This window comes from Megalopta genalis, chromosome 4 (genome assembly GCF_051020955.1).
Source record: "Megalopta genalis isolate 19385.01 chromosome 4, iyMegGena1_principal, whole genome shotgun sequence".
Lineage (NCBI taxonomy): Eukaryota > Metazoa > Arthropoda > Insecta > Hymenoptera > Halictidae > Megalopta > Megalopta genalis.
Window position 1 is genome coordinate 1,708,414 of NC_135016.1, and position 72,089 is coordinate 1,780,502.

At 50.4% G+C, this 72,089-nt stretch overlaps 1 protein-coding gene across 1 annotated transcript; it reads left to right on the forward strand.

Annotated features, from left to right (window-relative positions):
- Positions 1-20,405: 20,405 nt before the first annotated feature.
- Positions 20,406-35,991, forward strand: Hasp (Hig-anchoring scaffold protein). Its single transcript, XM_033483304.2, has 6 exons — positions 20,406-21,632; positions 23,021-23,151; positions 23,884-24,124; positions 24,433-25,237; positions 25,556-26,989; positions 35,237-35,991. Exons 1-6 carry the CDS (start codon positions 20,843-20,845, stop codon positions 35,304-35,306), a joined length of 3,471 nt encoding a protein of 1,156 aa, XP_033339195.2. The 5' UTR covers positions 20,406-20,842; the 3' UTR covers positions 35,307-35,991.
- The last annotated feature ends 36,098 nt before the right edge of the window (positions 35,992-72,089 follow it).

The window sequence follows — 72,089 nt, forward strand, 5'->3', positions numbered from 1 at the left end:
ATCAGCGTAACGTTTCGGTTACATTTTCGATGTTCACGGTGCGTACCTGGACAGTAGGTGCCCCATGTCCACGTCCACGTTCGCGTCCACGTCCACCGTAATTATCACGGCGGACGCGGGATCGTTACGTGCGGTTGTCGGGCAGGTGAGGCGGCAACGTCCGAGGGAACGTGATGCAAACGCGATAAATCAAAATTCGAAATCCGGCGCGACGCGCGGATCGATAGCCCGGGATTGGCAAGGTGCCAATTTTCGAGAGGAGTGAAAGCAGCCAAGGCTTTGCGAAGGGCCGGCCCGAGCAAGAGGTGCAATGATAGGTGTGATAAATGCAATTATTTACGGTCGATTAAGAGCACACGGGGTCCGCAGTCGCCGCGGGTCCGGCCGCGAACGCGAACGCGAACGCGGCGAACACCGACGCGAACACGAACACGAACACGCTCCGATCGAAGAGGCAGATTGAGCTCGACGCGGCGCAGCGTGGCCAGCCTTCGCGCGAATTTTGCTCGAGTTTTAAGCTGATTATCTGCTGCCGCTGCTCGGCCGGCTTTTAATGCAGCCAAGAGAGAAGGCTCTCTTACTCTTACTGCCCGCCGACGCCGCCGCCGCCGCTACAACGATGCACCGATGCATCGATGCACCGAGCTCGCTTCTTATTTTCTCGTCGGTCGCGGTACGCCACGTTATCTTTTATTAGGCTTCGTTCGGGGAATATCGTGGCGGCTTATATCAGAATGCTGATACAATTCTTTTATTTAAGCGTCGCCTGGAAACGTTGATATTAAAAATGCAGGTCGGTCGAGCGGGCTTTATTTTTACGAACACTTCTTCCCTGTCTCTGTATCGGCAACGGTTGTCTCGGCTTGCGGATCTTTATGCGTTTATAAAAGTTTTCGAGGGCTTATAAAGTGGAAAGTTAATTTGAAATTTAATACCGTTTCGGATTGCCGAAGAAGAAAGAATTTTTTTTTTCTGGTGCTTCGCGGAGAATCGAAAGCGAATTTTTATGAAATTCGATAGGGTATCGACTGTTTCGCGTACGAAACATCGGTTATAGGCATCCGATAGGCTAGCCCTTTTTCTGTTTTTTTGTTCGGTGGTGCGACGGGGATTTCACCCTTGGCTGGGCAAGATATTGTGCCGCGTCTATCTAAAGTCAATCAAAACTTTAAATTAGATTCTAAATTAGTTTTGGACTGCAAAGTGGCCTACTAATCAGTCGACTACGTAACTATGCGTCTCTAGGCGTGGCCGGCTCATTCTTTCCCGATCCGTAAACTTACTTCGTTAAGCCTCGGTCATGATGCGTAAAACAATCGTCATTTATTTTGTCAGCAGTCGGTGGAATCCTCTTGGGAATGTTTTCTGTAACAGGGCGAATAAAAAATATGTAATTGACCGTTAACTGTAGGTACACACATACAACCGATACGAAATCATAATTTATGTTAGGGTTTATGAAATACGATATCGAATTTAATTTCTAGTTGAAATTTCATTGCTTTTGTTATTCATAAATGATACAAATGCGTAAGCGTGTCTGGTCTAGAGATACATGTGTCACATAAAATTAAACTTTCTAATTTGCATAGTTTAGTTAAACGCGCAAACACCTGCAACTCGGAGATACGAGCGGTAATTCGAAACAATAAATTTTATTCCCTAATTAAGGTTATTTTAACTCGCAGGACGTCGAAAGCTACGTCAGAGTTACGATGATAAATTTTGAATAATAATCATAACTCTCAAGTTTCTGCTGCTCTTTTACGAGCGCTGCATAAATCCGTATTTTCTGACTGCAAAAAGACGAGCGGCGCCTAGATTCTCGTAGCTTCGGGTTCCCACGGCGTTGAAAATACCTAAAAACGACGAAAAAATTCGCGCGTACGTCTCCGAGGTGTAATTGCATCGCGTTGTTCGAGCTCTCGCGACACCGATACCCCGAAAAATCGACGTCCCAAGTGGCCGAAGAAAATTATTCCAGTCGCGACCCACGCACAAGCGCGTAGAGAAACTCCGCGTGGCGCGATCGACGAGAAGAAAGGAAGTATTCGATATAAATCACGGATCTAGGCAACAGGTGTACATATTGCCTCACGATCCCAGGTTCTTGCGCGACGGGACTTGGCGGGAGTTCCATCCGAACCCATCCACGTATCGCGTCCCATACTTTTCCCGAATCACCAAATATGCTGGCTGGCGCAGCTGAAAAATATGTACATCGATATCCGCCTGGAACCGTGTAGCGACTGCAGCGGGAAGAAGCTCTCCGTCGTCGGCCATAAACATCGCTGAATCATGCCCCGGCTCCCATCATCCTCGCGGATTTTTGCATTATGCTTCCACCTTACAATTATGATCGCCACGATCGCTTCTTCTTAAGGGTTTATCGTTTGAAATCTCCGGACATTTACGAGCTTAGACCATAAACTGCTGTTTATACTCTGGTGGATTTTTATGCAGCGGATCGGAATTATTATTGGTTTCGCCGTCAGAAAAATTGCAACGACTGCCGCAAGTAGATTAAATGTTCTGCCGTTTCATGTACATATAATTAACGTGGCCGAGAAAGAAATCGTGCAGCAGGTTCTTACGGACAGCCGATTGCTCAACGAACTACGCGCATTAGCATATTCGTTCGGCGATGAAACGTAACTTCGGTGTACCCGAAATTCGTCGTAACGCCTTCGTAAAGAAGTTCTTTGCAACAACCGATCCTCTCGGTGACCGATCATAAAATTACACGATGATTTCCCTCGTCGCATAACAATTACCTCGAAACCGACTCTCCCCGGTGTTCGAACGCGCAACCTAATGAATACCGCAACTCAAAATCGCCGAACGACTGCCCGGAAACCCGTGCATTTGCGAACTTCGATTCGATAATGATACACGACTTCGTCGTGCCCGACTTTCGTCGTTACCCGGTTGCAAAGAAGTCTCGGCACCGCGCCGAACTTCCGTCGGTGGCAGCCATGAAGTTGCACCATGATTTCCCTGGCTGTATGCAATTATCTTCGAGTCGACTCTCGGGAGAATTATAATCCGCCGACTAATGAATACCGTAGCCCGAAATCCTCGGACAGGAACCTCCCACGAGGCTCGTTTCGCCGCCGATCGGGGAGCGCGTACGCAAAACGAGCCACCGAATAAAGATCTCATCCGTGTCCAGCAGTCTCGCGTGTTCAAAGTTCTGTTTCGTTCTCGCAGGAAGAACGAAAGAGTTGGCAGAACACGAAGAAGAACGAGCGCAGAGGTGGAACAACACGAAACGCGCGACGAGCTGCGCAACCGAACGAGCCCGTGACGGTTTCTGGACCGGTCGTTCGAACAGAACGAAAAGGAGAAGAAAGACGGACAATCGGAGGGGGGGGAGAGAGAGAGAGAGAGACGACCTTGGTTTCGAATAAAATGAAATTAATCTGAAGAAGCCGGCGGGGGTCGTCGTCGGCGGCGTCTCTGTCCTAGTTCATGATAAATAAATCCGTGGGTCCGGCCCCTGCGGTGTCCCAATTAATTCGGTCTTATTCTAGCAGCCCTGTCCTCGGGAAATGCTCCCTTTGTGATATCGGCGGCGGTCACGGTGCGTTCCGATTCATTATCGTCCGTACGTGTCCCCCGACGAATTTAATTAAGCCCCGGGCTATCTGCCCCCTCTATTCATTTCATAGCTCGTGGTTGCGGCGGAGAGAAGCAGGGACGAGTCAAGGACAGAAAGGTGCGATAATCCTCTGGCCTAAGATTTATTATGGAATTTTATCTCTCACGCGCGCGCGCGATTTGCCATGGCTTCGCTCCCTTTCCAGGAAAATTGATACGTTCGGTAAATACATGATAATTTAATTAAATTATGTCATGTTTTTACAGCAGTTTAGAATTGTTCAAAGAAGACGCGTATCTATGACTTGGAAACTGTTCGTCATACTAACAGTTTAACCTTTCGCATCTAAACCCGATGAGTCTGAAAATAGAAACCAGACGAACAAGAATCGCATTCTCGATCAAGACCTCAAGACACCTTGCTAGCCCGAAGAGATTTTCGAAACAGCGTATCCATCATCGGCTCTAACGTTGGCCACTTTATCAATGGCTCCAGCACCTTCCAGGCTGAAACGATGAAGTTAGGAGCAGCTCGACTAGCCTCCGCGATTTCTATTTGATTTTCGGGGGGGACCCTATAATCGTTGCGAGCGGATTAGATGGTGTAAATCACGGAAAGCGATCGATCTTGGAATCCGATTCGACGGAGAAACGGGTCTTCCGGGCCGGTAGAAGGGCCTTGATCGGCCGGTAGACTGGAAATCGAACGTTTCGGCGGTTGCGCGCGTAACAAACGAGTTAACAGCAACGAGATAAATCAAGGGGCCCGATGAAACCGTTTATAACGAACCGAGATCTATCCTGGCAACGCGATCTCCTATGGTTCTCCTAGCTATCCTATTATTACGCGGAGCTGCCAGCACTCCCACGCCGAGGGTAACATGATCGGGGTTAATCTGACCGTGACCTGTGCTATGCCAGCACCTGCGCGCGACCCAACCTAATTCCAACTTTTTTTCCTCGACCGGCAACGCCGCCCTTCTCCCTCGTTTCTCTTGTCCCTATCCCCGACGTCCCACGAAGGAAGATAAGGCGGAACGATAACAGTCTCTTCTATCCAAAAGACTTGACTAATGAGAATTTCGAGATCCCGAGATAGCAGGGGAAACGGTCAGTTTCTGGGGACCCTCGTTCAACCATTTTACGGGACCGTTTCGTCTTTCTCGCGGCGCAAGCCTCGTTTAATCGGCGTTTAATTGGTTTTCTGCGTGGTTCTGGCGATTCATCGAATCGTGGAGCGCAGTCGGTTTCGCAGACTCGTTTGCATAGGTCGTCTGTTCGATGAACATGCCGATCGGACAATTCGATCGTCGGTTAATTACCGAGCGGGGACTATCTAAGTAGCCGGCACACGAATCGAGCAAAACAACAATAAAATTTCGCAAGCCGCGGATCGGAATTAACAATGCAACGCGAAGGTGAGGCAGAACGTATCAGCGTCCGCATCGGAGCAATAAATTTCATAATGCTGTCAATAGATTACTTGCAATATACTGAGTATTGAAATACACTGAATATGCTGTTAGCTGTAACAGATGCAGACGTTCTTTATTTTGCACGCAAGATCCGCACAGTCTACTAATTTGTAGATTTATGTAATTTTAGTTATTTATTATCTTCTATATAACCTTATGTTTTATTTCACTTATATTTTGGTAATTAATGAAAAGCTCTTGATTTTGAAAAAAAATTCATTTTAGCGTTATGTGGAGATAAAGTTATGATATGCCTTCCGACTCCAAAAGATTCAGGAAATGAATTCTACTAGTCTCAGTAACTGGTCCAAAATTTTGCTATCCACCGAGGTGGACCAGTTATTGAGACTAGTAGGGTCGATTTCCGGACATATCACAAAAATCCCGAAAATGAATTCCACTAGTCTCGGTAACTGGTCCTCTTAGGTGGATAGCAAAATTTTGGACCAGTTACCGAGACTAGTAGAATTCATTTTCCAGATTTTTCGGATATGTCTGGAAATCGATCCCACTAGTCTCAGTAACTGGTCCATAGCAAAATTTTGGACGAGTTAACGAGATTAGTGGAATTCATTTTCCGGATTTTTGGTCACCGTTTTTGCAAGAAGCGATCAAGAATATTGTTTTAACGGGTCGAGCAGCGGTGCGCTAAAAGGATCGTCGGTGACAGCACGAGGAGGAACGTCACGATCCGCTCTTTTTGGGTAGTCTTTCTCCAGGAAATCACCTGCACCGGGTCGAACCGCAAGCCTCATCCCGCATTTCTCCTTCATTCAGAGCGATCCATATGTGACTTAGCATCGCATCGGGGGGAAAAGAGGCCACGCGAAGAAAGAGGTTGGCCAAAGGGCACCGGAACAGCCAGAAAGATGGGAGGGGACCGTTTCTCCGGGATTCGACAACCGGCTCTACACGTGAGGTCGGCTCGATCGTAAATCCTCCGCCGACGTCGATGGCAGTTCTGTGATTTTATAAGAGTGTATAAGCGCGCGCGTAAAACGAACCGAAAAAATCGAGCGGCCGAGGGAGAAAGGAAGACGGGGAACCGGAGTGGAAGACCGAGAGAGAAAGAGGGAACGAACGCATTATGGGAAATGTCCTATCGAGTCGGAGGCAGGTGCACCGGCCATATAAGGTTAAAAGGCCATACGAAGTCGACTCTCACTCCGGGAGTACGATAAACGCGGGCCGATTCGCTCGTGCCTCGCCCAGCTTCCACGCGAGGAGTTATTATAGACGCCCACGCTGGCGGCCACGCCGCAGGAAACCCGAGCCGAGGGTTTCGGCCGCGACGAAAAAGGGGTATGTTTTTCGTGGAGATCCACGGAAATTGGACGCGGGCCCGGCCCGGCGACGAGCCGTTAGGCTGTAAATCTCGCCGGCTAGTCGTACAACCGCGAGATCCTCGGCTCCCTGTTCTTCTCTTTTTATTCGACGCCCGTGCGGCCCTCCTTCAACGATAGAACAACCGATCGCTGAAACTGTCTAGCTCGCGTCGCCGTTTAAAATTATCTACGCCTCCTCGCGATACGTCCGAATAAATAGGTATACGATCTCGAAGATCGAGGAACGAAGAATCCGAATGTGCCGTTTCGATGGCTCCGATTGTCTAGAGCAGATTTAAACGTCAACTTTCGCGCGTATTTAGTGCACCGAATCTCGCGAGGACCTAGAACCTACCTCCGAACGAATTCCCGTAAGATCGAGCACCATTTTATCTTCATCCTTGCCCTGGCGCTTCGCTTCTCGATAAACCCGGTCCCGATAAAATCGATAAACCCAACGGCACCCTTGAATCACCCCGTCTTTATATCCTCTCACGCGTTTACGTATTTTTCCCTACGATCCCGCTTCTTTATTTCTAGTTCGGTCAATTACACAAACTTTATTCCCGGATTCGGTCTCCGAAAGAACCGAATCTTATCGATACCAGAAGTCCCGAGCTTCCACCGGTCGTTTCCTCCCGATATTCCTGAAACGATTCGAGACGTTACCTTCCGAATCTCTTCGTTCGGTTATCCGAATGGAATCGGAATAATAAAACGGTAACAAAGGATCCTGCTCGACGTCGGTCCTTATCGAGCTCATAGATAAGCCTGCGAATCCTGGCCGGCTAAAGGGCGTCTCAATGTATTCCGATCGGCGCTTAATCTTAACTCTACCAATTTCCGGTGGCCATCGAAAAACCGTGTTCGCTCGACGGCGTTAATTAACGTCTCGATTAGCCGAGCCGAGATCGCGGAGCGGTTAACGCGAGGATTACCGGTAATTTCCACCCCCTCTCTCTTTCTTTCACTTTCTCTCTTTTCTCTTTGCACTTTTCTTTCTTTCCGTACTATTCTTTCTCTCGCCACGTTTCCTTATTCATCTACTTTTCCTTCTTTCTCTCTCTCTCTCTTTCTCTCTCTTGAAAATCATCGAAGCACGGAAGTAGGAGCGGAAGAGAGCAAAGAAAAGAAAAAGAAAGAGAGAGAGAGAGAGCAACATCGACGAAGAAATGTATCGGCGACGATCGGTGGCCGCTTTAAAGGGACCGATACAAATGAACTGTATCTACCGACCGAGCGAGCGTTTACCGCTAATTACGTCGTGCAGGACGATGTACACGGTAATTACGCCCGCGGCGGGCCCGCTCCGGCCCGGTTTTTCTTTCTCGCTCCTGCGTGACTAATAACGGCCGATCGAAAAATCCTGGTATCGATCCGGGCACCGTGGAATATGGCTCCCATGGGGAGCCATCGGACGTCACCCGCTGACCCGTACCTGTGTTCTTTTAATTGGGACCAGAGCCGAGTCGCTGATCGCCCGCAGGTGAATCGCAACGATTTGTATCACTGGCAGATCATTACTCATCGATCCTGCCGGGGAATTACCGGAGTCGCTCTTTGTCGACGTCATCGAAAAGCCCGAGCGTTCTCTGCAGGGGGCTGCAACAGTTTTCCTCCGTTACTAATTTTTCGAGGATTCGATGAAATTTGGAGATCGATCGTGCGCTTTCGGGTTTCTGCGATTCCTACGAAGTAAACGTTTGCAACGCTTTATGCTATCGTGTCATCTTTCGAAGAGGAATATTCGAATTTATCTCGAGGCCGTTTCCTCGCTAATAATAGCTGATGAATTATAGAAACAGTAATTCGAGTCGCGACGGAAAGAACGATTCGCTGGACAGAAACGGAACAGGATAAGCCGTCGATTAAATTCGGAACCTAGAAACCGTTTTTGTCAGGGAAATTCTTATCCGAAGAGTGCCGCAGGATACAACGGTCTGGCGCGGTAGCTAATCCCTCTTTCAATATCTCGATCGACACGAACAGGAGATACAGATGTCGCGACAAATGTCCGAGTCCGTGGGTTTCAGGTGGTGACGGTCGATCGGCTGTACGCACGTGTTCGCCGGAAGCGGAAACGCGGTGTGGGAACGGCATGGCAGTGGTTGCAAGTGGCATCGAGACCGCCGCGCCGCGGCTAATGATGCGCATATAAATGCGGGATGTGCGAGAAGTCTAGATGACACATGTAGATAACATCGCAATGTGACCGGCGTTCGGTATTGGCTCTATCATCGTTTGAAATTGATGTTGATACGCGCGCGCGCCGCTAACCTCCGTATAAAAACAAGCCTCGCGGTTTTCACGGATCACCGCGACCGTTAACGATTCTCCCTCGACGCAGGCATTGTGTAATTAGATCGGGGAGAAAAACAAATTATTCGCGCAACCTGCATACGATAATGCCCGGCACCGATGTGTCGGTTTGCCTCGTGAAATTCTGTATCCGGAGTGATTCGCCCGTGTAATAGTTGCTGTTTGTAATTGGAGAGCTGTTTCTGCACCGTGATCGACGACGGAGTTGGGGAATTACGTTGCGTTGCCGTCGACAACTTTTCGATCCGCGTTCAAGCTCGCGTATACAAGAGTTCGAACATTCTCGCGATTCCGGCGCATAATTTGATGCGCGAAATGCATTTCGCGAGTACGCGAAATGAAAGAACGAACGCGAATATTTCCCGGTGAATTAACAATAACTAAAGTCGAACGGAAAACCACCGAAGTCGTTCGCGTTATCGTACCTTATGCATCTGCTCCTGGCATAAAAGCGCAAAATCCGCGGTCTATTTATAGAGGAACGTTTAATATTTTTCAGCCGAATATTTCGGCGCACCGCGATCGACGCCCTCCCCGCCTCCTCCCCCAGATTCGACAGCTGTTAATTAATCTATTTTTGTCCGGGGTGTACGGATCGGTCGAATTCGGTGGCGAGTGGCGAGCGCCGAGTGTAAATTCCGCGTTGGCTTTAACGGCATAACGGTGGAACTGCAATAAATCCGGCTTCCCTTTTCGCACTTGTTAATTCCTCGAAGCGTTCGCCGTCTTTCGATTACATTAGGCCAGCATTAACGCCGTCGTATTTCCTGGCGACGGGCGTTAAGTAGTACAAATGAAAAGACTCATCCCCGTCCCGGCGTCGTTCCTTCTGTATCTGCGCCGTAAACTGTCCATGGGCATAAAAGGGGAGAAAGAATTCAATGAAAGGTTCGCCGGAGAATGCACGGGATCCCTTCGACACCGAGCACGGCCCGAGAATGCACAAATTTAAATCGATCCGGCCACGACGACGCGACGCGACGCGACGCGACGGCGGCTTCCACCGTGAAAATCGTTAATTCTCGGAGAAACCTTTCACCTGCTGATTCCAGGAATTCTTCGGTGTTCGTTATTGTACCGGAAATATTTGTGCAATTTTTAACTTTCTTCGCGAGAGACAAGATTCTTTCTTATCTCAAACGAGTAATATTCATCGATGATTCGGAACGCTTTCAACGTTGCTTCCGTTTCGAGTTTCGTCTGCCAATTTTTATCGCGCGTGCATAAATTCCACGAGTTCGTTACCGCGTACGATCTTCGACGATCGTCGAACGCGAACGAGACGCGGTTCGACGACAGGAATAATAATGTGCGAGACAACGAGACGTCCGAAATTTTCCGAAACTCGTGGAAAGCTTTTAACATTCCGTCTCCCCGAGTTATACTTGCCGATTAAGCAACGGTTAACGCCGAGCTAAAGGCCGATACATTTAATTTGTCCCGCAAGGTTCGAATCGGAATACGTGTTTCGATGCGTCGAACAGCGACCGCTGCGCTCGGGCGATTCCGCTGAAAGTTTTTAGCCTTATCTACATATACGGCTGTGTGACCCGGAGTCGGCGCGGCGCGACGAGGCACGGCGATCCGAGAAAAATTTATAAACGTTCGACGATCGTTTCTCGGTTTGCCGCTCGTTCACCGGCACTCCGTACCCACTCCCGGCCGAAAGATCGATCTTATCGAACTCGGACAACCAGTCGGTTCGCTGTTAATGCCATCCTTTCGGATTTAATCGGTGTCATTAAAATCGGTTTCGGGCCTTAATTTACGCACGCGACGACTCCATTTCTGCGAACGGATCATCCTTGTTACGTCCCAGGATCTCGTCGACGATCGACAAACCTTTATGCGAAATATAAATTGCTATTTGGTAACACCAAATTGCTTTGTTTACTTTCCAGACCCAGCCGAAGAATCGATTCGATAATCTTCACGTCGATCTCCGAATCGTCGATAAAACTGCTTCGATCCTGCAAGCAGCGACTAGAGCACATCCATTTCGCATCGATCTCCGGCATCGCGAGGCGAACGAACGCGGAACCTCGTCCAACTTTCGAACGACCGTCTCGACCGCGTCTCGATCGTAATCATAATCCGGAATGCGCTGATAAGAAACTCGTCCGTCTCGAAATCCCAAGTTTTACGATCCGGGTCCGTGGCTCGGCGTTGCGTTCGGCAATAAAGCGGCGCGTCCGCGCGGCATCTTCGCCGCGCCGTTAATGAGAAAGTTTCTGCACCGTTTTAACGACGCCGGATTCCATTAACAAGTCATAATTGCCACTTTATCGATCAGCGTGTGCACGCGGGGACGCGTTATCGTCGCAGGCGGTGCCAGCGCCTCGAGTCTTTGTAAATATCGTAAAACCTTGGCAGGCGCGGCGCGGCGAGGCGAGGCTCGCAACGACGTCTTATACCGCTCTCTTTACAGCCGGTAGTAAATAAATAATTAAGCGTTTTTTCCGTCGGCGGAGCTGTAACAGTCGCGAGCTACACCTAGAGGGTCGCCACGGCTTTATCCGTCGCGTCGTAGGTGCCACTGATAGCGTATTAAGCCGTGGAGCATCCCATCGCCTCGCCTCGCCTCGCCTGCCTCGCCTCGCACCATACGTCGCGCGCGTCGCAGAAACCGACGGAGACATAAAACCGAGCGCAATTATCGACCTGCACAGTTGTTAGGCGAATATGTTCTGACTGCCAGCTGAAATTGCCCGGCGAACACGTGCACACGGTTACTATTATTTCAAGCTGGACGTATTAAACGGATAGTAAAGATACCGAGGCATTAGGGCGGCAGGCAATTAGCCGTCGTTCTTTCGAATAGGGAATCGCGGATCCGTGAGCGCGGGATCTTCAGAAAAATTCGGCGATGCTAAAAACTTTGTATCTTTAGTACCGATGCCGGTTCCGAGCGATGGAGATTGTTTTACAACAAAGCCGGAGTTTAGTGTTATTTTACGGCCTATAGCAATTAGACGGTCGACGTAACCGGTGTTCGATCGTGGTAGTCTCCGAGGATGCATTTTTGTCATTAGCCGGACTCTCGGTGCACGTTCGCTTTATTCCCGTGTACGTTCGGACGATTTCCTGGCGGACGTATCCCTGTAAACGGTCGACGTTATTGCATCCGCGAGAGTCGGTTTACGAAATTCTGCAAAAACTCGAACGATATTAGCACGTTTAATTACGCGGACAAACGTAATTGTACGTTTCGCGAGTGAACCCGTCAAAGGCGGAACGAGAAGAAAACTGCGAAAGAAACAGCGAACAGGAAGCACGCATCTAATTAAGGTTGATTTTGAACCGTGAAACGCGGTCTGGAGAGCAATCCGCCATTGAAATTCCACGATAGCGAGCAAACCACGCCCGTCCATTAGCCGGACAAATAGCATTTTAAATAACACTTCGTATCTGGTAATTACGTTTTAATTACACGCTCATCTCCCCGGTAATATCGTTCCGTCACCGATGCTCGCTCTTCTTCCTCTCCGCGTTTGCTCCTTTTTCTCTCTCTCCCTCCCCCTTTCGCGTTGCTTTTTTTCTCCTTTTTCCGTTTAACCCCACAAACCGGCGAGTGTCCACCACCTGCCGCGTCGCGTCGCGTCCCGTCGCATCGCGTCGGATCGCGTCGCGACGATCCTCGTGCTCGCCGATGCGACGACACGCTTATCGCTTAGCCAGTCGTCGCGCGTCGCGCGTCGTCCACGTGCCGCGATCGAACGCGTCATATCCGCGCGAGCGAGCGAGCGCGCGCCCGCCGCTTTTAGGAAGTAATTTCTGAATGGCTAATTAGAGGGACAATGACGCGGAACTCGCGGAGGCCGGAAGCAGACGGAGACGGAGACGTGGCCGGAGAGGAACCGGTCCCGGTCGCGGCGACCGTCTCTTCCGCATCGTAATTACGCCCGGGACTTTTCTCGTTCCGGATGTTAATTAAGATGCACAATGGGCGAACGCGAACGGTTTGCGTAATTGTCGCGAAAGGACCGCGCCGCGTCGGACTAGTTTCCTTTCCGGATGTTAATGCCCGGCAGGAGGGACTCGGGGATCCTCGCTGTTTGCCGGCGGAATTCGTTCGATGGGAATTACCTGCAGCCAGTCGGCTCTCCTCAAACCGAATAACTAATACTTCGCGCTACGACCGACAGCTTATCGGACATTTGACCCGTCGCGTCGAAGCAACGAGTCGGGCTTGCGAAATTGGTTCTACGGTCGCCATCGATTTCCCCAAAGATCCGCGATACGAGGGTGCAACGGAACGACTTCTAAATTGAGAAAATTCGAGGCAGATATCCCGGCGTTAAATCGTTGACGCACCTCGAGCCGAGTGTAGATCCATCGCGGTGAAATATTCGCAGCGTAACGTTCTCGTCGGACTGTGGGAACCTTTGCACGGAACAGGCGTCTTCCGCTCGTTACTCCCGTTGATGCGACGGCCTCCGACGGCCACGCGAGCCGAGCCGCGCGCGGACCGCCAAAAAACGGTCGCGCGAACCCGGCAGAAGGTGCGCTAAACGCGTGACGGCTTAATAATTGTATGCAGCGCTCTCCGTAGCTCGGTGCTCGCTCGGATGGCCCCACGGGATCACGGGAAGCCGTTCTACACGGTGCCGCATAATTACTATGATCCTGCGCGCTTCACGGTGCTCCAGTTCTCCGCGAGGGAGAGACAGGCGGGTCCGTTGTGACCCCCGCCGGAGAACGGCCGGCCGAGCTCAAAAAGCGCCGGCACGAAAGAAAACCTGCAATCAACGCGTCAAAAAGCAGAACTTTCACCCGACGATCCTTGTAATGTATCCACGCGTTGCTCGCTCGCTCGCTCGCTCGGTCGGATTCGACGAACCGGTGCACGTATCTGGAACAATGTCTGACACGGGTTTTTTCACCCTCGCGTTCTCCTGCCTGATGTATTTTTCCCTTTTTTTTGGCTGCACCAGACCCGCCTATCCATTGGAAAACGGTCCGCCCGGGTTCCGTAGAGTTTCGTTGTCCCGGCGCGGCGCGATGACAGCTCCAATATTGCCGCATCTCTGTTAAAGGATCGGCGAAGGTCTCTAATCCTAGGATCAATTATAGGGATGCTCGACACTCGAAACTACCGAGCCTTGAACTAGTAGCTCGTCAAACTAAATACAAACTGCTAGATCGCGAGTAAAGTTCTCTGCTCTGATCGAAGATCCGCTCGGAGATTCTAAAATGCGGTCTTCGAAGGTGTCGGTTTCAGGGATAAAAAATTGTTCCAAACGTATTATTTAATATACGAATATTTTTCTAAGAAATGGCGTATCGAAACGCGTCGCTTCTCTGCGGCAAGAAATGCTCGAGAAGCGAATATTCGCGAACGAGAGCGGAGAGCAACTCGAGGAGCGAGGATCCGCAGCGAATTAATCGGCGCAAAGTCCCAAGAATTTTCCAGCACGTTTCTCCGAATCCATTCGGAGTTCCACCGCAGTAATTAACTCCGCAACGATGACATTATCTCGGAGAGGCGCCGATTGGCCGGCTCTCCGTCTCCGAGCTTCCAGCTGGAAGCCGTCGAGATCCGCAGCGAGGACCCGGCACTCCTATTTCTCTCCCTAGTTTGTCCCGTTAGTTCGGGGATCCCGATGGAACGGACGCGGACCCGGGTCCGGCGTGTCGCTCGATGCGAGCAGCACGCGGCATGCGGCGTGCATGCATTTATGCATATGTCCGGCACTTCTCCGCGTGGATGCAGATGCGGCACGCACGCTCCGCCACCGTAATCCTTTCCCGACACTCGTAATGGCCGGAATTGTGAATTCAATTGCCTCTGAATTGGATGCAGTCGCGAAAGAGCCGGCCGGCCGGCTTAAGGCACGTACGCGTGTGTTGATGCAGCCGTGAAAGGCAGCCGCAATGTCCGTGGCATCCGTCGGACCAGCGAATGGACAAAGGAGAGCTGCGACGCCGGTGATTGCAGCTCGAGTGGAAAGATCTTCCCGAGGAGGCGACGACGAGCAGCTACGAGCAAGCTTGCTTCCCTAACTCGCGGCCACGGCCAGCAAATTCGAGAGGGACCCGGACCGGAGCAAACTTGCCCGTGTCCTCGAGGATTCGGAGTCGGTGCTCCCGATGCCACTGCCGCTACACGGAACAGAGTCTCGAGAGGCAGGAGTTAGCTGCAGGCAGATTGTCTGGCGTAGAAGCCAGCCGAGAGTACGGAACGGTGTCGTGTATCGTCGTTTTGGTAATATCTCGAGTTTAGATAGGAGTCTCCCAGTTCTCATCTCGCTCGATCATCGCCGAATCTTCCAACAATTTGTCGCTTTATCGTTCGATGCTACACTCCTCCGGCATCGTACTTAAACTCTTAGAGCGCATGTTCGAGAAACGTGTGCTTTCAACGATGAAAACGTGCGACAACAACGTTTGGGAAAGGTACACGAATAAATCCAGAAACTCGCGCTTATCGGAAAAGTCCATTGCCCGAGACTTTTGTTTCGAATAAATGAAATCGAAATCCGAAAGACGCAGCGCGTGCAACAACATCTCGAGCGAAGAAGGAAACAGGGAATAAAAAGCAGAACCGCAGCAGCGCAAAAAGCTTGAAAGCTTGAAAAACGAACGGGTTCTCGAGTCGTTGAAGTAGCAACGTGCACATGAAAGGTTACACGCGAAAACGTAGAAACGTTTGAGCGACGTATCGCGGCAATCTGGCCGTGGCCTCTGATCGATACGCAGCATCAGCCGAGAGTCGAGAGTCGAGAGTCGAGAGTCGAGAGAGTCGAGAGCGCCGAGACCGAAGAGTCGATAGTCGAGAGAAAAGCCGGCGGATCGCGGCGCATTTATTGTCAGCGTCTTTCCGCCTCAATCGGGAGGAGATAAATTAAAAAAGATAACGCGACATAACGTAGGCACGTAGCTGTAAGCTGACACCGCGGGCTCGTCGTTCTTTCAGCTCCGAGGCTGGCTTACCGCCCACTGCGCGACAAAAAGGACGTTCTTCATTCGATGAAACAAACACAACGGAGCCGTTCTCGCGGAGAGAGAGAGAGAGAGTCTCATTTCCTGAAATATTTTTCTGCAGTTTAATAACTCGACAAAGACACCACTTTCTGCGCCGACGGAGATTGCAACCGGACCAGCCGATCCTTTGAATTCCATTCGAAGGATACTCTTCGACCGAAGTTTCACAACAAATTTGATTCGTTTCTTTCCCGTCTGCCGGCCGGGGAGAATTAATAACAAGTCGACTGCGGATATTTATTCCGATTTCTGCGCGCTCTGGAATAATTAACGTAACTCCCGGTGAAAGGGAAGTTTATTTCGACGGTTACAATGAGACTGAAACGAAGGCTGCATCGAGCATCGTTTCGATTGTACGCTCGTGGATGCTGTAACTTGGAAGTGCGGAAAGTTTGCAATTTACTTCTCGGCACTTCACAAACTGTAATAATTCTTAATTCGCCGACAATTGTTGGTAATCGATTGCAAGACCGTGTTCAATTGTATATACGTGTATTCCACGGTTTGCTGCTTGCTAGAAGATAAAATGATAAATGTTGCCCCTAAAAATCTGTTAGAGTAGAAAATGCCGACGTTCAAGAACGAAGAAAATGGAAAATGCCGGCCGTGAAAAATTCACGAAAACGACGCGTGCCGCGATACGAAAACGTAATGGAAATATAAAAAATGGCTGCAGGCAGGTGAGAACCACTGTTTTCCTTACGTCCTTGCTTCTCGGCTCGAGATCCGCGAAGAGGCGCCGCGGGGATGTCGCTGAGCGAGCTGTCCTCTCGTCTTTCAGCCACTCCCATTTTCAGCTACCGAGTTACTGCCACTCTGTCAATCTCACCTGACATTCTCGCGTCTAAACGAAGATACACTCCCGACAATGAATAACCCTCGGAGGCCGTTCGCGCTGGCATCGAGAGGAAAAGTCGCGTCGTTCGTATCCCACGATGTTGCGAACGCGATCAGCCTTGGAAATTAGTTCGGAGAAACTGTTGAATACGTTCCCGGGGAATCATCTCCATTGCTGATGCCCTATTGTAACGCCGATATTTAATGAACGGAGCCCGTCGGTACTAGCCTGCCAAATAAAGTATTCTAATGAAACTCCTACAAATGCTATTCCGTTCGACAAAATATGCATACGATGCTCGCCGAACGAAACGTGCTTTCATTGTCGGGAACCTTTTATTTGCATTCGGTACTCTCGGCCGTACAAAGAATCTGAAACGCCCGGGGACTTTTCGGTGCCCTCGATATCTCCGAGCGATAGAATTTCATTTACAAACAGCAATTTTAAAACCTTGTCGTCGCATCGATGCTCCTTCCTTCGCGATAACGCGAAACACGGTTCCAGCAATTCTAAAGAGATCGAAACGGTGCGTGGAGAAAATAAGACGGCGTGTCCCCAAGACCGAATCCATAAAAAATGACGTCCCGGAAGTACCCTAAAACAAATAGATTCGCTCCAATTTGCTGTTTAAATCGCAAAGAACCGGCGGCTCTGTGTGCAGAGCAGCGAGAGCCCCGAGTGGCCTCGTTCCTGCAAGATTCCACTAGCCCGAAGACATTGTTCACCTATGCTTCCACGAATCTTGGGGAAAATGTCGCAAGGGATTCTGCGTTCTTTCGTCTAATCGACAGATTAAATTGTTACGAATTTTATACCATGATAATGGTTTTATAATAATTGTTAGTCGGGCCTGGAAGTTCGGGAAGTTTTGATCGGAAAGCGTGTCCCCGCACGATCGAGTTTGGAAAATAAATTTTCTGTAGGAAAGGGTTGCTTTCTCGAATCGCCGCGCAGCGGTCCAGGGACCGTCGGAACCGCGACTCATTTGAATAAGACAAATGAAGACATCCGGGGGACACGCGGCGAGAACGATGAAGCCGATACCCGAGATTGGCCCTCGGAGATCACCTACGGCGTGAACCGGCGCGGCGCATCGAACCGTACCGATTGATTACGATCGTTACGAAGACAATGGGAGACACGGGCTTACTCTAACGACGCAACTAACTTAGGAATCAGGGATTACCTCGTGCCACGGTTAACAAGCACCGTAGATCGAGTTTTGTCCGCTGAAAACTGATCCGGCTACTGCCCACGCCTCGCTATCTCCGACGTTTTTCAGCCGGCTGCGGCGCGCTCGCGCGCACCGTTGCCGCTTTATCATGCAAATCGGGATACGAACGGATAGAGAAAAATTTAGGGGAAGCCCCCTGTTCCCCTAACTCTCCCGGTATCCGAATTTTCAAATATTCCCTGCTATTTGAACGCTCCATTTTCCGCGCGCTATTCCCGCGCAATTTGGTAAAAATCCGACGAAATTGTTTGCATACCCTGCCCGCTCGAAATATTTCGAGCTTGAAATTTAATCCGGGGATGTTGCCGGAAGTTTTCATTTTCGGCTTTACCGATTATTGTCCGCACTCCGGGATTGCGAAAAATTTCATCTCTTTCGAAAATTTCACGGAGCACTGCTGGAATTGCAGAGTCGGGAATATTATACTTATACGCGTTAATGATAATATTATATTGCATCGATGAATCTGCAAGATTCGTCGAGCGTGCTATTTCGTAAGCGATCATCTTCGTTGTATCTTCTCCGAAAAAATCCCGACTAAACGAACGATCGAATGGACCATAAATAATTCAGGATTAAAAGTCTCTATCTTTTTAATCGTAACCCGACGATCGACTACGAGTCTATGAACGCAACGATCACGAGAGTACACCAAGATCGGCTGAACCAAATCGGTCGAACCGGATGAAATCTTAGGAACGCCGCTAGAATGGGTGTGGATCTGTAGCGAAATCGAAGCAATTTGTCTGGTCGCGGTTGAATCGCGCGCGAACGGGTTAGAAAGTGGCTGCAGGTGCCCGATTCCGTGACTCGACGCGTTAACGGGTAACTTTGCGACGGGTAGCTACGGTTTTCGGCATGGTTGCGAAAAGGTAACGTTTCCATGCGGGGCGGCATGAAAATGTATGCAATCGAGCCGGGGGGCACGAGATTCCGCACGCCTCGCGGAGGAGAACGATTCGAAAATTGCTGGCGGACTGCTTAGCGAGAAATTCCCGTTGTTAGAGCCGGAATTACCGGATCGGTGGAACGTTGCAAAAGCTGCAGCCCGGGGAAAAGATAGCGCGGAGCTTGATTCGGACGCCGGGGAATATTTGTTTGCGCGGCGGACTCTATTTACTCTGTCGCGAACGCGACGGAGGAAGATATATGTTCGGAGCGGAAGACACCGATAAAATTGACACGCGGCAAATGTATTTTTAAGCGGACTTCCCGCGGGATATTTTCGCGACTTTCTACCCCCATATTTTCATACACGCTGCTGGGAACAATGAACGGTGGCACGATTTCGTTCGGCGCCGAACGTTGCGTTTCGAGGTCGAGGAAATATTGAAAGGAACGATTTTGCTGGTTTTTAGTTGATTTAAGAGAGCATTTTTCGGACGGCTTTATCATCGCTTTGTTTACCCGCTTCGTTCCGATTTTTAACGGCCCCGGTGCATACGTGTCTAAAACACACTCGATCGTTTCATTTGAATAAACTTGTATCGAATAAATGTTTAATTATTACTCTTCGATTTTAAAAGACTGCTAGACGATCGACGATAGGCGAATCGTAAATGCATACCATCGATGTAATTGCTTCTGGAAAGTCTAAATCGAAAGCATTTCTACTTAATATCGTGGAACCAAAGCTATAGTTTGGAACGAGTGTGTTCGAGTGAAAAGGTCCGGGACATGGACGCTTTAGCACGGGAACGTTTATCCCACGGAAAGTCGTGATTTCTTCAGCGGCGGATCCGCTGGAAAAGGGAAGGCGGAGTACTCGAGAAATTATAGCACCGGCGCGGACGGAACGATGCTTCAGAATGAAGCAAGCTGAAAATGTAGAACAAATATTTTTCATAGGAAGCTTCATTTTCGAGGAAATTAACTTTGAAGATCGCTGGAGTGCGAGCGCTACCGAATACCACTTGGCCGACATGTCTGCCCCCGACTGTCTGTTTCTACTTGTTGGAAACACGGCCGCCAGGATAGCGCTATCTGGCTCCGTTGTCTCTCCGTTCTCTGTGCGACGGTATTCACCGAATTCTCCTAGGAAATGTAATACTCCGTTACGAGCTATCGATACAGCTATTGGGCAAAACTTTAACCTCGATTGATTCGATAACGCGAGAGCTCGGCATTGAAAATGGAATGAATGATTTTTCAAAGAGAACACGATTTCGCGCGATCGTGTAAAGTTAAGGTTAAATTTACACGATCCGTTCGGCTCGATTCGACAACGGAACAGCGACGAATCCATGCGGCGAACCAGTTGTTACAGAGGGATAACAGAGACCGTGGGATATCGGATCGCGACCGGTGGACGGTTCGCGTAATAAATAATAAAGAATTAATCGACGATTCGGGTGACCAGTCCGCGTTCGACGAGTTTCCCCTACTTTCGGCTCCGCGGAGAGAAGGGTGGGGGATCGAGGGTAAGTTAGGACACGCATCCGATCGTGTCCGATGGTGTCCGATCGCAACGGTGTCCGTAAAAAAAGAAAGAAGCCCATGGAAAGCATCCCCCTCGCGTGGCACGGTCGAACGAGAGGTGTCCGAGGGTGGTCGTCGATTTCTGCGCAACTCCGAGCTTTTCCCCTGTCCCTCGCCATCTGCTGGAAGCTGCACGAGTGAGGAGATGTATTGAACAGGCTGAATGCGCGTGCAGAGATGCGCGAGTATCCGCGAATTCCCGGCAGCACGGGGCCGCAGTCCGCACAATAAAGAAAAAAATTCCACGGAGTTAGGGGAACAGAGAGGCGGCGAGCGTGACGGAGAGAGAGACACGCCATCCTAATCCTCCTGGACGCCGAAGAGGCAGACTCGATTAATAGTCACGGCCGCGAGAGAAACGACGTCGTCCTCGGCGGAGCCTCGGGATGAGACTGGCACTCTGCATCAGACTGGTCCGACAGTTTTTCCGTCGAATCTCGTGTAAACGCGTGGCCAGCCAGTGAGACCGAGTGCGAGAGAGCGCAATAGAGCGCGAGAGAGCGCGAGAGGGAGAGGACCGTTGGACCCGTGCGCTTCTTTTCCGCGAGTTTCTTCGAGCCAGTGTTGTTCAGCGAGAGAGACTGCTAGGATGCGACCGAGTGCCGCTCTTCTGTTGCTCGTCCTGTGCACCCTGTTCGTCGCGTCCGAGTCGAAGCTCCGCCAGCAGGCCGCGGCCGTCGACGACGACGACGACGAGGACGACGACTGGGACGACGACGAGGACGACGCGGACGACGACCAGACCTACCAGTCGAAGCCGGAGGTCGACGACGATGGCAGGATCTACAAGAACCCGAGGAATTCGCCGTCGGCGATGTGCCCGCGCGACGAGCAGCAGGCGATGCTGCTCGGCCAGAAGTGTCTCCGGAAGTGCTCCACCGACGAGGACTGCAAGAGCAAGAAGAAGAAATGCAGGTGCGACGGAGCCTGCGGCATGTCCTGCATCAAGCCCGAGAGAGAGTGTCCGGTGCTGAACGCGATCCAGCACGGCACCGTCACCGTCGCCAGCCGCTTCTTCGGGGACCAGGCTCGTTACACCTGCGACCCGGACTACTTCCCCGTCGGGCTCACCGAGAGGACCTGCAGGGCTGACGGCAACTGGACCGGCACCACTCCTTCCTGCAAACGAGACCCGAAGTCCTTCTGCTCGCAACCGCCGAAAGTGACGAACGCGCGGCACAACGCGCTACCGGAGCAGACGACCTTCGACCTGGACAGCGTTGTCCAGTACTTCTGCGATCACGGTTACGTGACCAACGGGGTCAGGAAGGCCAAGTGCCTGTTGATGCAGGGCACGGTCAGTTGGTTCGGACCGGACATCACCTGCGAGCCGAAGAAGTGCGATCCACCGGCGGACATCGCCAACGGATGGCACGCCGGTACGTATGCGGCTGGGTTCGTTGCTCGTTGTTTGTTCGTCGAACAACGGTTGTTTGGTTCGCACCGATTCGCTGGCGAAATGTTTGCGGACCCAGACCCCGCGGGGTACGATTCGGTTGCGTTTAGGTTTACTGTTTTTCTAGCCGTTGTTTGGTATTATCGCGGCTCGGCGGAATGCCACCGCGAGATCGGCAAACGTTTGCTCAACCCATTGCATTAGCATTTGTTTTCGAGATTAATTGTTCGGACGGCTTTGCCGGTGCTCCGGGCACACGGTGTCGGGAAATCTGCGACCGTGTCAGCTTGTATTTTCTTTCTAATTCGAAGTGGCGCACTGGCTTTCGAGTCTGTTGTTTTTCTAGGCATTTTTAACGAAGTATTCTTACCAAGAATATACTTCCGGAGAAGTATTCTATTTACTCGAGAATTAACATGTTATGTAAGTAGTTCTTTTGTCGCCGAAACCTTCGGTCGATAAAGCGATACATCGTTTGCATGTTATCTGTTAAGAAATATCTTTACGTGTCTTTTCCACCAAGTTTTCAACGACAATTTTCTTAATAATAGAGAACCATTCCCTTGTGGGAATACTTGTGCATGAACTTGCAATGAAATGTTTACGCGAGTGCAATATGTCGCTTCTATTGAAATGGACGGAAGAAATTTTTTTCGAAAAAATACCTGATCCATCGGGAATTTAATGCATATTTGATGTTTCTGCGAAATGTTTACGTTACTCGTATAAATTCGTTTCACTTCATTGTATGTGTAAACGTCATCGAAAGAGTCGCAAAGCTTTGTAAAACATCTACATAATTAAGACGAATTCAAGCAACAATACTGTGTCAATTAAATTCCGCGAGTAACAATAAACGACGAGGGTTAAAATGATTTACACAATTTGACTATGCTGGTCTCCCGGATTTCCAATGAATTATGAAAGCTGTAATATTGCTGTACCGTATTTAACTATTTATGAGCAACTGCATTAACGATACAATCATTAGCGACCACGTAGCTGCATAATTATAAATATACTCGTATTATCCAATTGCTTTTCATCGAGCGTTCCCGTAGGATAACATCGTTATTTTCATCCGATAAATAATTCACGAAGTTACGTTTTTAATCGAATGACGGGTTTAGACGTATTTGCGCAGCTATGCTCGCGTATATCGTAGTAGCACGTTATATGTATAATGTGTTTTCGACGTTCAGGGTCTCGTTTAAAATAGTCCACGAATCTTCTTTGACGGAGTATCGGTTTCCCTCCCTTGGCAACCTCGAACACCGCCAATATTGTCAACGATATTATCGCTACAACGTTCTCGCAACGTCGACGGTGTCGTTGAAAATTGGGATAAACGTGGTATCATTGCTTTTTAAGGGGAGTGTTACACGTACGACTGTCGCGTGTCGTATCACTGCGCGGAGGGCAACGAATTAGTTGGCAAGGCTGAAAAGCTTTGCTTGGCGGACGGCACATGGACCCCGAAGGAATCGCCACAATGCGTTCAAGTAAGCATCTCGTGAACAATTCTGTTTGCAAACAACTGCATCAGCATCGTAGGTCGTATTATTTTTGTCGTATCTGCAAGTCGCGTTTTACATTTTAACGAAACGCGAAAACATGATAATTACTCCGTGAATTTTCGCGTTGGATGAACACATGTTCTACCTCATTTGCAACAAACAGTGGCCGCGCGGTAATGTATTTCTTCTCTTCGTAATTTTAACGAGATGAAAATGAAATAAAGGATTTTTAAATTCTTTTAATATTTTTACCGTTTCGTACTTTATCCAACCGTTGTTGTAAACGCATAAAATCCGCGGTTTGATAAATACTTGCATTTAAAATATTATGCACTTGATACTTCAAATTATTAAGTTGTTTAGTTACATCGTACGATCAATTTTTAAATATTTGAAGACTTTTATCGCTTTCGACTCGGTTTTATTTCAATATCAACCCCTAAGTGGTCTGTCCTGTGCCGATAACAATTTAGCCTGCATCGATGTAACTCTAATTAATATATTAATTAATATATTTCCAGGCGTATTCCGCAAGCCCACTAAGGAGTTAATAGATTCATTCGTCACGGTTTCATCTCATAGAATAGAATTTATAGTATTTTACTTTAGAGTACATTTAATATTTTCTAGAACTGATTGCAAGTTGTCCTAACATCCCCCAACCCCATGTCACTCCCTTTCCATGGGCTCCAACGTGGAAACGTTTCGCTTGTTCAGGTTACCACGGTGGAATGCCCTATACCGGAGAACCCTGTAAAAGGGAAGGCGGTCTTCACCTCGTATGCATACAATTCCATCGTGCATTACGAATGCGACTACGGCTACACGGTGGTAGGCGCTGGGACGAGACGCTGCGGCGCTGACAGAAAATGGACTGGAAAGATGCCCACTTGCCAGGAAATTAATTGCGGTTTACCCGGCGTTCTCTACAACGGCTGGATCGAGAATATGGAGGCCGGTAAGTTGAACGCTTGAACAAATTCTCCGTCGCGTTATAAATAAATTCCGTGAAATAAAAATAAATCGGTATTTAAATCCTCTTGCGGTGGGTACAGTTTTTTTTCTCTCTCTGTAACACCGTAATACCGTTCGTTCCGTTTCCAAAACCGTGACAATATCGCGATCATCCCTGAAAAAACTTCTGACGAGCGATCGCTGCGCGAGCCGCGAGCGAGATTCGATTCGACGACTCCGCGATCGATCGCGGAGATCGATCCGTCGGACAGCCGACAACCTGCTAATCCCGCGGACTTGTTTCGGCGACAGGTACGGGTCTGGGCGCGAGCATAATTTACCGGTGCAACGACCACATGAAGCTCGAGGGAAATGCCTCGTCCGTCTGCCAGGCCGACGGAAAATGGCGTTACCCGTTACCGCAGTGTCTGGCCCCGTGCGTGGTGCCGCAAATTGAAAACGGCAACATCACGGTGGCGAGCCACGAGAACGATCACATCAACAACGTTACCGTTGTGGAGCACGGGGAGCGATTGCTGGTCTCCTGCGTGAAGAACTACGAGTTCGCCGCGAACAGCACCCCGGTGGTCTGCAACAACGGCACCTGGTCGATAGTGCCAAGTTGTTCCCCGGCTCGGTGCAAGCACATGCCGAAGCCGCCGAAGAACGGCATGGCGATCGCGCCGAAGACGGATCACGGAATGAAGGCCGCGTTCAGGTGCAAGGACGGCTTCCATCTGGTCGGAGGAGGACCCATGAACGACTCGCTGTGGGTGCGATGCCAGTACGGGAACTGGACCGGAGATATTCCTCACTGCGTTCAAGTCTTCTGTCCGTTCCCCGGCATGATCGAGAATGGCAAGGTCTTCCTCGTGGGAAACATGGGCGTCTACGATTACAGACCCTACGTGAAGAAGGTGGTGAACAACAAACAGATCATGTACGACTGCGACAAGGGCTACGTGCTGGACGAAGGCCAACCTACCGGGGCTACTTGCGTCGGAGGGAACTGGAGCCCCAAGGAACTGCCCAAGTGCATACCTGGACAGCACCCTAGGCTTCGGTGGAGCAGGCGAAGGCGGTCCATCAGCGACGAGGATCTCACCATGAGTTACAGGTAGGCGACAGAGTTGGAACGTTCGATTGCCCCGTCGATTCGCGCTGCCGATTGTTTCGTTATCTAATAATATTGTTACGGCGACTTGTTCGAATCAAGTGACTGTAATGTGAAACTGCCCTCTTGCGAGCAACTCCATAAAAAATAATGGAAGATAGGGGTTGCCACGGAAGAGTGATATATTATTATTATAGTATTTCAATTATCTCCTCTCGAGTTCCTTCGCTCTTCGAAATCCTAGAACCTCGACCTAATCGCCAAAAAATTCTAGAAACCGTCTCCGGCTGTAATATCAAATTGTCCGCTTATCGCCCGCAGGAAGTTCATCGAGTTCTTCCGCAAGATCGGCAAGAAGCTGCTTCGCCTGGAGCTGAACAAGGGCAAGGACCACGCGAAGCACAAGCCCGAGAAGGCTCTGAATTTCACGCAGCACCGCACCGACAACTCCACGGAGCCATCCTGGAAGAAGCACGCGAACCATGGGAACCGCTCGAAGCTGCGCGAGGAGAAGATGATCGACTTCCTGGAGATCGCTTACAGGAAACTGCAGCGGATCGACGCCAGACAATCGAACAGCTCGTCGAACGGTAGCATGCACGACCTTTTGAACGCCATGAGCAAGAACTTCTTCCACGTGGACCTGTCCGAAGCCCGGCGCAACAGTTCCAGAAGCCGCTCCGAGTTCGAGGTTCGTAATCAACGGGAGTTCGTCAAGCTGAAGCGGAAGTTCGAGAAGATCATGCGGTTCTACAACAAGTCGACCCGCTGGAACGAGAAGGGTCGCAAGGACTCGCGGAAGAAGGGCCAGCCGCACGGCGACAAATCGAAGAAGTCGAAGGACAAGAAGAAGCACCGGAAGAACTACTACAAAGGCTTCTACGAGTTCGTGAACAGCTACGTGACCGAGAAGCTGTCGATGCTGGAGGCGAGGAACGCGACGGAGGAGCTGATCAAGCGGATGAACATCGACAAGTTCACGGTGAGGAACGGCAGCACGTTCACCGTGGGCGAGATGTACGCGTTCTTTAAACATATCATAGAGGCGAAGCTGAACAGCAGCGAGGACAGCACGGAGCCGACGACGTTGCCCGCCTCGTCGTCCACGAGCACCACGACGGCGTCCAGCTCGTCGTCGACGACGACCACGACGACGGCGACAACGACCACGACGACCTCGACGAGCAGCACGACCACCTTGGCGACACCCAGGGAGATCGAGAGCCACGAGAATCGATCCTTCGCGGCAGGTGGGAACGAGTCTTCGGTGTTGGACAACGAGATCCCGGCCAGCAAAGAGGGTGCGCCCAAGCATCGCAGCAAGCGGATACGGAACGCGTCGGACGACGCGAGTCCCACGCACCAGAAGCGTCGATTGCTGGGCTTGAACGTTCTAACGATGCGGAAGGACGGCTCGAGGAGGGTGCGCAGGAACTCGAAGCGCTCGAGGAAGGCCTACGACGACGAGAAGACCAGACAGTTGACGTTCAAGGAGCTCGAAGCGCAGCAGCAGAGCCGCTCGAAGCGCTTTCTGCCGCCGTCCGAGCTGGATAATCAAATATTTCTAAAGAACTTGTATCTGAACGCGTACGAGGACGAGTACAGGGCGAACGTGAAGCGATCGATCGTCCAGGGCAACCACACCAACGAGCAGCAGCAACAACAGCAGCAGCAGCAACAGCAACAGCAGCAGCAGCAGCAGCAGCCTGCTGTCTACAGGAGACGCAAGGGCAACCTCGGCGCGTACGAGATCAAGTGAGCGATGGGAATATGTAATTGTGTTGTGATATTAACGGAATTTATTAAGTCATTTACCGATATCAATCGATTTTAGGCGAGTATACACCATATACGATAGTTATAATCGTTGTCCCAGAAAGTCGATGCGCATTGTACCGCGTGTGTCGCGCTTTTTTCATGAGTCAGTCTTTTTCCATGCAAGTCTCGGTGTACCCGGAAATCCCGGGCTCATTAATCGACGGTTCGTTCGGACGCGATGCGAGCCGTTAGATGATCGTCGTCTAGGTCGCGCTAAGTTCGTTGGGTGTCGGTGTGTTCTGTATCACGATGCGGATCGAGGGTAGAGGCCGCGGCCTTTGCAGTTGCGATCGATAGGGGTCTCGCGAGATGCTTCTTCTTACCAGGTTGCTGGATCGCCGATGGTTAAGCGCGTTTCCGACTCGCGATTCGCGACTCGGTGGTTAGATAGCGGAGCCGCAGGCTGTACACGTTCCGTTGCTGCGCGTGCTCGCGTTTGGGAACCGTTGGCAGTGCTGATCTGGAAATCGATCGAGCGACGAGGGTAGGATATTTTTCTTTCGACCGTTTCTCGCGCACGAGCATCGCTCGTGCGACGCGAATATTCTCTTCTAAACGAAGCGATCGCTCGGAGTATACCGATGCGACGCTTCCGGGTTCCAATATCGTCGTACGACTCTATATCCATCGATGAGACAATCTTTTCGACAGGGCGCTAAATGGAACAAGGAAATTGGGTCTTGTCTCCGCGACTAAAGAATTTGATTAATCGGGACACGTCGCGCACGCGCCAAGCAAATTAAGACTGATCAACGTTGCATCTTCCGATCGGGAAAATTCTTCGCGTAAATCCTAAATTCTTCGGTTTTATCGACCGAGGCTTTTGACACGGAGACAAATTAATATTCTCTCGATCTTCTTCGATATTTTATTCGCGTTGGTACGCGAAGTATTTTTCTATTTTATGGATTCGCCTCTTCCATGGACGAGTGAAATCTGCAGTCTGGCGATCACTGAATTGTTCCAACTTTTTGCAAACTTATTACAATAATTACTAAAGCGCCAAATTCATTTTCGCCAACCGAATCTTCGCAGTCTTCTTAACAATAACTCGACGTCTTCCTTCGTATTAAACGCTAGACTGGGCTCAAAGTGTTAAACTTTGAATATCGGAACAGCGGCCAAAATTGTAGTTAAATTACGAAACTAAGGTTTCACGGAATAACTCTATAAGATTCACGGTTAAACCGATTCACCTTTCGTAAGTCTATCGATAAGTACGAATCGTTTCACCGATATCGATCGCTTTCTCTGAGAACGGAGAAGCCACGTTCCGGATAGAATGTTCGGCCAGCGACACGGTAAGTCGAAGCGACTATGAAAATCAAAAGGACGATCGAACTGCAAAGGTGCGAGGTTAAATTTGTAGAGCTAGCTGCTGCTCCGTCTAGAGATGCTTGCGGCGGAGATCGTTGAAAGTACGTTTGTTTGTCAGTTTACGTTTTCACAACGGTAGTCACGCTCGCGTCGCGAAACGTACATTTTAAGCGTCCCTAAGGGCAATCCGTATTAGTAGACGGCTACGTTAACGTATTTTAAGTATGATCGTGGGAATCGCGCGGAGCGAAAAACACGTTTGTCGGTAATGAATCTCGTCGAGCCGGACGATCCTCGTTTAGACGGTCGGTTAATTAAGTTTCACTCGAGGGCTGTGTTTGTTGAATGTTATATGCCGGTTATAATGATAGGTTTTTGTAAAACTGTTGTTCATCGGAAGCCGGGCCGCATTGTAATCGTTGTACATACGTAATACGTTCGTTTCTCGAATAACGCCCTTCTTCTTCCTCGGTTCGATTGCCGGAGTGAATCGAAACGAGCAACGCGATCGTATCGATATACATATACATATATATACATATATATATATATATATATATATATATATATATATATATATATATTTGTATGTATGCATAAATATATTCCCGTCCTTCTCTTCGTAAATTCATTTTACTTGCGCATATTCAAGGCACGTACTCTCGAGCGTTCGAGCCATTTGTATCGATCGATCGATCGATCGATCGATCGCTCCTCCACTGCATCTCTCTCACTCTCGCACACACACGCACATACACGTACACGTACACGTACACGCTCACGCCTACACGTACCTACGCGTATCCCACGAACGCGCGAACACGCGCGAACGTCAACGATCGAAATTACTTCGTACACGTGCATTTTTATGAACAGAAACACACAAAGCCATTGGATAAGTATCATTAGTGAATAATAAGTATTATGATACGAAGAAATTGAGGGTGTATTTTAATTATCCGAACCAATATCTCCCTTCAGAAGTTAATTATACTCTGCGAATCCGCCGCAGGATATTTATTTTTATGCGACGATCGTAGCGTCGACTATATAGAATTGCATGGGATCCCGTGTGCCTGCCAAGTATGTAGTCGTTCCCCGTTTCTGTCGATTAATCGAAGCGCGATTACCAGCATGACTAACCAAGCGATTCTCTTTTACTTCTTTACGACGATAAGCGTTCTGCTGATACCGCATTACGAGCCGTTAAATATTAAAAGCTTACGTTTTGGGAGTTTGATTATTCTCATTAAAGAATAATTCGCTGCGAAAGGTGTCGACGTCGGCGCGATAAAGAATTCAACGTAGAGCAGCTTCGCATTTTCATTTTTAATATACCGGTTTTTCGTTCGTTTATTATTTTTATAAATAATTATCCTAATAATTAGAAATTCGACGATTCCCGATTTAAAATGTTCGGCGCATCAATGGATTACGGACAGTCCGGCCTTCGCGTGCACGATCTGTCGGGAAATTCGAAATGAATTCGATCGAATTTACCATGCCGGATTTATGACGTCGATCTCCAAATATTCCCAACGTCGTGAATACACGCGGTTAATGCGTAAACGAACAACGGAAATTACGTTTCCAGGGTCGGAGAAAGGCAAAAAGATTCAATCAAAAGCCGATCCAACAAAGTCAATTTCGATAAACGGGAACGCGTGCTCGCGCCTGTATGGACAGCACGAAGGTCCGCCGAGAATCGTCGATCGTGATCAAGAAGAGTGTCCAATTAAAGCCTCGGAATCGGCCGTACATTAAACGGAAGCCGTAAAACCCGGGAAGCGCGGAATTCCTTTTACCAGCGGCTTCGTTTCGCCCGGGCTACCCTCCACTTCGAATAATTTCCTGAATAATTTCGATCGAACCGCGAAACACGTAGTCGATCTCTAACGGTGCACACCGGTATCCGAAGTTAAAAGATTAAATTTTTATCGACGATTTTGAGAGCCTTCGTTGCAAACGTTTCGAGAGAAATCTTGTTAAAGTGTTCGCTAAATTGTGGAAATTGTAGAACCAAGAAGTCGTAGGCCACGAAGGACATCGCTTTACAATCGTTGCGTACTTTACGAAGCAATCGTGTCCGAGAAGAGTATCTTTCTGGGAATTTCTTTCGAAAAAATTAATAGGCCATTTTTTTAAACGATTGCTTCAGGTAAAAGTACGCGCCGTCGCTGAGCCATTTCTCCAGATTTTGCAGCGAAAAGATCGCTTCGGTTTCAACGATACACGCCCTTCGAAATAAGATACCGGTTTACAAACCGAGTCGACGAATTTCATCGGTAAAATTTCACAAACATCGAGGTTCCCTCGGATCGTTATCTATGCACGATTCCTGAAAGGTGTGCATCGGCACTCGGCACGTATAGCACGATGGCAGCCGGGAGCCGGGAGAGTCGTATTCTCGATATCTCCGGATCGATGGTGCACGCGGCGATCGGTGATTATGCTGTAACATCCGAGGTAATTAAGTCTGAAAATAAGCAGAGCCTGAAAAAGGGATCAAGGGGCGCAGCGGGGCCCGCGTAATTCGCGCGGCGCGCCGCCGCCGTTCACGTGGACGTTCTCTCTCTTTCTCTCTCTCTTTCTCTCTTTCTCTCTTTCTCTCTCTCTCTTTCTCTCTCTCTCTTTCTCCGATAGCGACCAGCGGCCCCGTCCACCTGTCAATATCAACGGTGTCATTAATTACGGACCAATTATAATTCGTGAGCGGCGACGAGAAACCGTGTCCGATGTTATCTGGTCAACACGGCTCGTTAACACAACCGCCACCGGTTCGGGGAATCGTGTTAAATCGATTAATCCGGCCCGACAACACGCGCGTTCGTTATGATAAGGCGCCCGTACGCCGCGCAACAGATCTATACGCGCGATAATATCGCCAATAAAAGTGCGAGCCCGGCCGTAAGATTGTTATTGCGCGCAGGGGAGGCGGAAGGAGCAGATTGCGAGCGCGTAATTGGTCGTCGTTCCGCGCGAAACAATTATTCGCCGGAATATTATCGCTGGGATGGCCGCCTTTTATTTTAGGTCATCGAATTATCTTTACTGCGCGCAGACAGCACGGGAGAAGCGATAAACGTCGATCTCTCGAATCGTCGTAGACTATGTTTCAACCGCCGATCGCTATCTATTCGATGCTAAGAGCGAGAACACCTTCCCTTAAAAATGATTTGGCACGTTCTACGTTGATATTTTTTAAAGCACGAAGATTCGGAGGCTAAACTCGATGCTCGATAAACGCGCGACATCGTAAAAGTTCCGGCAATCCGCTGTCACGATCGAAAAATCCGAAGTTTCAACGATAGACATCGTTATTCCGGATATCGCAGGAATCGGGCCATTTCCATTCCAAAATGGGTGTAACAGCAATTTATTTGATTTCATCGACGCATCGCGACTGAAACGTTAAACTCAATGTGTTGTTTTATTCCGCGTAAACTCGGACTCGATGGCGCAACATTTCGAGCCGCGCGTGCTTTATTTTGAAATATGAAAAGTGAAGAATGCAGGAAACTGACACGATGAAATGGATCTCGTTCGAAGCCGGTTTATTACCGAAATAATACAGTCGATTCTGGAATATATGATAAACCTTGAAACAAATAAATTGGTCGAGCTCGATGTTCCGTAATCGTAGAGCCTCTATCGAATAACCGACAGCGCTGGGATGAAATCGAGATCGCGTCTCGATGAAACTTTGCGAATCGATACGCGGAAGGGTGCACAGGGAGCAGCCCGTGCAGCAATTAAATTCTCGTCTCGGAAAAATTGATCGAATCCGGTAGCTTCGTCTTTCCGTCGTACACGTTGTCGAGAAAGACGTGCTCCCTGTTCAAAGACGACGACGACGACGAAAGGTCAAAGGCGCGACAAACGATCCAACTATCGAGTCGCCGCGACGATAGCACCGCGGTCGAGGACGCGGCAGCCAGAAAACTCGCTCAAAATCAATAGACGCGAACAGAGGCAACGTGCTCGACGTTCTTGGGCGAAGAGTGCCGGTGGCATTAGCACGCCTGCGCTTAACGAGGCCCGAGGCGAGAAGACGGTGGACGGAAAAAAAGAATGGACAAGGGCACGCACCACTAATTCACTTAGCCGAAGCGCGCGCGGTGTTTCTCGCGGCATGGCAGTGATTATTCCAGTTCGTACGACGATGATTATGCGGTCAGTTGATACGGTGTTAAACGCGCTAACCGAGAAAGCGCGGCGATAAACGGCCTCCGGGCTGCCGAGGCTTTGTCGCCCATTAGTTCCTCTCGTGCAAACACACCGGCGCGCCGTGCCGCGCCGTGCCGCTGTTTAAAAACCGATGTTAACGATCGGCAAACGAACCTCGGACGGAACAGGAAGTACCGCGGTGTTTGATCGAATGCGATGCAACGGTCCCTCCGCGACCCTACCGCTGCTCCAGGAATCTCATAAATCACGGAAACTTTACGATCAACAGGTCGCCTATGAACTATTAATCCGGGATCTGCTGAATGCAGCGTTAAAAGCTACCGAAGAACCTTCTCGCTACTTCGCTCCGAGTCGGTGCTTCGCTTCTCACGAGCAGTTTCTGCAGCAGCTGCGCGACTTCCTCTTCAAATATTGAGAGACTCCGCGGATTAGTTCTTCGACTACGGGGAAATAAACGCTGTCTCCGTTAACTCCGAGAAGCGTACGGCTCAAAAATGTCTATAATATACCGTCGATGTACCAGCTGGAGAAAATAGGCGAACTTCTAAGAAGCGTGGTCCGTGTCTAAACGAAGGCTTGGACCGTCGAGTAAATTCGGTGCGGCAGGATTCGAGTGGTTAGCCGTCACCTGCCAGGAGCGGGCAGGACCTGGTCGGAGACGGTGGAAGCGGATCGATCACGGGGAAAGACTCTCGTCGAGGAATCGTGAAGGGTCCCGATGGCGACAATGCGAACGCGGTTGACGGCGGCGGAGGGCCGAGTACCGAGTAGCCGGTGATAATCTCGTACAAAGAGGAGTTAAGCGGCGCGGGCTTCCTGCCAATTCACCGAGCCAAGTGTCGCCTTAGCGCAGTCAATGCCGCCACGAAATTGCTCGGTGGCTTCGCTCTCAATGAAACCTGCTGCTATTCCGGGCCTAGAGAGAGAGAGGATTTGCCTAGATAGCCGCACGGCAGCGGACAGACGCGCCAAGTTGGACGGGCCATTGTGCTTTCCACGAGTTCGTGAATGGCTCCGCGCCCCACCGGTGGCCCCTACCCGGGACCACGGGCCCCGGGGGCCACCGGCTACACGCCTCCAATGGATCGGAAAACGCAGCGAAAGGGTTCACAGGTTAGGTCCGAGTCGCGCCTCGCCGGACAATCGACCGGCCGAGAGGATTGTTCGCCGAACTTTCCTGGAAGCAGCTTCTCTCCGACGTTGAAACCTCGCCGCTTCCGAACGTGACTTCGCCAATGGGGAAACTGCCGAGCGAACGATGCTTCCGTGAATGAACTTTCGTTTCGGGGGGGGGGGGGGGGGCGAGGACCTCGGTTTACAGGGTAGTTCGCTGATACTTTGTTGGCCGGACGTCATTCACCGAGCCGGACTTTTCGGCTCGGGCACCTTCCCAGCTTTCCAGCAATTATTGGAGATCATCGACTTCTCTGGTTCGGCGAAGGCTTGGAACGAGAAGAAAGTTATAGGAGAGTTTCCAGAGTACTCGGATTCCTGGATATTGGATCGTGCCTCGGACCGAGTCTTTTATTCGCTGATATATTCCATAGAAACGAAGAATAGGCTCTCGGTTAATTAACCGAATTTACGGTTCGATCGAATCCGACCTGCGGCATTTGCCAATTGTAAATTCCATGGAACATAAAATTGACATGCTCGCAAATTTGGTACGTTTGTTGAGAAGTTTGCGCCATCGAAACGTAGGAATATAGAAAAACATATGAAACATTACAAAAACGGTCCGTGTAATTTTTGTCGACGTAACTTTCCGTTCGCTGATAACAGATGTTCCACGGGAACGCCCACGCTTTAGGAACTTCCGTCGTCGTTTTGCAGGCTTCGGGCTCGGATATTATTCAACTCGGCAACGCCTTTGAAAAAAAGTAGAATTTTACATCGTTTTTAATGGCGTTTGAACGCACGGTTTATTACCATTATAACATCGTTATGTTCACCGACTCCATTTCGCCGACATTTTCGCCTCATTATCAACCGAAAAGTGACGGTGCTACTATCCGGCTCGGCTAATTACCCGAATCGTTAAGCTGTTTCCGGTCTACGGTACACCGTTCGCGGTTACAGTTGATTAAGCGGCTGTTAATTCAGGAAAAAGCCGAATCAGCGGGTGGTCATTAAACAGGAAATTTACGGACGAGATTCCCCGTCACTTCCAACCAGAAACGCGCATAATTCTGCTGGAACGACGCTATGAAAACGCAAGTTTTTACGTCGAATGTATGTAGATTCGCTGTAAACGAATGAAAATTTTCTGAATTAAGACAATTATCGTACTCCTCTCGAAACGGCAGACATTGCGAATAAACTCCTACAGTTGATTCGCGGACATTATCGTTCGCCGAATTAACGTCGTCTTTCATTTTTCACATTCACGGCAGCTGCGTTAAACTACCGAATGAATTTTATAATTTGCGTAATGGATATTTGCAATTAGACGTTAATTTTGAGGTTTGTCAGAGATGCGTAACCTTCGAACCCTCACGCGGTCGCCGTTCAAAAACGACGTCGAACGTTTTCACAGTTTTTCTCGACCCATTGTTGGTCGTCCGAGAGTCGAACAAATAAGATTCCGAAATAACGAGAAGACCGCGTAAGGGCTATCTCGGTTACCCAATGATTCGAACCTCCTTGCCAGCTAATGAACGAGCTCGCCTCTGGTTGCAGCTTCGCAGAGAGTCGGCGACAAAGAGCGGAGGCCGATGAGAGGGCACGATTCCGTGATTACAGAAAGTAGAGGGTGCGACCGAGTGGCTGAAGGCACCGCGAAGGTGCGAAGAAGGACCACCTAGCGCGCAATCCGGCGAAAATCCTTTCCCTCGGAACGACAGAAGACCAGGACCGAACGAACGGTGTCACAAGCTCGGGTTTTGCTTGCGAGCAGCTGGCTAATTTGCCAGCGAGAAGGACGCGTGCACGGGAGAACGACAACGGCTCCGACGAAGGCGAACGATAAAAGTAGAAAGCGAGAAGGCGTTAAAGGGGAAGAGAGACTTTAATGGCCCCGCGTAACGCGGATCACAGAACCTGGCCTCTTTATGGGATAAATCGTTTTATTGTGCTGCTCGGCGGCATTCGGACGACGCTCGAAAAGTTGCCGGTGGTGCTAGGTGCGAAAAGGGAAGCTGTCGTATCCGGCGTTAAACGCCTTTCCGGGTGAATCGGCACCGTGAATGATACTTCGAGGGTTTTCCTGCGATCCCCGAGCCCGTCGAACGCCTGCAACCACGCTGATTGGACAACTTTTCTCGACGCTTCTCCGCTAGAGGTTACCACGCTGATCCAACTTTAAGCCATTCCGCTGGACTGGTTCTGCTCGTTAGAGGGAACATGCTCCGGCAAGTTCCCGCGTTTTACTTTGTCGCGTCTATAGCGAAATTTATGTACATCTGTGGTCCGCATAAATTCCTATAAATCGGAAATCCGTGTGTGTTCGTGGTTTCCCCGAAACTCCCGCACTTTTGTCCATTTTAAGCGAGCAGCCATCGACCGTCCAACGATTGTTCTTCGAGTCGAAAATAACGCAACGGCTGTTTTAATTCCCTTAGACGTTTACGATGTCGTATTTTATCTATACTCCTTTGTAATAAACGTACAATGTATAATAACCACGAGATATCGAAGCGACGAGACTCTCGAATCGATAATAAAAGTGCCGACTTTGTCGAGTTTCCGTTTCGCTGCGTATTCATGAAACTGCAGGAACGATGCCGCGTTAAAATTTTAGGTGCCAGGGGGCTTCTGGCAGTTTTTTAGCCGTCTGTCAATACGATACAAATGGGAACCGACGGTTTCCTCAACCCCGTCCGAGTTTATTAACTGCGACAGTGCTGGCAAGCCCGGAGCACGTTTCCACCGGGCTCGAACCGGAAGAGAGAAGAGGCACCGGCGAAATTGCGGGACGGTTTCATTTCAGCCCTCGACGCAGATTTATCGAAGCATCGCCAAATATGGGTTTCGCACCTTGCCCGTGCCCGTGCCCGCGCGAGTAGTTACGCCTCGACGCTGCGCGGCGTCCTACAAATGGCGGATTTCGCACGTCCCCCTCGTCCGTTTAAGGCAGGCGGCTACGAAACGATTACACGCCGGTTAATTTCAATAACAAGGAGAGTCACACCATACGTGGTTTAAGTGAATCTCCACGGCCGGCTCGGCCTCCGACAGAAACAAACCTTCGATTTCGCGATGGCTTCCAGGTTTGGCGCGTTGCGGACCGCCTGCGCGCCGCGCCGTTAATGGATCCGAATTATCGCCGCTATAATCTCGGTTGCGGCATTAATAATTGAGCGATTTCACTCGGTAGCCTCTTCCATCGGCGGTGGAACCGGTGATCGATGCTCGAACGATCTCTCGAGACGCTTCGGATTCACGGATGGACGGTCGTTTTCGGGATAAAATTCGAAAGCAGATCGTCGAAGCATCGTTTCTCGCGTTACTATTATTTTATGCTCTGGCCAAGGATTAAATATCGATGGAGCGAGGACGCGCGCGAACAGCAAGCACAACGAAGCTTTTCGAAGCTCCGTATCGAACGAGCAAACGGAAATCTTGCGAACATTCTACAATATTCTCGCAGCCGCGTCAATCGCTAGCACGATCGAATCCCGATCGTTCGGAAAGTGTTACAAAAGTCCCGCCTCGTATCACTTCCAACGGCAAATCTTCCTCGAGACGACGAGAAACCGTTGCCCGATAAAAGTCCGAGTCATCGAATTACCACGAAAATAATTGACCCTCGTTTCGGTGGAAGCGTCCGGCACGGCCAATTTACCGGCGCCTTTTGCATAATCAATGAAGTTGTACAGAGGCAGAATTCCCCGTTAACCCGAATAATGGCTCCCGATGTGGCAGCGCGCGCAAAGGGGACCGGCCGATCCGGAGCCGAATCGGAGCGAGCGAAAATGACGCTCGCGAATCACGCTCCGCACTCCGGATGGAGTTGATAATGAAAGCCTGCGGAGACGATCGCCGCCCGTAATTGACGTCTTTACTCGCGTGGGTAAACGATTCGATAATTGTCGTCCGACTTTAATTCTCCATGAAACGAGGCGAATCACCGTCGATTTAATTGCGGTCCCGAATCGGTGTCCCCGGCTGCGATACTTTGCCGATGCAAACCGGTGCGGCTCGCGGCGCGCGGCGATTTACGAAACGCGCGCACCGATTGCTGTGGGCGGGTAAGTGAAATTCTGCGCCGATGAGAACCGGGATCGGCTATCATTAAGTTATCGTCCGCCGAGACGGCACTGGTTTCGTTTTATTTCCACTGTTCCGTTTCATTAATTCATCCCGTATTGCGATCACGGCCGTCCCGATTACTTAACCGTCGATGTTCATGAAAACTCGATGCTCGTCGACCGGCTGTTTCTTCGGCACCGGAAGCGAGCGAATCGTAACAAGAATTTTATAAACTCGCGGACCGATCGCAACATTTTATGGATCGTTAGCGACGCTAGTATTATACCGCGTCTTGCAGTTTTATAAACATAACGAGGCTTCGTTTATTCAAATTTTAGAGATTCGCGTGATTTTATCGATCTTTATCGAGGACGAACGCCGCGTGGTTTTACGAAGATAATGGGACTTCGGTTGCTCTGGTCTTACGCGAGTTTTAACGTAATATATGGTCGAACGAATTTTTGTTATTTCCTGGAACTGTGATCGATTTAACGGAATTGACAGCGACAATATTTCAGCAAATTCTTGTTCTCGGAAGATATGACGGTAAAATTGTATTTAAGGAGGAACGAAGTTATATCAGCGTTCTATTTAAAGCTGCATCTTGAACACTAATAATTCTTGCCATATTTTTCTTTTGTCTTATAAAAAGACACCTACTATGGAAGTTCTATTTAAAGCTGTATCTCGCGTACAAATAATTTCCTTCATATTGTTGTATCATCTTACATCTTACGTTCCATCGTTTATAAAAAGATGCTTGCTATACGCATAATTTTATTATTATCCCTAACCGTTGGTTAGTTCCATATATTCGTTCATAAACTAAAGTACTATACTCCCACTTCATGTATTTCTTTCGCTGAAAACTAAGTACCATGCGGAAATTTCGTTGCATTAAAAATCAGAGCCGAAAGCGAAGGAAGTCGATCGATACAATACGAGGAAGACAATGCAGGAATAATAATGCAATACAATTAATGGTACGAACGACTCGTTAACGCAAATTGCATCTACCTCATTTGCACAATAATTAGCGACCTGATAATGCTTAAGTCCTTAATTGGGAAACTCTCCGACCGGGAATTTCTATATCGTTATAATTAAAGACAAATAACAACAATTTCGAACGATTTATTCCACGTGAAATATAGATGAGAGATGAAATATTCAACTGCCTGATACGGGACTTGATAATTCTCCAATTAACGAGTATCAGAAATATAAAATGTAATTCGGAGGGCAATTCGCAGCGTTTCTATATTACGATGACGATTCTGTATACGTTATTATTCGTATGTGAATTCCAGCACAGTTTCCAACGCGGTAAATGCATAAAAATCCTCTGAATTTCAGAATCAGCATGCGTTCAAAGTTTGAATATCCTCTGCGAAAGAATGATAATCCAGGTTATCCTCGGTGACCCATTCGGCGAGTTGAAATGCAGAACGGAATCCGGTGACGAAAGAGAGCTCCGATAAAGGACTCCCGACAAAGGAACCTCGTCAAGCGCTGATACCGTAAGAAAGGTGATGGTTCACCCTCTCCTCGTCCCGAATTTCGCCGATTGCAATTGAGCGTTCCCACGGCTCGAGGGTCCAATCGATCCGTCACGTCCTCGGCGCAGCGGCGGCTCGGCGGCGGCGCAACGGCGAAGCGGCGAACCCTCGATCCGACAACAAAGATGCTGAAGCTGAAGAATCTCTCGATCGTGCAGCCAGCGAGATCTCCGCACGGCTGGACGGCCGGCTCTCGCGTGGTATCCGCTCGTGAATCACGGGATTTCTGGACGAATTAAATTGGAAGGCGCGTGGAACCGTTTTCAATCGGAGACGAGAACGAGACACGCCGCACCGTCTGCTACCTCCGCGTTATGGAAACGGGCCCCGAAACGCGTCGCGACGGTGGTCCCAGCTCGAGCGGTAAAGCACACCGTGCCATGGTCATTGTGGCCGAGCAGTCCGGCCTTGTCCCCTTCGGACAAGGGGCGAGGGCCATCTCCACCCCTTTTTTCGTTGCTTCCTCTATGTTGCGTGGATCTTTTCGAAACCGGATTCGAGGATGCACAGGTGGCACGGCCCGGGGACCGTTCGGGGCCCCGGTGGAAATGAAAAACGGCGCGTTTCTATGGGACAGATTAATCTGGACTGCCCACGATTTAAATGGAAGCTAAATCTGGATTTGATCTCTGGAAATTCACGTTTGATAGGGGATGCCCTTTGTTCGGACTACTTTTTATTTCCTGCGGACGGTCGCCGCTTCGCCGGGACGCGATTTGTCGGGCGACTGCGAACCTGCTGCCGGTTTTCTATCGGAAAAAAAATGTTCCAAACGTTTTTTTTTTCATATCGATTATTTATTTTATACGCGTGCGGGGGTGTAGCGGTTGCCGCAGGATAGACCGGGTCGAATCGAACGCGGCAGAATCGAGTGATTGCGAGCGGAGATGGTGGATGCGGTAGTTCGTGGGTGCGGCAGAGCCGGTATACGGAATCTTGATTTGAAATTCGTTTTTATACGTACCCGTTTCGCATGTTCGATCTGAAACGATACCATTCGTTGCAAACGATTTAACTTGGAACCGCATCTGCGTTCGTAACTATTGTTCGAACGTTCGCGTTCTCCCGGTCGATTGAATTTTCACTTTTCCATCGACGCATATTTTGCCACCGAAAGATGAAACTTGGATCATCGAATCACGAACAATTGCTGCTTTCGAAAACATATCGTAACGCTGAATTCACCATCGAATTGGATCAACCCGTCGAACGGCAACCGTAGTCGTTGCAAACATGGAATATCCGAGTATCGTGCGCTTCGGTTCGATCAAAATCGATGCACCGAAACCGAAATAATAGACACGCGTGACGAACTGCGCGAAATACAAAACCTGCCGGCCTTTATGGCAGCCACTTAAAACGCGTTCGGTATCGCGCGAGAAAATTCGAACGAAAGAACCGCTCCGGCGCAACGATGACGCGCGAACATTCGCTAACTAATTGGTCGCATAAAAACGAAGACTTTGCACATTCCTATCGGCAATACCCCACCGGAGGAACATTAGCGGCAGCCGAACGCGCGTCTTCGGATCGAAGGAATGCAAAGAGAGCAACGCCGACCGACCGGCCTCTCCAATCTATGCATCGAAGATAGCCGAAGCTGTGCGCAGCGATCGCCCTATCGAAATCCTGGAAAAGGAACAAGCGGGCGGCGGCGAGCCGGGATCAATTTCACGGAATAACTCCATTATTGGAGTTCCCAATCAGCATAAGGTGAACAGAGCGCGGGGATAAATCCAGCACGGCGTGGCTCGTTTTCGAAGAAAAGGCTGATCCTTCGACCCTTAATTCGAATTAGATTGGATCCAATTTATTCCCAATTAAGTGAGAAAGAGGGCGTCGATGGGGGGGCCGGGAGGGGCGGTGGTATCTATTTCACATGGAGAGGGGAATCCCATCCGCGGGAATTGGTCACGACAGGTTCCGTACTTTGAATCGATCCACCCTGTTCCCCGATAAGTATCCCTCCGTCGCCGGGGCCCAGGGCCCGGGGCCCGGGGACTCGGGACCATTTCGAATCGGGAGTGGCTCAATTCCCGTTTCGACGAAATTGGATGGCGGGCAGGTGTCCGCGAATCCGCCAATGCGAAACGGCCGAGCAAAAAGTCAAATCTCGAAACGAGAGAAGAAGGAATCGACCGGTCTAATCTTTGCGTCTCGTCGCGTCTCGTCGCGTTGCGTCGGGCCGAGGCGGGCCGAGGCGGGCCCGGTCGGGCTGGCTGGCCCCCTTTCCATCGAAGGACACATAACGATGTCCTTGTTGGCCGTCGGTCGCCGAGCCGAGCCGAGCCGCGCCGGCCGTCGGACAGCGATGAACCCTAACCTAAGCTAAGCACAAGCCCACAACGCGATCCTCTGTCTCTATCATCGGCTCGGATGACTGTACGTTCGGCTGCTGGCAGACCGGGCTGAAAGGCGGCGTTGTCTCACCGAACGGCCCGTCACCGGTCTCGATGCTCTTCATCAGCGGATAATGACGAGTCTTGTACCTTCGAGACCGCATACCGATGAATAGAACGCTTGTGAGATTCGCCGGTCGCGTGAGCTTTTCAAAGGAGCTACACGCGACCGGGCTCGGCTCTTTTCGAGACATTCGGGGACCGGAAGCGCTCCCAACCGTCCAGTCCATGTTTTGCCGGCCCGAGCCGTGAATCGAGCCACTCATGGCATCGATTTCTCGGGAATAATCCCGAGGCACAAGCCTTTTTCGAACCGCTCGTCTCGGACGCCTTCTTTTTTATTCTCCAAACCGTCGTGGATATTTCGGCGTTGCGATCTATTATAGATCGTAGCGACGGACGACATTGGTCACGGGTGCATGCGATAAAAAGGACTGAAAGCGCGCGGCAGAGATAAAGAAAAATTTGACACGCGGACTCTAAAATGAAAACAACGTCGACGACGAATCTCTTCGACGGCCGACGCTTATTTCAGCCAGAAATAAAATCCGAAAAACCTAGAATGCCCTTGTTCCCGAAGGGACACTCCCACGCGATCGTGGTCAGAAGAAACGGTTTATCGACACGGAGGCGTTGCATATTCCGAGCGCGCCGAGTCGCCAAGATCGTTCCCCGGTTTTATAGTAGTTCTGTTAGCGTGGTGGAACAATCAAAGCCCCCCCGGCCGTAATAGATCATAATGCCGGGATCCGTGTAACAGCCAGATACGAGTTTCAGTTTTTACGATGTGACACCGAGGCTCCGGACGGATTTTTTTTACGAGCAGACGATGGCGTATTTCGAAAAAAGAATCCCGAGCCCAGCCCGTCCCGTCCAGTGCCGCGAGATAGAACCTTAAATTTCGGGGAACGTATCTCCCGCGGCTTCGATCGTAAAACCCTCCTCGCGCGGCGCGGCGCGGCGCGAACCACGGCCGCGTCCTGCCGCGGCCGCCACAAAGCGACCGACCACGATCCTATCGGAAGTGTTAATCAAACCGGCGCGGCGGATCTCTGGCGATCTAGCGAATGCACGAGAACCGTATTTACGTTGCGAAATCGCGCGCTGACCCGCGAATCGGAGACTCCACCGAACCGATACACCGATTCGCGAGTTACCCGGCAACCCTTTCGGCGAAATTAATTAGAAATTGAACGTTCGCGGATCTGGAAACGAGCTCTACCACTCCGGACGTTTCGTTTTCAAAGGTGTTCGAAGGAACGCGTTACTCCGGGCATTGTTTTCACGCTAAAACAATATTTGTTCGCAGCTTGTTCAAATGGAGTCTCTCTTGCCTCGTCAGCCGGAACGCAATTGCGCCAACGAAGAAGCTACGACCGAGCGATCGCCTCGGCAGCACCGCCGAGTTTGTATCCCCAAAGTCGATTAATCAAGAGGGGGCGTATACGCGTATCGAGGCGCGATTAATCGAGCCCGGTTCCCGCTCGAATCCGGTCGCAAAAGTGCGAGGAAACGCGGATTCGCGACAGGGTTTCACGGACGTGGGGGCCCCTGTTATTATGCGGTGGATTTAAGGCGAAAGGTATGGCGGTAGGGTGAGAGGTTAAGGACCACGGAATAGCGAAGCGACGTAGCGGCCGTGTGGGAGGACATTATCTTGGCCGTCAGGACGCCGGGACGCCGGGACGCCGGGACACGGGGCCCCAGCGTGACTCCGTATTATTTGGCGCGGCGCGGCGCGTCGGTCGCACGCGGGGCCCCATGACGCGGCTCCAAGTCGTTAGCCACCATTCAAAATCACTTTAAGTCGCCATCAAGTAGCGACTATTTTGTCCTCCTCCACGAAACGTCCCTGGTGCCGGACCAACCGTGCGCCCCCTGCGCCCCCTGCGCCCCCTGTGCCCCCTGTGCCCCCACGGTCGCGCGTTCCGGGCCCATGCCGGAGGAATTATAATTTGAACGACCGTCCGAAGGACGACACGAGCTGTTCGACTCGAGGGACAACCGGCAACCTGACGTATCCCGCAGAAAAAGACGTGACGGACGAAAGGAGCGAGGTACTTTTGTGCCGTTTCGCGCGGGACCGGCCTGTTCGCGCCGATGTTAATTGGGAATGCGGTGATGGGCCCTGATGGCACATGGGACCTCGGCCTTCGGATTCTGTCTCGGGGAGAGCTTGGGATCCGAACGGAACCCGGGCTGCCACACATAGAAGAAGTTATTGTATTGTGCAAGGAATTTCGTCGCGCCACAATGTGCTGTTGGTAGTTTAATTGAAACTCCGATGGGAATCTTTATGCAAGATTGGAATTTTCTGCAGCTGTTGCGAGAGCCTGCGGACGCTTACAAATTTGTTTCTCAGCAATTTTGCCGTGCTGCGAGTGACGCGTCTCTGATTTGATATTTCCGTATCCGAAATGTTCCCGACGAGCTTCTCGGTTCGAATATTTTTCTAGCAAATATTTTCTATCAGCTTCGCGATATAAACGTTCTTATACCTCGACTACAATGGTGCAAAGACGTACGCGTGTCTTGAAAAAAAGTTGCCACGTAATTTAACAAAATGTAATTGTTCGCAACTGATTTTACCAATCCTGGTACACTTCCGAATTATTAATCGTTTTGGATCAGAAAATCTTCCAGATACGTCAGGGATCGCGGTTCGGAGAAAAATGACAGTGCACGCGTCTCGTCGGTGCACCCAGAAGTCGCATTCCCCGTCGCAGGATAACCCGCTGCGTCCTCGAGTATCCCGTGGAACCTGCGCGAGGAGAATAAAGACTTCGTGCGACGACGTTAACCCCACCGTTCTCGAGGGGGTTGAACGTCCGATTCGACCATTGTACCCATATAATCCGTCGATCGTTTTTGGCCGTAGATCGAGAGGATAAGGCTGGCGATTGTAACGTATGAGGGTGGATTGTGAGGGCTGGGAATCTCTCGACCGAACTTGGGAATTCTTGCGTCTTCGAGGATTCAAAGTTCCTGCTGCGCATTGTAAGCCGCATAAATATCTGCTCGTTCCAGCCATAATATGATATTCCTGGTACAATTTCGAATCGTTTGATCTCGATCGTAGAAAACGCTGCCTTCGCAGCGAGTATCCGACGTCTCCTTTATCGCGAGTAGCCGACGCTTCCTTCGCTGTTAGCATTCGGTTTTATGTCTGTTTTTCTACAAGTTTGAAAGAGGATTGTAGAGAATGGAAGGTAACCGGGTTCTCTTAATGGTGCAACATCGATCGGTTTTTGTTCGGATCAAAAGCGCTTTCTTTATTGTTGCTCTCGAGTTTTATATCTGTTGGTCCATTAGTTTCGCGGAGGATTCTGTCGGAAACGGTGTTCCGTTTCGTGACGATACGAGAGACGGTTCCTTTAGATTTCTGATAACAATTACGGTTCGTCTCGCCGCTGAAAGGTTATTTCCGATGTGTGTGTGTGATTTCCCACCAGGAAAATAATAAAGAACACCTGGGTGGAGATTGCTCTCGGATTGCAGAAAACGATTCGGCGAGACAGGTGTAGGCCGAACCGGAATCATTAATAACAGAGATAGTTTGTTGGAAACAATCTTGGCTGGGTGCACAGGGTAATCGTCGGTCGATCGTTACGAGCACAATGATACTGCACTGTCATTCGTTCTGTTTTATTTCCCTCCTAGCGCTTCCTCCAGCTGTTTCTATTACTCTTTCGTCTGGAAAGAAAACTCGGAGGTCGGTGCCGCTCTCGTTCTATCGGAGAACGCATTGTTACATTTTTTGGAATAACATTCTGTCTCTCTAATTGACGCTCGGATTGTCCATAAAAATGGACAATTTTGGAATCTCCTCTTTCCAAATTGTCCATTTTTGTGCAGAATCACAAGGGGGGTTACTGAGACTAGTGGAATTAATTTTCGGGACAGATCGGAAAAATCCAGATAACCAATTCCACTAGTCTCGGTAACTGGTCCACCTAGGTCCATAGCAAAATTTTGGACCAGTTACTGAGACTAGTAGAATTCATGTTCTGGATCAAAATTCAATCTTTTTTTTCCGTTGAGAACGGAAGCTATTGCTTGTTTCCAAACAACGTTGTACATTAAATAAAAATGGTGTCTATTTTAGAAGCTGCAAAACCAGGTAAACCGTATAGCGATTCATAGAATTTTTCTAACCGAAAGACTATTCCTCAGTCCCGACAAAAATGCCTGACTCGTTCCAAACGGCTTCTACACAGTTTGTCACAATTATTCCCAGGATCGGTTCACTTAATACACCGCACAATGCATTCCAGTTTTACATGTCAATGTCGAAGACCCCTCATGGCGAAAGAGTAACGGGCGACAGAGGGACGCGCGTGACAGTGCATGTCGAGGACATCGACGTCAGCCGGCATTGTCCGGCCTACGACAGAAACCGTCCAGGAAATCTACCCGCAGGACCTCACGCCGTGATCGAAGGCTTGTCAACCAGCTTGTCGAAGGACGAAGCGTGACCGTGTCTCCGTCGGTAGACCGCACAGTGGCCGACGTTTTTGCCCGGTGCAGAGTCGACGTAGAAACCAGTTCCCAATATACATTTGAATACAACCTTCCATTATCTTTATTCCCGCAATTGACATCGATCGCATCGGACGCGCGATCATCCTGAAAAGAAAATCGACGGGGTGGACGCATCGTTGGCGAAAATTCGACAATTTTTAGGCGTCGCTTTAACGTCGCTTTGGCAGCGAATTTACGACTTTCGACATTTTGCTTTCAAAAATGTTCTATCGTCTCGCAAAGCATTTATTATAATTTGCAATATTCGCCTTTCGAAAGAGGAAGAAGAAAACGTTCTAAAGAATCCAGCAAGACTTGGAACGAAGCTACGCTGGCAGAATAGAAACGCCGATCCCTTTTCCTCTCTTGGTTTCAGTTTCAGCCAAACAGCAAGCCGTCGACGTTAAAATCACCGCAAGCATAAAACAGCCACGGGGTTTTTAAGCAAACAAGTGGCAGTCATGAAGACATCGGCGCGGCACAGCGGTGCGCTAAATTGTCAGCGGTCCGCGTCACGTACGGGTTCGGTCGTGAAAGGCAAGGACGATAGAGTTGTTTTAGGATCTTGAAACGCGTAGGAACATCGCCGGCGAGGAAAGTGGCCGACGACGGAGTCCGGCGAGGATCGCTAAGTTTGTTTTTATTCGGGCTACCAAGGGGGAATCCTTATCTGCGTGAACGCGCGCGCGCGCTGGCGACTCCTTTGACGGATGGTTGTTCCACCGTCGCTAGAAAAATAATTCTGTTCCCATCCGCGAAGTCAAGCACTGCTTGGCCGTCCGGGCACGTCCAGTTGTCGACGGCCACTGAGAAAATAATCCTGCTTTCCAGTATTTACCGGTATCCCTGGAACAGGATACGTCGTGTGTACCCTTCATGGAAGTCCTGGGTGCACCCGCGCGACGCGAAAGTTTATTTTTCGACCACGGAGTCAAAGAGCTCCTCCTCCTCCTCCTCCTCGATCCGACAATCCTTTCCAGCCGGTGAATTTTAAGTCGAATCCTTCGGATGCCGGGACAGGCCACTGCAGAGAGAACGTTCGGTAAAAATTCGATCGACGATAAATAATTGATCTCGTCGAGAGAAACTTTTGCACGGCTCGATCTCCGTTGTTTGCGACCGATAATCGAGGAAACTGTGTCGAATCGACGCGAGGGATGGAGGACGATCGATTCGCATGATTTCATCTTCGCGTTGCCAGTCGGGCAACCTGATTCGCATTTAGTTAAATGCATCGACTACGAATAATCGCACAGTATGGCGACAATGCCGTTTATTCGACGAATTTCTTCCCAGAAAACTTCGTTAATTCGGCCTAACGCTAGCGTGGAGCTAATGCGAAGCTAATGCGCCGTTAATGGTGCAGAATGATCCGAACGGGGCCGGTAATTGCTGAAACAAGAAAAGAAGAAGCTTACGTGACGCGGTGTGGCAGTTTCAGCGATCGTCCCGCAGGTTACGTGATCCGGATGTTGGCAACCGGGGTGGGCTGTATCCTCCTTGACGTCTACTTTACACCTGGCCGACGCCTCGGGCAGTCCTTTTATCGCAATTTAGCTCCATTGACCGACGCGGATGCTCGCTTCGAGACCGCTAGTTCCGTGATCTGCGAAACAATTTGCCCGGTTGTCCGTCCAGTTCCAGCGGTGCCGGGCGAGGACGCGGCTAGCTGCTCGAAAGGCAAAAACTGGCGGGTCGCCGCACGACAATGGGTGTGTCCAGTGTTGGTCCAACTTCGGGACAACTGCGTGAATCTAATTGTCCACGGTGGAGGCCCCGCGCCGGAAGAAAACGGTCTCCGGTCTCCGGTCTCTGCGTGTCGAGCCACCTGATGTCTTCTTTGACGTCCTCCGAGCGACAATGGCCGCGCTCCGAAGGACGTCTCGCGACGGCCAGCCGGGAATTGGAAACGCGTGCCCGTCGTTCGCCAACGTTCGAAACATTTCACGTTCGCAGCGCTCGTGGTCGTCGATTTTCCCGACCGCCCGCCGGTACCCGCCGGTACCCGCCGGCCCGCAACCCCCCGGTGAATTCGAAAGGCTCGACGGGCGCTGAATTTTTTCCGGGCCACTTTGCGACGATTGTGTCGCGGATTGGCGCGATGCCAATCGTTCCCCCCGTTGTCGAATTTGTTTGACTTCTTGCTTTCTCTTTGACCGGTCGGTGCTCCTCGTGAATAACGAACGCCGCGCGTCGAAACAGCCGCGAAAGATGGACGAAATTATTTCATTCGCTTTTTGCGCCAACAAATGTACCCGGGAATCGCGTAGCGCCATTATTTGCCGCAACTTCGCAAAAAATTGCACGCGACGAAGAATTCATAAATTTTACAAACGTTTGGTGGACGTTATCTGTTCGACGACACGTTATCTGTTTTACACACTTTTAAATCGACGCTCGACCAGTTCTCGAGGCCGTTACTCCATTGTGCCATACTCCATGGTTGCGCGCGAGGTGCAGCACCGTCGGAGAGGGTGTTGGCCTATTTATGTAACGGGATCTTGTAAACAAAGTTTTTTCCACGACGATAAGGCCGGTATTAATAACACCGTTGGTGGTTATTAATATTCTCGGGGGAGAGATTGCACTTTGAACGGTGCATCGAGGAGATGCGGTCTCGCGGTTGGACGGCTCTGTTTTGCGAAACGCTGCGGCGGACACGAGGAAGCGAAGCGTCGGTCGAGACTCGTTCGAGACGAGTGAAACAGGGATATCAAAGAATTTTAATAAAACGAGAACGTAATAATAATAATCTCGTGGAGCCTAAAAATTTCAATATTCTCGCAAAGTCCGTGGAAGCCTCGCGCGTATCCCACGCGATCCCGTAAAGCCTCGAGCCACGGCAACATTGTCTACCTCGCCGGCTAATCTCCCGTTTGAGCCCCGTTCCCACCCTCCGCAGCATACGAGGCGATTATAAGCCGATTTCCCTAAACACCTCCTGTCGTATCGCGCGAAACGCCGAAAGGCTTGTAACAAACATGTGCTCGCTATCAATAAAGTATACAGCACCGGTATGTAGAGCGTATGGCGTGCACACGCGGTTACGTAGGAAGTTGCCGGCAAAAACGGTGCATACCTCGGGCGCTGCGGCCACTTAGTAGCAGCTAAAACCATCTCTCGTCGTTATCTAATAAATCGATCAGCGCGAGGGTTGCCACGGAGGGAATCGAGCAGCCTGTTCCCTTTATCGTTTTCATTACGCTCGCAGCGCGCGCTCGTAAAGCGACGCCGAGCACTTTAAGAACGGCGAGGCAAGGAGCAACGAGCAACGAGCAACGAGCAAGGAGCAAGGGGCAAGGAGGCTTAGTCGCGGCCGCGGCCGGGTCCTTATGCAAATCTGCCGGCGAGGATCTTCGTTCCTCTGCTTCCTAGCGATTCCTCGGAACCAGCCGACAGATGCTCGCGACCGTTTATCGACATCTCGAAGGAAGGACGCGAGGCGAGGCGAGGCGAACCGCCCCACGCGGAGAGATCCGGCCGAGCGGAGGCGCGGAAAGCGAGAAGCGAGAAGCGAGAAGCGAGAACCCGGTGCTATTATCGCAAGAAAAGAGCTACCGTGCGTGGCCACGGCAAACAGAGCACCAAGGATGGAGATTACAGAAGAACGACGCTATAATATGCTGCGAGCAATGGAGCGTGAAGATCGGAATAACGTTCGCCGGCCTGGCGAAAGAAGTAATGACGCAAAACGAGCAAACCGGGCCACGCCGATCTTCCGGCCGATCGCTCGAGATCCAATGGGCATTAACATTTCGCCCGGGAACAATATATTACGATTTTTCCGGTTAGCCTTATCGCGATTACGGTTGCCTCCTTCCAAACCGTTTTAGGAACTCGACGCGGTCGCGCGAAAGATCGCTGCCGAAGATCGACCGTCGTTTCGCGACGATTGGCTTTTAAGCGCGACTAAATCGTAGAAAAATATCAGCGCGCGTCGAGGTTACATTAAAATCCATTCGTCGACGGGTTCGGATAAAATATCGCCGTGGCAACGGAAGGTTTCAGCGGCGAAGAATTTACCCCGACAGCAAAAATAATTTCTCTCTTTCCCACCGTCCGAAATGACGAAAAAGAGGCCTGTCCCGAGGGACGGCGACGCGGCTGGATTCTTTGTAGCTGGGAAAAATCTCTGGCCACGTTTACAAGTTCGCTAGAAAGTAGAAGATAACAGGGCAACGTACGAGCGCCGCGGACGCCATAATTAGTAGAAACAGCCGGTTAAAGAGTGGTCGTTGGGTCGTAACTAGAGATAAATAGAAAGGGGAGTACACGGTGCACGCGCTACCCGGCTCTACCACCTGTCCCATCGTAGGCTAAGAATAGAGCAACGCAACAACGCGGCGAGCGAACGCGCAGCGCGCTGGCAAGATGCTGCGCGCATCGCGCAGAGTGCAGCATCGCGCAGAGTGCAGCGGCGCGCCGCTGGCGGGGTCATGCGCTGCTCCTCGTCGTCTTTTTCTCATGGTTGCACCATCCAACATCCACCATCCCCTTGGGGCGGACGCTCGGACGCTGCTGCTGCCGTTGCCGGTCGCGTTCTTGCGCGGCTCTGCTCAGCTTTTTGCAGGCCGAGCGGCTAATAACAGAAAAAATTCGAGGATAATTGCGAGCCTGGTCTTCCTCCCGATGTCGCGCACGATGATACCGCAGCAATCCTGCGGATACTTCCTCGAACGTTCCTCGGCCGGCAAACATAATTGTCCGATCGTTGTACGAACGTCTAATCGCCGCAATTTTCGATACAAATTGCGCGACGATCTTCTGGATTTTAACGCTGCGATTTCGCGAGGACTGTTTCGTCGACGAGGAAATTGTGGGGACACACGATCGTTCGATCGAGGGCCGTGCTCTTTGTTAATTGGACGTTGTATAGGAGCGGACGCTTCGATGGAATTGTTTCGGCGGTGACTGCACTGTTGGGACACCGCTTGTACGGTGATCGATTCGATCGGAAACATAGGAGCTTTATACTTCGAGAATGTTGCGATCGAACGTACTCGAAATTCCGCTGTGCAAAACTATTGAAACTATTCCACCGTATAAAACGAACGAGGGTCCGTATTTCAATGGGAAGAAAAATCGACTCCGCCATATTTGTGCAGCAATCGAACGCACCGTTCCCGAATCGCGAACGAGAATCGATTCTCCGCAGATCCTCTCCCACTCGGTCTTTCATCCCGGCGCGCCATTACGAGCCGCGTTCCGGCTCGTTCGTTCGATACAAATGATAGAACCGGCACGTGAGTGTCTTTCGCCGGCGAGAGACCGGGGTGGGAAAGTCCGGCTTGATTTCTGGGAACCGCGTGTGGGCGGCTGGGTGAGCCGACGAAGATGAAAAAGCGCTCGACGATGCTGCGTTCTCGCGTCCGACCGAGAATACGCTGCCGGTCTCGATATTTACGCGCGCGTGTCGACTTAATCGAGCAATCGTCACCGAGAATTTCTGCACCGCTATTTTTTACCACCGCCGCGTCGCGACGTTCGTTTCTCCTGCAAATTATTTTATACTTGTACTTTCTAAAAACCGCCGAGCCAGTGCCAATATTTATCGAATAACGTTCGTAAAATCAGGTTTCGAGAACAAAAGCGACAGCGGTTTCGTTCCTGGAAAAGAATGACGGGTGCGAACGTATGACACCATAAAACTTGGGCGCGCGTCGACGCGGCGCAACGGCGTTCCTATTGTAACGCAAGAATGCCTCGCCATAGGTGGACCGTGTCCGCGCTAATGTAAATAAATTGTTGCGCAATCAGGTGGCAGGTCTCGACGAGATTATTGCATTGTGTCCATAAGATGGATACCGAGACAAACGTATGCCCATAATAAATCCGTGCAAATTGCGCCGAGGCGTCGGCGCGCGGCCGTAATTACTGGCAACCTACGATACCGGTCGATAGTCGCTGACAATAAATTTCGCACGCAAGAATACACGGTTATTATATCCGTACACAATAGTGGGCGTGTGTAAACGATCGTTTACCGAGATTAATTGCGCGTTTCATTCCTGCCGGCGTTGTCGACAATGATCCTTTGATCCATCCACCGACAAATTACACGTTTTATTTACATCTCCGGCTCCAGACACGGAAACCGATATTTTATTCTACTACTTAACGCTCGGGCCGATTCGACCGGCGGCTTTCGCTAAAAATATTGCCGCGGACGAAAGGCAAACACTTAAATTCGTGCCTTTCGCGATCGCCGATAAATAACGAAACAATCCTTTCATCCTTGCTTTATGCTAAATAAATACTTTTTGTAACAACTGCGAGAAACGTATTTCACATTCTCGAATTCTTCGAATCTTTCTACCGTCTGCTGCAATCGAGAATTATTGCAGCAAAGATTTCCTTCGAAAATTTAATCGGGACGATTCGATCTTCTAATTTTTAGCTGCTCATTTTCACTCGCCGAGAAGTCGAAGCACCCCGTCGTCGAACGTCCAATTTATTGCTCCGATTTGACCTATCGAATGCGCATCCATTATCGGCGCTTTGTAGAAGTCCGCGGCAAAACGGACGAGTAAATAAACCACTCGAGAAGAGCACGGCAGAGCATTGTAACGTGGCAAGCGTGGCCAAGGGAATCGGATGATGCCAGCTATTTTTCACGAGTCCATTCGAAAAGCAGCCCAGGTTTATCTCTTTCTGGTGCGGGGCGCGCGGTAGCGGGGAGAGCTTATTCATGAATGAATCCTCGTAGAAATCGGTACAAACATCAGCGCAAACTTTTGCCTACCCATTGTCGAATCGTGGCCGGGGACCACCAGGATCGCTTCCACCGGTCCGCGTCCGACGAGCCTTTGTTGTCACCCACTTGTCACGATCTCTCGCCTCGTGTCTTCCTCCTTTTCCGTTTCCACCGTGCCCACCTACTCTTGCTACCACCCCGCCACGAAATGGCTAATGCGTCGGAGTCGGATCGGAGTCGAGGTCGGGGTCTGGGTCGCTGGGGATGGTGTCGCTTATCGCGCACACCCATCTATAAGCTCGACCAACACCTTGGGTGGCGCTTCGTTTAGTGAAGATATCAACGGCAGATCTAGGAACCGACCGCGGCCCGAGTGTTTTGTCTCCTGTCACGAGGCCCTCCACTTACGGGCCTGTTATTTATACTGCAAGCTCACGGTGGATCGCGATGGGACCACGCAACGCCTACTCGAAGGAAAAATCCTGCGGGGCTACGCCTTCTGCAAAAAATCGCCTAATTTTCTTACGATTAACATCTTGGAGCTTGTTCGCAGAAGCGGCTTCGATTCGGGAGATTTAGATGTTTGGGAAGAATGCGACGAAATTATGGGGCAGCTTGCACGGACGATCACGGGGAAGATAACGACACGGGAAGCACGGAGAACGAAACACCGTTCGCATTCTTCGCTGAAGAATTGTTTTAAGAAAATCGGGCAACCGTGTTCGAGTTGCGAATAAAATTGCAGGCGCGATCGTTGGTACCGAAACGAATTTATTTATTTATTGCCGGTAGGAGTTCTCGATTGTACCGTGTAAGATTAAATGCAACATAATGTTCTTGTTAAATTACCGATAAAAATTGTAAGGGACGAGCTTGGCCGAAGGCGCGCGAATTATTTATGCCGTAAATATTTGTGCAAAACGCGGACACGAATAAGAGACGGCAGCCAGCGTTGGCACGGCCGGACGACCCGATGTGAAATCTTTTCGAAGATTTGCAACTCGCGCGAGCTATAAATTGAACGAATGCTATCTACCTTTTGTGCGTCCCTCTCTCGTTTCTTTTTCCTTGCACGAACTGGCACGGTGAATCCGGTGCAATAGAGCTCTCGGAGAGCTGTATGGATTCGGCAAACGGCCGGTATTTAAGTCTTTGTAGTCCGGCGAAATTCTGCGGGGGAGCGGACGGTGAGTCATGGCAGGTGCTCGGACCGGGAGAACGAAGCGGAGGACGAGAACCGGGACCGCCTCCTTCTTTCGCTGGGGCTTCGCGTCGTGTCCTCTCTCCTTGCTTGCTCGATGCACGGATTATTGAAACCCTTTCATCGTTACGCGATCGCGTAATCACAAAGAAGGGATTTTCACGTGACGCCAGTCCGTCGGAGGGCTCGAGGCAAAGGGATCGAGCCAGCCGAGCGGATTATTCAAGAAGTACGTTGTAAAAATAGTGGACTGCACTTTTTTTTTTCATTCTATAAATAAAACCTAAGAATAGTCGATCGTATTTTTGTCCCGTGAAGATTGTTCTAAATACGCCGAGGTTGTAGCCCTCGTTCCACAAATATCGCGAACAAGATCCTCGAAGGTGCGATCGAAAGCACAACGATTAATACGAGCACCAAGTACAAAGGCGATACGATTTAGAAAAAGGCGAGACAGATCTCCGATGTTTTAGAGCGGAGAATAGAACGTTTGAGAAACGTTCGCAAGAATATCCGCGGAATTCCGAGGAGACGCGCGAGCCCGGTCGAGAGGCGAGGCGAGCGGAGGGATCGATGAATAATGGTCGAATTCGGCGAGTAGATGTCTGTCGACAGACCGTGGCTGGCAATCATGCGAGAAGCTCGAACAATGAACCGTCGAGGACGCGGCGGCGGAGAGCGCGGCGCGAGTGCCGGTAGCCGCAAGAAAAGGAAGAGCCTGTACACCGTACACGCTTTCAGGAGCAAAGCGGGAGGCTGGGTACAGCTGCAGTGTCTGACGCGGTGCTCGTGCCACGGCGATGCGCAATCGTATGCACACACGCCCCGGCGTGATTGTTCCGAGAACGGGAGGGCCCCGTAGAATGGCGAAGGGGAGAAGAAAACGGCGGACCGCGCGGCTGGAAGAACTCGGACGAACGCCGAGGATCCACGGATCCGGTGAGCAAGTCGATCGGAATGTCCTTTAGTGGTCTCGCTGAGAAAGCTCCGGCAACTTTTTCTGCTATTCGGTCCGGCCGACGATCGAACACAATGGGAACGCGACCGTTTCGCGATCTCCGCCGATAGGTATTTAACGCGCGCGACCTTTCACCCGGCTCGGATCCGCGGAATCGAACGTTTAATAAGTGGGATTTATTTCTCCGGGGCTCGGTGAACTTTCCCGCGAAATTCGTTGAATGCCCTCTAGAATTTAATCCCGCGAAAGGTTCCCCATTGTTGTTCGGTGAGAAATGCTGTCGTGTACCACGTGTTAGGCTAGTTTAACGCGTCGGTTAACGCGGTGGGAAGATTTCGCCGACCGTGACATTTAGGACGATTCCTTGTCCCTTTCCAGCATTTTCTGCGCTTTAGTTGCATCCGATGTATTCGCGGTTAATCGTTGAGAAGTGCTTTAACGTATGTTTTTGAAAATTAGATGGTAATTAATACATTCTGGCGATCGACTGTACCGTAGAAGAAGAAGAAGAAGAAGAAGAGGAAGAAGAAGATGGAAACTAAAGCTCCGAGCACCTGGAGAAGATCGGCCGAGAAAAATTGGCTCCCATGAGCCACACGAGCTAGGATCGACAGCCGATCGCTTCCTGAAGAAGAAACATCGTTCGATGCAGCTGCGGCGCGGCGAACGTAACAGGAAGAAGGAGAACGCCGCGGAACGAGAAGGAAGGACAGGATCCGTGAGCAAGAGCAATTGCAACTGTGTCGTGTCGTGCGCTCGATTGAACCAGTGCACGGCGTCGTTCGCCTACGGCCTACAGCAAAGTCGGCGCGCCGTAGCCTTGGAGGTGTACTCCGTGGATGGCCGAGGGAACGAAGAGGAGGAGGACTGCGAAGTTTACGAGGAACGTGCAGAGAATGCCGTGCAAGGAGGATTCTATAACCTTTGGCACGCCGCGACTCGGTAAGCCTTGCCGCTCGATTACGATCGATCGGGTTTCATCCTGGTATCGTTCGGAGAGTGGAAGATACTGTTGCAAGGTCGCTCTTCCTTCGCATCGCAGGGGCGCTTGGTATTCCGTCGAAGAACCATTAGGTCACGGTTGAAACTCATTCCGTCGAACTCGATCGTTCGGACTTCGATCATCGCCGCCGGTCGACTCTGAAATTTCGTTTTCGTGACCGACATTATTCTTAAACTGCTTTCTCCCATTAAGCCGAATTTATGGTATCCGCGGAAGCGCGCATGCAGCCGGTTTTAGCGTAAATTAGAAGAAGAGCGTTCCGACGAGTATTCGCGTCGTCCGTCGCGTTTGCGCGCGACAAAATGTCCTACGCGACCAGAATGCAGATTATTATGCGAAGCAGGAATGCAAATTCTTCCAATCCTTTCGATGTTCTACATTTCGCCCGAATCTGACCCCGTCTCTCTTGCGAACAGGCGCGAAGAAATTTTCTGATATCGTAGAAATCGTGTTTTTGATCTGCAACCTTTGGCGCTGTTCTTATTTCGGAAGAATTGTTTCAGCAGATTCGGAATTGAATGCAAACGGGAGAGATCGTTGCCCGATAGTTGAGCAGTTCGAATTTCCTCTGGCAATTTCTAACATCAAATTCCTAGCGTCGATGTTTCTTTCCACGTATTATACAATGTGAAATACGTTTAGCAAAGATGCACCTAAACTTAGAAGCACAAACGGACAACCTATCCGCTTCAACTTCGAAAGATAATCTTCGAGTGATTTTGCTTAATCTTCCAGCGCTTCTAGCAACAGGTTTTTAGACGATCGTCATTCAATTTGTTACTATAGAATCTTTCCGAGTGCTTGGTCGCTAAAAGCTACGATTGCCCATATTATTATGTCGGCGCATGATGAATTACTTCCACTGTTATTATATCGTGACAAAGAGCAGACTCGGTAGGATTGAAATAAAGGACGAAAGGCGCCATTCAGGTCCGCGCAAATAAAATCACGATATTGTAGTGCTGTAAAGATTCGACTCGTCATTTATCCTTCATCTACCTTCGAAGCAACAAGACTAGACCCTCGCCTCGCGATTCGATTCGTGACGAGGCTGGCGAGCATCGTTCATTACCGTTGGTTCGTTCCGTGGAGGAAAAGGTCGTGTACATCGCTTTCGATAAAAATTCGGCGAACCTAAGCGATATCGTATCGATCTTTTCGCTTTTTAATTTTATATAAAAATAACGCGCGCCGATGTTCTTAAATTTTTCCAACGATCGTGCCGCTTCGCGTTTCATGGAAACAACGAAACTCCGACGAGTTCGTGGAAATAAAAAGGAACAGCGGAAGCAGCGTTAATCGTTGCGTCGCCAGAGTATAATTAAGAAAAAGCATATCGGTCTCGCCGGAATCGAAGCGGGCGCACCGTGCCGGTGATTATTCGAAAAGGAGCAAAACGCGCGCGGCGTCCGGGGAGTGCTTGAAAGCAGGTATACGCTTCATGACCCCGAGACTGGCCTCTTCAGGTTCGCCATCGAATTAACCTCCATTAGGTAATCTCATAGAGGACCGAGGGGAGGAGGTTCGTTAAGACGGGCGGAGGCTAACGAAGGTAAAAGACGCTCGTGGCACCTTTTCGTGAGTGCTTGAAAAAGGAGAAATGAAAAGGGCAGCGCGCGTCCTTGAGAAAGCGAGAGAAATAGAGCGAAAACGAGCGGGGCTCCGGGCTACGAGACCGAGAACAATAAGCGGGTCCGCTCTCGCGAGTCTCGCGACGGACTCTCCGGATTGAAGCGGGTCGGAGCGGGTCGGAGCGGGTCGGAGCGGGTCGGAGCGGGTCGGAGCGGGTGGGAGCTCGGGTCGGTCGATGCATACCCTCGGTCCAGAGGCTCTCGCAACGAGATGAAGTCTGATTGCACTCCCGCGCACTCTGCATGCCCATTACAACTACTGTTAAGCGGCAGCTGGTTCGATGCATGTTTTTAACCCGGGCCCCGGTACTCGGCCGGCGAATGATGAACAGATAGCGAAGATATTTAAGAAGATTTACGAGCTCCCGGTAAGACCCCGAGGCATCTAGTGTCATCTTCTTGCGGACCGGACACCGCGGTCATGAGACAAATGTCGCCGGATATTTTCTTCGATCCTCTCGCGCCCGTGCTCTTTTCGGCCGGGCCAATTTCGTTCTTTGCGAAGTCACGGCGCACGATGAAATTGGCCAGGCGAGTTTTTCTTTGCCCAAAGACCGCTGACCTCCTCTTATGGATGATGATGAATTGGACAAATGACTCGGCCGGGTACATGGAGACGCATGGCGAATCCTCGCTACAGCTTTTTCACATGATTGAGCGATCTTTCCTCTAACTCGAGCTTCGGTCGTATGTAACTCGGCTGTAGAATCCTGTTTTCGTGATTCGTACTTTCACGGGGTTGCCATGTAGACCTCTGGTTAACCGCGGATGCTCTAGCAGGTCGAAAGAAATCGTTTTAAAACCGTCGCAGTTAAATGGATCTACGACAAAAATTTCTTAATCGCTTCGTCGGAAGACGCGAAGGCAAACCGCGATGCGGCAGAACTGTTCCAGGGCAAACACAGCCTTTTGTCGAATCCCGAAGAAAATATTGGCACACGGTGTCGAGGGAACTGGCTTTGTGGAACGGATCCAGCATCCGCACGGTGCACTCGAGGCCCGTAATATAAGCCACGCGAAGACTCCTCGGTCTCTCGCGAAGGTGCTCTCCTCATTATCTCAGCGAGGGGGATCGTCCGAGCGAGGCCTTAAATCAACGTCCCTGTGACAATTAACTCGTCCGTGTGAGTGAATAGAGGTGGCATACACCTAGGGATGAGCGACCGAGCGAATCACGCGTACACCACCTGCCGGTGCGTGACCTCTTAATGCGCATACCGAGATGTCTTTCGACGGTGGCGCGGACGCGCGTTTAATCTTGACGTTAATTAACCGATCGACGAATCTATCGGTCGAATCTATCGGTTCGCCTTCGCTTCGATCCGGAGCGGAAATTTATGGCCGAAGATTCCCGAGCGCTGTTCCATTCTCCCGTGGCTCCGTCCGTCGAGGAGAACACCTACGGTGCAGCCTCGATCGAACTGAAAATTAGGTTAACGTTAATTCGGTGTTTAACGCGCCGCTCGAAGCATAAGCGTATCCTCCGAAATAACCACCCACGGCTATAAAATGAACAGGAAATAAATCACATCGGTGCTTTCTTTCTCGGCGAACTCGGACCAATTGGCGATCGGACTCCTCCGTTGGCTCGATTTTAATGCGGCGACCTCGACGACCATTCCGTTATACCGAAACTAAACTAGAGCCTGCACAGCTGTGCAGAGCCTGGGAAACCGGGCAGGCAATCAACCGACTATCAAGCGCTCCCTTCGACGCATCGGTCGGTTCTATCTCGAACGCGGGCGAGGTCATAGGTCGTTGCTATAAACTCACCGATGTTATTGCCGGCCTGCGGATCTCCGTAGCCGGCCGCGTGGTCACGTGCGGGCACGCTCGCGTTCAAGGTAAACGCATAGAATTATAACGTACGGTACATCGGCTCGCACAAAGCGGTTTCAAATTATTCCTCCGCCTGTATCCCGGTCGAGTGACGTTTACGCGGATAATAAACCGCGGTCGCGTTGCATGGACGCGCGGTGGCCGTTTCGCGCGGCTCCGGGGGCCATTTCGCACAGTTTCCGCGGACCGTGAAACGCGCGCCGTTGCATTTCCAGCGGAAACTGCAACTTATGGGGCCGAGGTGGCGACCCACGGGCATTTGTTCGGCTGTTCGCGAAGCCCCGAGGGACTTTCGATTCGTCCGAACGATTAAAATTCTGCAGCGGCTGCGCGTTCGCGGACGAATAATTTTTCTCCGGCGAGTTTTCATCGTTTCGAAAGTAACCCGTGGCACGGCGATCCGCGATCGGTGATAAGTGGCGAGGCCTCGGATAATTGAATAGAAATTCCATCGAGTTCAATTTCGAGAGTCCTTATCAGCGTCGCGCACCTATAATCAGGCCCGACCGTGCCGTGGCAGCACGGCGGGTATCCCCGATCGATCGTTACCCGATCATCGATCACCATTCGTATCCGTGGCTCGATACCCGGTGATCCCGGTCATTACAGATGTACCCGGTAATGGCCACGAGGGTTCCCTTAACAACGCGCATAACTCGGCCATCGCGAGCGATAGGGAGGGAAGGATCGTCGGATCGAGGGAAGACCGACAACCGGCGCGGTGTATCGTCAACGTGGCGCGGCCGAAACGTCTCTCGGGGAGAGAGTATCGCTCTGTAAACCCTCATCCGTCATCGGTGGGGGCTCGCGGAGAGTCGTCCAATCACGGTCTAGGTCCGCGTATAGGCGAGTGCCATCGGCGTAATCATTTACTCCCCTTCGTTGATTAATGGTGAACGCCGGCGTGCATCTTGACGAGCTGAAACGCAACACGGGCCTCCTGCTAGACCAGAGAGTCTCGAGCGGAGTCTAGAGAGGCGGCCGGGCCCGTGGCCCGCACGGTCCCCGCCAAGATATCAAGCTTTTTGTCCCTGGCCTGAAGCATGATGGACGCGTCTGCGTGGTCCGCGACAAAGGACCGGCCGAGCTTTAAAGGTCCCACGGCAATTTAACCGTTCCCGATGTTCGTTCGTCGTCGACGTCGTCTGGACGTCGCGCGTCTTTCGCCGACCGATCGACCCGAGCCAACAGGATCCTACGTGCGCGATGCGTAATGAAGATGAACCGCGATCGATCATCCGGCACCCTGCTTACGGCGGCTCGCGAAACGCGCTCGGAAAGCCGGGATTGAGACAATTGGGAAAGCGACGGCGATGGTACTCGCAGATTAGCAAGCTAGATTGGCGGCTTTAATTATTTTGGGCTGCGAATCGATCGAATTATTCCGTTCTTTTACGCGAGTCAGCTATCCTTTGCAGCCGGTTAAATCATGCTTGGCGTTTATTTCGAGCGAAATGTTAGACCGAGTACGCTTGATTTTTTGGAGACGACGCTCTCTGTCGAGAGTCTGTACCCCATAGCGCGATAAGAATTTTCGAACCGTGTATCAATTAAACCGAAACTGTCCAAAGCCGTCCTTTTATAGAAGAACACCCAGGTGCTCGGACAACTCATCGAGCGGCAGAAACAACAGTTACAAAGCCTTAACCGTAAGAAATGTCTCTCGTGAAAGAAAGACCCCGCAAAGTCCGTCACGTTCGATTCGTCACGGTCCACATCGAACTTCCCCATCGATTTCCCAAAAGTTCTCGGCGAACAGGCTACACGCTCGTGTCTCGATGCGAAACAAAAAAGAGAAGGTAGAAGAAGAAGAAGAAGTCGAAGGAGGTGGTTAGCGGGGTGGTGAAGAAGCAGAAGAAGAAGTAGAAGACGAAGAAGAGAAGACGAAGACGGAGAAACAGGTACACACACCAGAGATTTACGTAACGGCTCATGACTGAATACGTGTCAGCTCTCGAGTGTATCCGGAGGTCCGCGTGTTCCCGTGGTTTTTGGCCACCTGCCCGTGGGCCGTGACCTCTTCTACAGAGAGAACGTACCGTGGAGACGGTGGACATTTATGTATTTGCCTTAAATATCTTTCTTTTAATTGCTAGAAAGTACTCGGCTTTCATAATGCTTTCCGTTCGAGCTCGGTATCTCCGTACCGTTTAATTTTAGTTTACTCTTTTGTTCGTTTTTGCATCAGCATGCAAACTCGTAGAAACGATTCTTTTAATTGCAAATGTTAAAAGTTCGCGCGTCTTAGTGCAGGGTTAAATTTAATCGCGCACGTACTCATGTTTCTTCGAACGTTGAACATATGTAAGAATAATTAGAAACAGAGTTCCTGTAATCCAGTTTGGAGCTTCGCAACTTCGTTTCCAACGAATCATAGAAAAAGATTACCATTTCCCAGAAAACAATTCCGCAAGATCCCATTCTTCTTCGGTTTGCAGATTAAATTGCCGAATCGAGCAAGCAACCTTCTTAAAATTTTCTTCGCGATGCAGCACAACGATCAAAGTTCGCGAACACCGAATGTGGCTATATAATGGTTCAGAAACGCGATAATTTGCGGCGAGATTTCGCGGCTCGCATTCGCCAATCGGTGTTGAAATTGACGTTAGAGAAAAATCACGGGCCGAAGCATTAACAGGAGTGTTAAAGTTTCGGCCACCTGCCCGTGGGTCCGTGGGCCCGTGGGCCCGTGGGCCGTGACCTCTCGCGGGCCCCGTTCGGTGGGGGCAGAGAGAACGTACCGAAGAGACAGTGGAAGACGAAGCGAGACGAGCCGGGAGAAAAAGAGTGGACGTGCATCTCCGGCTGATTGACGAGCGCCGGAGTCACCGTGATCTGCTCGAGAGACGAAGCGACCGAGCGACTGAGCGACCGGGCGACCGAGCAATAAAGCACGTGCGCGCATAAACGCGAGAGAACGATCCCGAGGAACGGAACACCTGCCTCTCCTCGTCTCTCCTCTCATCTCTTCGCCTCCCCGCAGCACTCTTCGCCACTCACGGCGCTCGAGTCCGGTTCAAAGGCTCTCTTGCTCGAGGGGGTGGGTGGTGGGGGGGATGGGGGGCCGCTCGCTGATACGTATTTGTTCAAAGGGGGAATTAATTAGCGTGCCTTCGACCCGGCCACGAGAAATCCGTGGATGATCGGTCCCGAAATCGGCGCACCGATCGGCCGGTTTACGAGCGTTTTTACTTGGAAAAGTTGTGAATCGTGCGCCGCACGCGACGACATTCATTGCCGCCCGGGCCCGCGTCGCGAGTCGTTAAAGACCGAACAGGCTGGAAACGAGAAAGTCCGTTTGCCGGAAGAAATATCCGCCGAGCTTGCTTTTCGGATGTTCGGTCGATGGTTCGTCGAGCCGAGCGCAACGACTGTCTTTTGGCATAGCGGTTGCTTGGCGAACCATTCGTTGGCGCGAACCAAACGGATCTCGATCCGCACCGTTCAGGGAGAAACGAATGGCTTCCAAGGAGTTGCTACTTCGAATAATTCGCAACTTCTAAAATCGGCTCTGACCGTCGAGTTCGCAACAGCGAACCCGAGACAACCGAAGCCTTTCGTCGATACAGCAAACCCTGTCCGCTGCGCCTTAAAAAATGTACCAATCAACTCTCACCGATTCGGTGCTGCAGTGTCATGCATTACGATTGCAATTTATTTCTTAAATCCTTCAACGTCAAAACATAATTACCGAGCCGCACGCATCTCGATAAGAAAATTTACAAGAAACCTCAAAACATCGTTACCGCATAATATTTATCGTCGCCGATCAACTTTCCATAAAGCAGTCGCATAGAGGCGATTTATATGGCTGCGGAATTAAATAAACCATTCGATCCCTAACGAATTGAAAAGGCAACGACCATAAAACCCGTTCGACGTTTCCCATTGAAACAGCGCGGCCCGCGGTTCGCTAAATCCCCCCGCACGATAAACCGTGCAAAAAGATTCTCACCGGAGGGCTCTGCGGATCGTTAAAAATCGCGCGGTCGATCGTGCCGACTAATAAATAAATGAAATGTCCCCGGTTAATGGCTCCCACGTACGATTACGCGTGCAAATACACGGATAATGAACGGTCGAACGAGGCGTCATATGTTATAAATAAATGCGGACGGAGAGGGCCCTCGTGACCGTAACGACGACGGGCCGCGTATGCCTGCAGTGACAATCGTAAAGGCCTGCATTAAATCGCGGCACCGCGCACTGATTGGGAGGGAAGAAAGGGAGGAAAGTCACGCAACCGGGCGCAGGTGCGCACTCGATCCTCGAAAGAGAGAGGGGCACGCGCACCGCGATCTATAGCGCGTGCGCCGTGAAAGTCGCCTCTTCCCTTTCTCCCGCCATGCCAGTTGCAGTCTTGTCCTCTGGCCCGACCACCGACCACCGACCAGCGACCACCGATCAGCGACCAACGATCAACGATCAACGACTATCGATCGGCCGTGCTCGTTCGTTTCCGATCAACGCTTCGACCGTTGGACCAACGATCTTAAAAATCTCATCGAATTCAAGGATTTTAGTTGGTCGAATTAAAATGGAAATAACATAGCTACCCTTTTCTAAACTGTAAAACTACTGTCGCATTATTCTCGATTCGTTGAAACGAAGAAAGAGCAAGAAACACGTTCGCGTAATAACGAAAATTCGCAGTCTCATAATTACAATGCGCTTTATCGTCGCCTTCGCAACTTGTACTTTGAACCGCGCACCTTTATAAATAGCGGAGCGATTTAACGGACACTTAAATTGCGCAAGATATTATCGACGCTAAAAGCCCGAGTTTAATGAAATTAGATCCGTGGCCGGGATCCCGGTGTCCGGATCTGCAACAAATAGGTGAAAAGAAACGGTTTCAGCGGACCGGTTCAATAGGGTGCAGCGAGTTGCATCGTGTATCTCGGTCTTTTTCATTTTTCAGATTTTGCTAATCCGACCGTGATTGCCTCCCGCGTGTACATTCTGGTGTTTCGCGTCCGACGCCGAGAGGGGGAGATCGGTATCTCTCGAGTTCTCGAGTAAAGGGAATGTTTTTCAGCTATTTTATGGTTATCTGGGATGTTAGCCGAGGTAATTTCGATTACAAATGAATTACTATCGGCGGATCGATCGGAACAGCCGATCCCTCCTCGCGATCCCGTTTCCCATGTTCCGCGGCCGGGAATAAACCGCCGGTTGGATAACATCGGCGCGACCGGAACGGCGCGAACAGCGCGGGGGCGTGAAAATTACGCGGAAATATGAATGGTATCACGCGGCGATATCGGCGCCGAGTAAAACTGCCCGGTCGAAAAGGAGGCTTTTTATCCCGGCGAATTCGCGCAATGCCCGCTGCGAGTAATTTGCGGGCCGGGACGGTAATTAATGATGGTCCTTATTAAACGTCCCCGGTGTTAACGATCGCGGCGCGGTGCAACGTGCGGTGCAGCGAGCGGTGCTGCGAGCAGTACACCGCGCGTTGATGCATCGCGGCAGCGTATAAGGCCGTGGACAATTACGTTTCGTTAAATTGAAATTTCGCTGCTCGTTTTCTGTCGATGCGTCCCGGGGTGGAAGCATCGGCCGAGCCGTATTAACGGCCAGTTAATTAACTTCGCCTTATTCGAACCGGTTCGCCGCGCCGCGCCGCCTCGGTGACCAACGCGACACGCAGAATGCACGCTCCCGGCTTACATATAATTATACTAAAATATTATGACCGGCCCGGGCACCGCAACGTCGATACCAGACATCGGTCCCTCCCGTTTCCGCGCGCCCCGTTTCCGCCGCGCCGGCGACGAATCGATGATCGCATTGTCATTCCCGATTCCGTTCCCGTTCCCGTTCCCGTTCCCAATCCCGATCCCGATCCCGATCCCGATCCCGATCCGGATACGCGCGAATCTTATCGCTCGGTTGCGTAAACAGCTCCCGTAAATCGCTTCTCGGAGCCCACGTTTTTTCTCCCTCCTGCTCCCTTTTTCATCCTCCCGCGAGACGAAAGCCGAGAATGTTAAAGAGCTTAATGAGTGTCGTGTACGGTGCTCGCGCTCTCGCATAATCGATGTGCAGATTTCTTTGAGGCCAACCGAGATGCGACGAAGGGAAATAAATCTTCTCCCGTTTTTACCCAGCTGACAGCAGTTGCTTCATCGCGCACCGAAGTTTCGGAAACCTCTGCGACTGTCGGAAATTAAGAGCACGTGACTTTTTGTCACCGGATTAATCAGATTCGTGCAGTGAAATCGCGCAGAATTTAACGCTCGTAAGTAGACGTTTCAATGACAAAATTGTTTAAATTTTGATAAACGTACACGCGTTTCTTTAACAGATTCAATTGGGTGTGAGACACAAGGGGTAGCTACCCTTATTCTCAATTCTTTTCAGATAGTTAATAAAAAGTGTTCGTGTTAATTACGTTATTCGCATTTTTACTCTGATCGCGTCACGTGCAATCTGCCGATCTTCGAACAATAATTTAGTAGGAAAGAAATAATAACAATTACTACCATACGGAGACATTAAAGTTATTAGTAGACTGCAGATTTCTATGCAATTTTCCATTTTTAGATAAAAATCGGAATTTTATAAAAATCGGGACAGAACAAAATATATCTAGGCTTATCATTAGCTTTATTTCTATGTAATAAAAAAGAGCGATCGATGGTACGTCCACCGAGAACGTCGGTGATTATCGAAAGTGACGACGAGGATCGCTCGGGAATTATTACACACAATTATTGCGAGCAAGAAATTTGTTGAAGCGAGTTCGCCGAGTCGGCGATCCGATAAAAAAGAAAACTTTCTCCGTCGCTGATAAGTGCGATTAAGGTTCAGCCAACCGCTTCTGGCTCCGGCCGGCGGAAAAAAATGTAGGTAATATCGCGGCATCGTTTTTTGTTTCTCATTATAATCGAAAGCGATCCTTTGATCACAGGGCCCGGAGGTTTTTCGGCCGCGACCGTGTCTTGTCACTTGTTTCCAGTCATCGTCCGTAAGCACCGCAAGCAATTTCACTTTTTGTTAGCTGTCGCGTAGCATTGGTGCCATGGTAATTCGGGCCAGAAAAACGCGCGGCCTGATTCGCGGCCGTCGCGTCGCGTTGCATCCTGCAACTCGAATAATGGCGAAGCGCGCGCTTCAACGATCATCGCCGGTGTCGGGAAATTCGCGACTCGTTTACGCCGACATCGATTATTCCCCGATTAACGGCGTACCTATCCAGCGATAAAAGTGACTGACCTGTGCCGCTTCGTAAGTAGACTGCGGATTTTTATGCGGCATAAAAATAGTCTGCGCTCGTTGATAAATACAGGTGCTTCGCGGACATTTATTTCTCTCGTTAATCGTTTCAACCGTGACACTCGACTGCCGCGTTAACAACTACGTAAATGTCGTAGAACCGAAGTTGATTATATTCGTTCGAATGAAAACTGAAAAGTTCGGTTGCGCGACCGAACGCTTCATGGAGCAGTCGTCGTTAATTGTAATATCCGATTCTTGTGGGAACAAAAACTGGAACGATCGTGATTTCGGGGTTGATATTTGTAAAATGAAAGTACCAGCGGGCAGAGGTATTCACCGTTACATCGGGTGGGCAGTGGGCAGTCTCTCGAGGAACGAGGAGAGCCCTCGAGGCCATAGGGCAAGGGGAACCCCGCGGCGCGGGCCGGAGCGGGCCGGCAGATAAATTCCGCAAGCCCATAAATAATTAATAGATTCGTTACGTGGGCGAGTTTAAATCATCGACCGACACGCAATCCGTTGGTTTTCGGGCCGCTCTCGTTGCCGGCTCCCCGCTGGCTTTCCAAGGAAACAAATCATGGAATTTTGGCAATAAAGCCACGCGGTTTCGGCGAAACGTTAAACGTGACCCGGCGATAAAATTCTAATCCCCGGCCGGAGGAGTTTTTAAATTCATCGTTCTCTCTTCGAACGTGTCGGGATAATAAAATTCTGGCATTTGGTTTCAGTCATTAAAAGACGGCCGTTAATCCGCCACTCGAATATAGATGTCTTCCATAAATAAAAAAGGAAACCGATGGAAGAGGGATGCTTCGTGGCTGAACGGAATCGAGGGGTTCCCCACTGACGCCCGATGCACACCGAGTCGTTTTTGCGACGCTGAAAACATTATCCTCGTTCGTCTAGCAATTTTCTTGGTTCAGCTGGTATTTTATTCTTTAAGCCCGTCTTTCTATATCTATAATTCCGATTACTAGAAAGAAACGAATGTATTTTTCATTCGAACAAATTTCGATAAAACGAAGCAAACAAATAATACATCTTTACATCGGATCTCTCGCATTCTAATTATAATTTCTTGAAACGTTGCATATATATATAATTTTTGATGCTCCGAATGCCCGGAAAGTAATTAACGAGATCTTTTTATTCGACTTTTTCGAGTCAGAAATTCGTTTGGGAGAACCGTCGTGGGTCAGACCGAAACTCTCTCGTTTAAATGGGACCACACAACGAACCGGCAGTGTCCTTCTGTTATCCCGACGACGTCGGATCCTCCTCCCATGCTTTTCGGGGGTCACCGTGATCGAGGATCCTATTTTAGCGATCCCCGGCCGACTTCCGGTTCGCGCAGGATAATGACAGGCCTCGGATTGAAAAATCGAAAATAGAGGAATAGGAGGATCCGGTAGACTTCTATTATACGGCAGTATCTCTGGACGCGAAAAAATCTGACCTGCTAGCACGCGGTAGATCGAAGCCTAATTACGTGGCTTCGCAGGACCATATGCACCTGCCTCCCTCCGGAGAGACAGGATGCTCCTGCTGAGACGCGTGTCCTTTATGCGGTGAAAGCGATGTTCGTGCAGCCGATGCTTTTCCCTCGAGAATGTGGGCTCGCCTTTTCTTCTCTGGCTGGACAGGTAACCTTTACGTTCGATGCACTTTAATTCTTTTTCTTCGACCGATACGATTAACTTTTTTATCGGCCACTTTGCCCGATTATCTTCTCGCTAAGGCATTTACCGATTGCCGGGGACTGCGGATATTCCTGCAGAATAAATATCGTCGAAGTCGATAAGGAAATAGAATTTAATCGAAATTATATCTCGTCATTTAACAACTTTGAAACGCTTCTGTCCCGGCGGTCTTGTATTTCACGGTTTCGTCGGAGCGCCTCGCAGAGACGTAGAAACGGCGTCAAATTATTCGAACGTCGTGCAACTCGCGCGCGTTCGGTCCGTCATTTGTAATTACATTGTACAAAGACGCGTTGGGACGTGTAATTTAATTGCAGAATTTTATAATTCCTCCGCCGCTATCTCCGCGATAAACGCATCGAATCCGCGATCCGGTTACGAGCGCGGCAAACGAAGATCCACGTTTCCGAACGAGCCGAACACGGCGCGATTACGATCGAGGGCTCTCGCGTATCCCCGAACCCGATGTAATTAAAATAATAACGCATCAACAAGGTCGCACAGAAGTCGATGCGATTCCTCTTACGGCTTAATGGCGGCCGTGTAGCAGAGGAGTCACGGCTAAGTGGCACGAATTAAGAACCATAAACCGGGTAATTATATTGTCCGGCCGCGAAAGTGTCGAGGCGGCCGGATAATTTTTAAATACCGACGCCGTCAAATCGTCGCCCTGAGACGGAATGTCACGAGGCCATCCGACATCTGGCATCGGCAATTGGCGTGTCACACCAGAAATGCCGAGGTGAGGCAACCGTGCACCGGCAAAAGAAGGGAACCAGCAACCAGCAACCCGCGTCTCCTGCTCTGCCGCTCGACAACCTGTGACGCTTTTTCGTCAACCGGGCGTGCAATCGTTTGTCGTGCCGTGCCGTGCCGTGCCGTTCCGTGCCGCATTTTCCCATCCCCTCGCCTCTCCAGCCCGCGCCGAGCCGCCGGCAGACCACGGAACAATTCCGAGACGCTCATGGGCGTCAGTTTCGCTACGAATTGACCTTAAATTCGATTTTATTGCGGCTCGTTACTCCGGCCGGGAAGCCGGTCACTTTTTCGATCCTCGGAACTGTAATTACTTTATTCGAGTTTCGCGTAGTTGCGGGCCGAGCATTCGCCCGCGATTTACTCCGGCGTTGTCGAGGCGACAAGTGGAGCATTCGGAAAAGTTCAGGCGTTTCTTTTCGAATTGTCCGCTTCGTTTCTGCTTCGTCTCGAACTCGGAGCACCACCGAAGGTGAGACATCTTGAATTCGACCGCGCATCGAAGATTTAACAGAGGAACTTTCCCTTCGATCGCTGCAACGGAACTGATGAAACCATTGGATTCACCAGGTGCGTCATCTTTTTGTCGCGAAGCCGAGATTCACCGAGAAAAAAGATTATCTAATTCCATCGCGGTTCTCGTCCGGCTAATGAGCAGAGGCGGAACAAGCGGCCGGTGCATTCAGCTCGGCTTGCCAGCCACGTGCGCATTCCTGCCAAAGAAGTAGCCGCGCTCCGACAATGCAACACATTCGAAGCGACAAAACCCTGGGCACCGTCACCCTCGTCGCGACGAAACAGAACCGATCCGTCCGGGTTCAGGGCAATCAGCAATTAATTAACCGGCGACGGATAAGTAGAAATCCGTTCGGTTCGGTTCGTTAAGCCGGAGGGATCTGCGTAACCCTGGAGGAATGTCGCTCCGGAACAATGAATTTTCTTGGAAACTGCGGCGACGCGGGCACGGCGGTCACCGATATCGCCGATGCACTTTCTTCTGGTGGCCTCCTGCAAAGAGCAAAGGCGACTCGGCTCATTAGGCAAGCCGCTCTACGAATACGAACGACCACGGTGCATCGGGAGCGGTCTCGGAACGTCTGAACCGTCGTCCCTCGTTCCTTGTTTGCTGGCACGCGCGTCTACGTGTTTCAATTACAAAGCAATTATCCTGCGCGTCTCCCGGGGGTCCTCGGTCTTCGAACGTCTTCGATGAAAAGTGGAACGTTCGCTTCGAGCTCGGTAATTATGCGGTCTGTTTAGCGCGAGCGTCGCGAGCGTCGTTTACAGACAAATCGTAAGAGGTTCTTGAGAAATCGATCGCGGATTCCGAGCGTTTCTTTACGGCGGATACATTGTTTTCATCCGTTCTGTTTTATTGTTTACGGTATTGTTTAGATTTTATCGTTTACGAAGTCCATTAGTTCGTTTTAGATATCTATCGGCGTGTGTCTGTTCGGAGTCGAGTAAACGTATCATTTAGCACTCGCATGTGTGCACCTTTTGCAACAGCGTTTCCAAGAAGTACGTAAAGCGTTTCTGCGAAATGGTCGAATTGTTTCGTAAATTGCAACGAACAGAAGCGAGCAATATAACCCTGACATAATCGATTTGCCGCTGCTAAGGAATTCGTCGTTTAACAACAAAAAGGTCTGCAACGCGTCGCTTTCCTAATCTCGCTGAAAAGTCCGAAACGAAATCACAACTCGAAACGACATCTGGTAAACGAAGACCCGAACCGTCTGTCCATCGTCGTTGTAAAAGACCATTTCGCAAATTGCAACCACACCCCTTGCTACCCTTGCTACCTTCGCTACCCTTGCCTTCGTTCGACTCATCGTCTCAACTCGAGGGAAAGCTAGCCGAAAATTCCGCGGAGACATGTGGCGCAGGGATTTCGGAGCCTAGTCATCCGAGGATCATCGTCCGGGTCGTCCCTCGAAGTCTCCACCCCTTTCGGCCTCGGAGAAGCTTCCGGGATTCGTCACGCGTGCAGGTAATCACCGGTGGACAGCAGGCTTCCGACAGATTTTCGCGCTTTCCTCGACGCTTTTGGCGACGCCTAATGAAAGACGACCGACCCTGCCACGCCACGCCGCGGGAATAAGCTAATTGGAAAGACGCGCCTTCTAATCGTCGGCCGAAACCTCGCGCCAAAGGCGACGGTGGTCCCGCAACAGGAGGGCGTCGTTTCCCCGATAATTAGTCTTCCGGTGGCGTTCCCGTAATTACGGTTTCCCAGGCTTTGGACGATCGAGCTGCTTGTGATCTTCGACGCCGACGGTGTCGCCTCGGTGACGGCCAAATAACACCGGTCTTCGCGCCGAATTTCATCTTCGGGAAATAATTAGACGACGGCAAGGTGTCCGATGAGTTCGCAGTCTCGGACGAGCTTCCAATGATCCGCGCCGGCGACTCGTGTATCGTTAGGAGCGTGACTGGCGCTTACGAGAGTATGTTTCTAAGTTTTCCATGCTCCAATTAACGCGGCGGAGCTCGAACTACGAAGCGAGGATGAACAGGAATTTTTTATATCGTACGATAAAGAAGATCGCACAAGCGCGATCAACGTTTATTTTTGAAACGACGCTTCACGAATTCTGAACTCTTCTCCCGCCATTTTAAATCCTTTGTGGGAGATCGAATAAAGAACGAGTTCCAACGCGATGCGCGAAATCATTTCGAACAGCTCTGATAAAAGTTTGATCGCGTGACGCGTCAGCGCCGGAAGTTGCGAAGCCTCGATCTCGTGCGCCGATCGATAAGACTATAGGACGAGGTATCGTATTGTAAACGGAAGATCGATTTTCTATTCAGAACGGTCCTTTCACTGGCCGGATCATTCGATCCATCTCTGAAA

Coding starts and splice junctions, on each gene's coding strand:
- Hasp (XM_033483304.2), top strand. CDS start 20,843: ATGCGACCGAGTGCCGCTCTTCTGTTGCTCGTCCTGTGCACCCTGTTC. Junction 24,125..24,432: donor GATCGAGAATATGGAGGCCG/GTAAGTTGAACG, acceptor TTTCGGCGACAG/GTACGGGTCTGGGCGCGAGC. Junction 26,990..35,236: donor CTCGGCGCGTACGAGATCAA/GTGAGCGATGGG, acceptor CTCTGGTTGCAG/CTTCGCAGAGAGTCGGCGAC.